Genomic DNA, 69553 nt, shown 5'->3' with positions numbered 1-69553 from the left:
AATAATCCAGGGGAGATGTTGATAGCTGTACTGCCCACTGTTCTAGCTACTAAAAGCTACTAACTGTTACCAAAAAAAGTACATAAAAGAAATGTGAAGGCTTTATATAACTTTATATAGAAATAAAAATAGAATAAAAGTTTTTTGTATCTTGCATAATAAGCAGTGCATATTTCAAAACAGCAGGGAGAAATTGCTACCTGCTGTGAGTGCAGTTATGGAAAGTTCCCTCTTTTCCTTTATGAATAACCTAATATAACCACGGACATAGTGCTGCAGTATTGCTTGACAAATTTGCTGATTAATTGCTGTAAAAAAATGGGACCTTGTGAAACACATTTGATGCATGACGTAAAGTCAAAAGGGAAGCTGATTTCTGGAATAACCTTGGAACGTTATGAAACCTGCTGTAAGAAAGATTATATTTCTTCATAGGAGTTGATTTTATATTTTCTATTATATGTTTCTGCACTGTGATTAATGCAGAATAACTGCACTGTAAACCAGCACTGAACAAAGTTTGTTCTGGATAAAGCTTCTGCTTTATGAATAACTGAATCCACAATCTACTTCTTGTCCAACCAAGCTGCACAGCATTCTAGACAACTATAGCATGGGATAATGACACACAGGACATGACACACCACTGTCTTGTTTATGCTCAAGGATTTTCCTGTGTGACATCTTGGCTTGTTTATGGAGGTTTGAGGTTAGACTGAAGAAAACTGTGATTTCCTCCTAGCCTCTCATAATCTGTCTGCTTTTTAACTGCTCAGTGTGATTTGTGAACTGCTGTCAACTGGTACTCATTGCTTTGAACACAAACGAGGTGTTCCATGTGTATTGGTGTTTATATAGCCACGGGGACTTGGCTGGACTGAGTAACAACTGCAGTGATGCCCTAATGGCCAAGGAGAGGAGAGGAAATAAAGAATGGCATAATTTCTTCTTCCTATATTAATTCCGAGTGGTTTTATATATAGCTATTTACAGGTTTGGCCAGCTCAGACTAGATGGCACAAGGATTGTGCGTGGACCTGGAATGACCATCAGTGGCAGTGAAACTTCCAAGAAAGTGGTCTTAGTCATCCTAAAACCTGCAAAAAGTGTACCCAGGGCTTCAGAAGACTCTTACCTTACAAAAAACTTGCTTCAAAGTGAAGAAGGGTATGACTACCACTGGTGACACCTCCCCGTCTTGGATTGCCAGTTGTCAGTAGCTAAGTAGCTGGTCAAATAGTTGTCCACATGGTCTTCAGAGGTGAGTGTTGTAGGTAGAGACAGAGTAGAGCTAATGTAAGGCTGGCTAATGCACACTGATGATATATTTTTGTTGCTGCTGAGTACATGAAAAGGGCTTCAAAACATAGGGGAACATTGTAATTCCAGTTACAGAAGAGGTGATTTCAATTTGGAGCCAGAGCAAAGGAAGGCTCTGATATGACATGGAAAATTAAATCCCTATATGGTTATCTACTTAAATCACTTCATAAAAAATAAGAGATTTTAAAATCTTGTTTTTGTTCAGCAGAGCAAACTCAGAACCTTAGAGGAGATAAACCACTCTTTCTAGCTGTATTGCTAGGATTGATAGTAGTGATGACAGATTCTCATCAGTAAGCTTCTGGAACAGCTACTCTACGAAAATTGCAAGGGATGAACAAAAATACTTTAAAATAAAGAGCTTGGTCAACCTCTGAATGAGCCTGAATTACACAGTTACCCATGACAGCAGGCAACTGCCTTGATGACTCAAATGAATCTGTGTTCTTTGCCTCAATGAATAATGATTAAATGAAGAAAAAAAAGGTATTTTTACTTTAGAAAGGTAATGCGAGATCTGTTTGATTGAGACAGTACTCAGGGATGTTTTAATGGAAATTAATACCTCTAGTTCTTATAACCAGGAACTTGAGAAACTTGCCTGGGTTTATTGCAATTTAAATAAAAACTACCTGTGTTGCCAGGATTCGTACGAGCACTGCTCATGCTGCCATTTCACCAGTCCTATCTCCCGCTCTGCTTTGACTGCTTGTGAAACATCTTCCTGAATACGTTGACAGGAAAATTGTTCCCTACTTGCTTTACTTCCAGCTGTGTGTGTGAGGTTGGGAAGTATGTTTGCGGATGATTGACTAAAGGAAAAGGCAGTGGGGAAATGGAGGAGTCCTTTATTCCAAGATGGGGTTGTAATGCAATTCATCAATATGTCCTTCCTGTATTGACTTTACTGACTGTTTTGCACACCGTCTTCAAAAATGTATGAGACAGCCTCTCTGGAATGACATCAGGAGATGTCATGCTGAGTCAGAAAATATTTGTACAAAGTGTTTTTGACTAATTAGAGGGAAAAAGGGCATGGACAGAGCTGGTCAGAAAAAACTTAATAAAACTAAGTCAGGGTTTAGGTGGGTGTTTTGGGATTTTTTTTTTTGAATGAATTAGTCAGATCACCAAATTAAAATTATTTTGCAGAGTCTGAATTTGCTTGCAGTGGTGTCCCAATACAACCTTGTCAGCCAAACAATTTTCAGAACAAGGTTAGTTGCCAACACATCCTCTCCATGACTTTTTCTTTCAGACTTCTCCTGAGCTGACAAACAACCTGAACTCATTGAATCCTGGCTGACAGCCACACTGCTCCATGGCCTGCTGAGCTGACAAAATCCATAGTTGGAGCAGCTCGAAGGCACAAGCTTGATGCCAGATTTTGTACAAATTGAGTGAGTGTCTTAACAACTAATCTGCTACTTGTTTTGTTGTTTTTCTGTCTGATGTGTCCCCACACCTGAAAGATTGCTCTGACCTGGTGCAGAATGTGAGAGTTTTTGAAGTCCTAAAAATTCCCCGAGGACAGGAAATTTTTTCCAGCACAGCATTTCTGCCATGACTTTCCTCTGCAGCACATCCAAAACTCATGCTGTTGTTCTTGCTTCCTTTGCCAAAATCCTAATCCAGCTTCTCATAAGAAAAATATATGAATTTTTGTTGGAACATACACAGAGACTGAGGCAAGGCAGCCTGGCTAAAAGGAGACCAGACACATGATGGAGGATGTGGTCTGCTCAGAAGCTTTAATTTCAGAGAAGCTGCCTTGCAGGTCATTTCCATTTATATCCACTGAGAGCAGTCAGTTAGAAGACAGAGAAGAAATGCAAGAGACCAAAAGCAATTAAATGTATTAAATTACCTAGATGTGAGAGATGATGACTGACTATTATGTGAATATCATAATATCTGGGTCCCTGCATCTTTTGTTTTGGATGCAGGGGGCAGCAGTTGATCACTATTCATCAGTATCATTATTTCATTAGGGACAGAAGACTCAGCTGTTATCCTAGGATGCTAGACAGTGAAAAGACCTGCCTGTTTTATCATTTGCAGATTTCCAGAGTAGTTGAAAAATAAATTCTACCTTTCTGTTCACCTTTCAATTATCTAGGGGACACACAATGCATAAGATAAACACCAGTGGCTGATAAGCAACCTCAGAAAGAAAATCAGAGTGAAATTTGTTTATATACTTAAGCCAATGCATGAGATAAACTGATAGACTGGAGCTTTGGATTTTTATACCATAAAGGAAAAAAAGGAGCAAATTTACTGCCTTGTAGCTTTTACCTTTAAAAAGTTTACTCCAAATAGTTTTCATGTGAGCCTTGCAAGGATTCAGTATTTATGTACTTCATAGGGTATAATCAATGCTTACTTATCTCTGCTTTCTATATAAAACTTGTAAAAAGATCAATCTGTGGCATGTACTTTGAGACTTTAGGCTCACATACAGAAAGAAGTGTAGTAATATCTTCCTTGCATCCTCAAAACTCCTTTCTTTAATATCTATCTTCCAATAATTAATGGAGACTCTAAAAAATAATACCTGCTGGCATATAGGCTTTGGTAAGCAAAGTACAGGCTGGATGGAGTACAAGGGCAGCAGCACTGCTGGGACTGACCATCAGTTTTGAGATTCGTCCCACCTTATTACTGGTGCCAGTTGAATAGCTCTTTTTTTTTTGGAACTCATAGTTGTATAAGAGACCACGCCACAGTGGGAGCTCCAGGAGTTGGTCTTATGAGATTGGTCTTCCTGATTGATTTCAGGGTTCTTGAGCTGGATTTCCTCATGTTAGAAAGATGAGAAACGTGGAAAGTGAGAAGGTTGCAGCTCCTGTGTTATAAATTGTGCTAGCAAAGAGGGCTGTAAAAAAAGCCAGAGGAAATGTCTCTGTGAGGTATCAGGCAAAGCAACCACGGTTTGTCTACATGGAGAAATAGTCTGTGTTGTTACTATGGAAAAGTTAATCTGCGTTTACAGAATCCTCTTAGACACTCCCATTGCTCTCTAAGAATGCCAGAAAGAACATGGAGCTATGCCCAGAGTTTTCCCTGTTTCATAATTCTTTGTACATGATCTGAAAACCTATGGGGCATGGTGGATTGCTAAACCAGTCAGTCACTTCTACTCTCAATTAAAGCACATCGTTACTTCATCTTAAGGAATTGGTTGCCTTACCCCTCTCCTCCATGGAGAGCAATTAAAAGTATACTCTTGACCTTCCCCTAAATAAGGTAGATTAAAAACATATTTTGAAGTTCAAAATATAAGATCTTGTCTGGCTCTTTGATTAGTGGTTCTAACTGTGTGTCACAAGGCATCACTATGAGTTAACTTGCTGTGGTGGTTTGAAACTCCCAAGAATCTAATTTCTAAGTTCAAGCTCCCCTCCCACAGTTTGCCCCTATGAGAGGGTTTAGTGATGTTATGGACTTGATATCTTTTTCGCCCCATGTGGAGAGTTTTCAGACAAAACACAACCATTCGTTATTGGGGGAAGGGGAAAATATTTACAAAGGTTATACACACAGATATATATAGATCTACATTGAATTAAATTCCTCTTTTCCTTCAATAAAAGTCCAAGAAGAAAAAGAGAAAAGTCTTTCTGTCACTTCTCAGGCCACAGTTCCTGCATTTCAGTTTTTTGTGGCACTGGTTAGTGTCCTTCATTTTCCTGAGGCAGCAGATTTAAGTATGAGTATGGCAGTCAGGATTTTTTTGTTCTTACTTTGTGGAAATTCCAAAACCCGAGCCCAAGCCTTCGGGGGATTTCCTTGTAGATCTTTGCTCCTCTTGGATTAGAACATTGAAGGCAGCTTTCAGTTCAGTCTTACCAAAGCTCTTTTGCTCTGTCTCAGCTCAGTAGCATGATAGAAGCAGCAGCAGCAGCAGCAGAGGGCATGGCCACCTCCTCCGCATTCCGTTCTGGCTCAGCTCTCAGGACAAACTCGGGGTTTTCAGCTCCTTTCTCTCTCTCTCTCTAGCTGCTGCTGCATTTCGGGACTCCCTAAGGGTTTGGAAGTCCACCCCTCCTCTTCAGAGAGTCTCTGGTTTTGGGAAAGTAATACAGTCTTACCCCAAACCAGCTCTGTTGAGTTTACCTCCGTTTTGTTGCCAGCTCTCCCTCCTGCAGGAACATCTCTGCGTCCTTCAGCTGACTTCATGTTATTTTGTTGCTACTGGCTATCTTTTGGCTTTTAGCCATTGCTGTCTCTGTTCAGGACTGCTCTGCTGCCGCTTTCAATGTCTTCTGCTGCTGCTGCTGACAGTAAGGAAACTCTTCCAGCTCTTGATTACAGGACCCGGTCCAGCTTTGACACTATACCGGGTCTCCCGTAGCCTCAGTTGGGGCTGGGAGCCCTTGGCCCCCAGAGGGACTCACTGGCCCCCTGCTCCTCGTGGCTCAGATCATGGCTACCTACCTACTACCCTATCTTCACTACCTTCTCTTCCATTTCTGTGGGTATGTAATTTCCGTAGGGCGCACGTAGACTATTGATCGGTCCAGTATTATCAGTGGGGCAAACCATTACTACCTCAGAGAAAAGGTTTTTCAAACCACCACACTTGCTGTCAATTAATGCTACCAATACTAAACATGTCTAAAGGGTAACTAACAAAGAAATGCCTTAGCACAAATGTTTTGCCATCTTCAAAATGCCAGCTATCACTACTGTTCATATGCTTCCTCTGCAAATTATCTTACAATTCAGAAGATAATTCAGCTACCCCATGGTTAGTTAACACCCTAAAAGAGTTATAGAAAGATACCTTCTGGAGACAAGCAATTCTTCAGAGACAAACTGATTTACCAATAACTTGCAAACTTTGTTTACAAAATATCTGGTAAATAGAGCTCTTGGAACTTCCCATGAAAAAGGAACCCCAGACAAAAATAAACATTAACTAAAAATACACTAAGTTTCTTTCTGGGGTAAGGATAAAATGAATTTTAGACATCACCAACATCCTGGTTGAGTCAATTCAACCTCCCTCAAGTCAAATACATAGTTTGGTTTGGTTGAGCATATTAGTTTTTAAATTAGTTTTTAATTAGTATAAAGAAGCATTCCTACAAAAGAGCTGATGATAAAATTCTTTGGGTTTTTTTTTCTTCACACCTTCTTACAAAAATACGAAGAGAAAAAATAATATAAAAATTAGCTGTCAAGAAGTTATTTGTCAGGCAAATTTCATACACCTGCATTTTGAGATATTTTCCTTTTTTCCAGCTTCTAAGTCCTAGTAGGAAAAGCTCATATGAGAAGGCAACACTTGCACAGACTCTGCATTACATGTGAGTGACGCTTAGCCAAGATTTGCTCTCTCATAAGTGATGGACTGTTGAGAAACTGAGGAGAAACAAGTTTTGGCAAGGGAAACAAATATGGAATGAGCAAATCTGTCTCTGACACCTGAAGATAATCTGGTGGTGGCATGTCCACATAAGGAATTGCTGATTTAGTTGAATGTAGACAACTGCAAAAAGAAGTTTGTTAACAAAGTTGACATAAATTATTTGGGAATTTTATAAAGGATACTTAACTCTACTCCTCAAAAGATTCATTTGCAAATTAAGGTGGAACGAAGAGTGGATTGAGTAGTGAATGGGCTGAGATCTTACTGCCTGAAATACCCAGTACAGGCTTGTAGTCAGCAGAGGAGTGGCTGCTCTGTTTATTCTGGCTTTTGTTATTCTGCTTCCTCAATAGATGCAAGAGTATTGCCTTCCATTTCTCTTATGGGATACAGGAAGATATGAAAGGAGAATAGTAGAGATTGGAAGCCTTATGGTTTTAGTATTCCTTTATACTAATTGTGGAGTCAGTATTGACTAACTCACCATATGTCCCTTTAGGACTGGTTTAACATGTGTTCCCTAGATGAGGTCTGTCAGGCTCACCTGCAGACTTCAGTTCTCTTTGTCCACCATATCTTTGTCCACCAACAATATTATGACTCATAACAACATACTCAAATTCTGCTCTGAAAGTAAAGCAGTGGATTGAGTTTTGATGGCAAGAAGAACATGGGCAATGACTTCTGACTCTTAGTTGAAGCACATTGTTACTTCATCTTAAGGAAGGGGTTGCCTTACTCCTCTCCTTCCTTGTGATCTTCTGGGCTTCTGAAGATCATGTCCATGGTCTGTTGCATAGACCTTGCTTCAAACTTGGAAGAATGTACTTCCTGGTGTGCTCCACAGTCAGAAACAGCTGTTCTTCCTTGCATCTAGCTCTGGTGACTCTCTAGACAGTCTTTTGATGATGCCCAGTCAGGCATAATATGCCCAGGGCATACAATAGCAGGGATTCAGCAGTAGGCACCCTGCTAGAGACTTCATACTGGTCCTCCATATATATTTATTGAAGCGTGCCTTGTTTCCCTTTCTTGATGGGCTTCCTGCCTGGGCCACATCCCAGAAAATGGTTTAATTTTATCACTCTGGAACAGCTTTGCTAGAAGCAATTGTGCATCCTCTTGTATTTTTATAAATATTTCTAAATATCTATTTTCATAAATGCAGAAGAGGCAAGTAATGGAGCCCAAAAGAATAATACTACAATAATCTCCCAGAATTTCTCTGGGTAGTTTTCTGTTGTGAGAGTCTGAGAGGAAGCAGCACAGGTTAGCTAGATGACAAGGCAGAGTTGAAGACTCCAGCTTTGAGCAAGGACTGATGAGCTCAAGTGCTGGCCACACTCACTCAGACTGTTTGGAGATGAGAGTGTGAACATTTCCTACCAGGAGACCGTGTTCCCCTGCTTGGTGATTTTTTTATTTATGTGCATCAAGTCAGAAAAAGAACAGAAGCAGAACAGATGAGCAAGAGATGTGTGCCAGCGAAGAACTCAGGCATAGGCTGACATGGCAGTGCAAGGACAGGCATTTACTTCTAACAGTGACAACATGTAAGACTCTAATTTAGATGGTAGTTTCCACTGGAAAAGTTAGTCTCCCCAAGAAAACATGATTCTAATCAGCTCACTTAGCTATTATTAGCTCTAAAATTCATGGTTGATTTAAAATTTATAGACAGATGTTCTTCTTAAACAGTGTTTAAGCTTTCAAAAGAGCTCATGCAGAGACCTCTCAGGATTACAAAACCAGATGTCCAGTGAAGGCTGTGATGGTCAAGATTTCAGAAACATGAAGTATTTATTGTTGTCTTTACTCTGAAGCACAGAAATACCACAAACTATTCAAATTACTTGAAGGCTTTATGGATGTCCTTTCTGTGGAGGGGCAATTTGATTCAAACAACAAAATGTTTTCGTTAGGTGTTTTGTTCTATTTAATCAGATCACCTCTTAAACTTACAATGCTTGCATACAGGGCATTAAAATTCAGATGAATGAGAAACAGCATCTGTACCATTAAAAAACAAAGATAAAACTTCCCCTCTCCTTCCTTCCAGGTGCTGCTCTCCATCTGTCCCTTCCTCCCTCACTCCTGGAGATCTTTGAGTTTTATCTCTTGAGTTTTCCAGCAGGCCTTAACATTATACTTGTCAAGTATAACATTAATGTTAATAATTTGAATATTAATGTTAATAATAATGTTAATAATGTTAAAATCCTGTCTTATACCTTCATTATGTCTTTTGTTTGTTTGTTTTCCTGAAAAGAACACGTTTCTTCTCTCATTATCCCTGAACACAGTATTCTAATTTTGTGTGCATTTTATGGAGTAATTTCATATTTTACAATACCAGATGTTTCCTTAAATGTGAAACAAGTTCCTGGATCGTTTGTTGTTCGTTGAAATACCGGAAAAAACAACTTGCATTGTGAAAATCACAAACTTTTTTTTCCTTGATAATTCAGTGCAGCCCAACCTAAAGCAGCATTCCAGGTACTTTTCTAAAGTAAAGATTTCTTTCAGAATCTTGTCTTGATGACGTTTTAGTATGTTCATTTGAAATAGGTGTTGTTTCAGCAGTGAAATACAAACTTGGTATTCCATGCGCTTGTTTCCAAGTCAAGTAAAAAAGTGGTGAATGTCAATGCCTGTAGCTGTTGGAAAGGAGACATGCTAATGCTACTAAACGGGACATAGGACTTCCTCAAATTACATAGACTTACATATTTTACATGAGGACAACAAATACTAAAATTTAAAGAGGTATTTCTTCAGGCACCAAAAATTAAAATGCAAAATTTTCTACTGCACAATAAAGTAGATCCTAAAAGTGTGCATGTGTTCAAAAAGTGGTTAGACAGGATGAAAAATTATCTCAAACGGTACTTAGCAGGAGACCTTCCCTTTGACTCAAAAATCTTCTAGATGCAGACCTCTGACTGCTGTTTATCCTAATTTAATACAGCAGTTGTTGTACTTCTAGGGGTGAAATAAAAGTGGATTTCAAAACTGTTTATATGATTTGGGAACATAAATTTGTATGGAGCTGCAGTATGTGCATTCCTACATTCCTTATGCATTTTTTTTTCAAATCTCTGCCCTCAACTCACTACCTATTTCGAAAGCCTTTTTTTCCCCATGCTGTTTTTTGTCTAATCTTGTTTACTTTGAGTTGTCAAAAATCAATGAGATGTAAGGGAATACCTAGTTAAATCATAACACATTTAACTTGTGAAAGAATGTTTTATCTTCTTTAAATCACCATCTAGCTGCAGTGCACGTTACAGTACCTACACTATTGCTTTTTTCTGGACTCCCCTCAGATTGATAAATACTGCTTTTAATCTCACTACAGGCACCATGGAATTTACCTTTCAAGTCTTCAAGAAACCACTGGAGTAGTTACTCAAATACAGTATTTTCCACCCCTTGTTTTTTTTGTTGGTGAAGACCGTACAATTCTTCCAATATGTACAAAAGTATTCTTCCTAATAATAGTCTTGCTTATGCAGACCTCTCAGAAATGGTTGGCAGATTAACTATTGTCCTAGTTAGAAGAGCTGGGACCAGTTTATCACTGTATGGGTGTAACTCAAACCTGTGTATTCTATAGCCTTCCATGCCATTTCTCAGAAACTGTTATCAATAGACTATTTCCACCATCTGCCCAGGGCAGGCCTGACTCCTCGGGCTATAAACTGGGTGTTAAGATGCCTGCGAGATAAGAGGATGCTCCTCACACCCATATTTGAACTCCACGCCCTGAGGGAGGTACTGGGCATTCCTGCCTGAACTGGAAGATATATAATTTTGGGGTCTTGGGACTTTTTAACCACTCATGGGATCCAGAGGAAGACTGCAGACTACCACTCTTGACTGGACCGCAACCACCACCCTCAACTGGACTGCAACCACCACTCCTGACCAGACTGCAACAGCACTCTCACCAACAGGTTTTTCCCCTCTCTTTTTACTTTGGACTCATGGGGCCCAATGACCACCACTCTGTTCATGCCCCAGGGTGCTGGGTTATACATTTGGGGTTTGTGGGTTAAAACCAATTGTTCGTCTGTATAATCATACTTATTGTATTGTTTTATTAAATTGTTATTCTTACTTATAATCTCTCTTTTGAATTGGGTTCATTTCCCCCGCTGGTTTACCTTTAAACCAGCACAGCTATTAAAATTGTGTTTGCTAGAGAGATTACACTGATAACAGCATAATGAATTTCTGCTTGGGTAGCATTAAAGTATCCAAACATGTTATAATGTGTGTCCCAACAAATACTACTAATATGTTATCGTGTCAGGATTTAAAGTTCAAAGGTGCATAGGCATTTTTTTTGAAAATCAAATAAAGGCATTTTAATATAAGCTAGGGAGACAGGCAATCACTGTCAAGCAATTATTTCCTGTTGCTAAAAGACTTTCCATATTTTGCTTGTACTGTTGCCAGCAATCTAACAACTGTTAGGTTAACAGTTATTAAACTTGCAATAATATATGCCAAACTAAGACTGAAAGCAGGCACAAGTATGCCATTTTTCAATGACAGGAAAAATATTAGGTGATAGGTGTATTACCCCTGCTTTTTTTTTCTTTTGGAGACCAGTGAAACAGCCTAAAAAATGGGTAATTCTTTGCAAAAACAATTTTCTTTGCGTACTTATTAAAAGTGGCATGTTGAGGAGCAAAATAAACAGATTCTGAAACAAGTAGTTATAAAGCACAAAGTAGTTTTTCCTCACAAAAAGACATCGTCATGGAAAGTTCAGAACCTGACACTTGCAACATGTGTGTTGAAACTCTAACTTGCCCCTGTATCTTGGATCTTTGCTCAGTTGTGTGTCATCCCTTGATGCTGGTTTTATAGATGCAAATCTGAAAAACACAGTTCAGTCCACACAGTTTAATATGGCCATAAATGCCATGGGATTTCTGACTTCATCTTAGGCATTACTCCCAGACATAATATAACAGTTTTGAGATATACCTCCAGCTTCATTTGTTTCTTTCACTAAGGATTCCTTGCATTTTTTAAAGTTTGAGACATACTTTGAGTGTTAAATAGAACTCCCCATAAGGATATTTCAGAAACTAAGATAATTACCAGTTTTTCAGTGATTTTTAGAGTAGACACAATGCAGATCTTATGCTACAATGCCAGAGAAGTCCTCATAGCAGGAGCTGAGAAACAGAGCTTCAAGTAGGTAAAGAGTCCAGTGTTAACACTAGGCAGCAGTGGTCTTTAACAAGCAGCCTCAGGCTTTTCTGGGGCTCCTTGTCTTTTTTATGGCCACAGAAATTTTACTGAGGATTACAGATAATGCAACATGAAATAGTTCCCACAACTACTGGGAGAAGGTTAATATTGCAGTTTAAGGGTCAAGACTCAGCCAGTCTGGAGTTATCACAGGCAACCTCACAGGATGGTACTCCTCTGCCTACAAGCTCAGTCTGTGTCCCTGCTGTGACAGCAGCAAAGGTCTCCCCACTCCGTCTGGAGTGAGTGGATAGTCCACTCATGCAACCTGGTGCAATTTACAAGCCCTGTCACTAGCCCATAGTTCCCATTTGGGCCATAGCCACTTCACAAACTGGGGCCAGATGAGAGTACTTGGTATTTGCTCCAGAAGAAACAGATATTTCGTGGAGATTTTGTCGAGGTAAAAAATGCAAGTAGAAAGCATTACAAGCTCTGACATGCAGCAGCGTGGAAAATTTCCTATGTTTACCTTTTTCTCCTACTCCCTCATTTACATTCATTTGTCTTCACTGTAGCCACTAACAACTGAACAGCAAATTAAAATTGATAATCTCTTATGACCCCCTTTACAGATAAGACCTGGAAACATGAAGCTGGTGTTACTTCTGTTCTCCTTTGACATTTGGTTAGGCAGCTTGATTCAGTCACAGCTGAAGCTGGCAGTTGTGCTGGCAGCAGCCCTGGCTTCCTCAAAAGCTTCCTTGCTCTCTGTTGAAATGGCCACAGCCAATGCTTTGGAATTTGGATTTGCAACCTCAGTAATCCCTGCAGTTAATTCATTGCACAATGATGTCTTTTGTCACGGATTTCTTCAAATAGTATTGGACTGCTATTTAACAACTTCACCCCAAAGCAGCTGTGGATTTCTGAAGGTTTAACATTGGAAATGTTTTGTCTCTTCCCCCAGTATTCAACAGATTTCTTCAGATTGATCTGATATATTCAGCATCAATTATTCCTTTTTAGTTTTCCATTCTCTTCTTGTCTAAAGCACTTTGACACCCTGTCAGTCAGTTGAAATGAGCTTACTTCTCACCAGTAGGTTAAATATTTTCCATGCTGGTTAATTATTATAATCCTGAAGCACCTTAACTATTTGTACTGTCATAGAAAGAAATTATAAAATTGAGGCTGTCTCATGAACATTTGTACACAAAAGAGTAAATTGATGAAAGAACAACTCAGAAGTTAGCTCCAGCTGCAGAATATCCTTTCTTTCTATGGAAAAAACCCATACATATTTGACTGCTATGTAGTTATACATAATTTCCATTGGATCATCAGTATGCAACCTATACTATTCAAATTTTTGAGTGGATGAGTTACACGGGACAAGGAAGATTTACATTTGACTTAGTCTTAAAATTAATCAGAAAATATCTTTCTACATAGAAAAACATGGAAATGAAAAATGAAGTTTTCGTTATAAAGGTGTATAAAAACACCTCTAAACTTCTAATTTTATCAGACTTTTTTTTTTTGAAGGGGAAGGCATTTTTTTTATTTTTATAAAGAATTTATATTTTTAATATTTTAACTTAAAACCATGTGATTACAGTATCTTTTCATTTTTATGAAGAAAAAAATAGTGAGGCTCTTATTGTCAGTTGTGCTAATTCTTAAAGCCCCATTCACCAAAAAAACTCCAAACCCAAACAATTCCGCTATCTCAGTTTTCATGAGAGTTTTAAAATTCTCAAGCAATCAGTATTCAATGTACAATTTTTAAGAGTTCATATTTCAAAGGCCTTGAAGACATAATAAGTCAGCTGCTTAGTTGGACAGTTGTTCGAAATGCCACACTGACAGACTAAAAGAGCTTCTTAATACAGACTCACGAGCTCAATTCTCACAGTTTCTGTTGCGTTTTTCTTTCCTCTGCAACCAAGTGAACTATTAGTGTAGAAATTCTCAAGACTGCACCTATGGAACCTCATAAGATGTCAACAGGCATATGGAGGCAGTTGAGCAGTAATCTTCAACACACTGTGAGCTGCAGTAGCACTCCAGACCTGCAGTTATGTAAATGCTGTACCTTTGAAATTATTTTTAAAGGAAAGTTGTAGTGACAGCTTGATCTTGAAACTCAAGTGAAACAGAAAACGGAGCAACAATACTGTGACAGGGATCAAAGTAATTTCCAAAGGAAATTTTCATTTCACTTAGCTATTATTGAGAAAATATAGATTTTTGTCAGAAACTATGCAAGTGTCACTCTCTTCTGAGTACACTAACAGTTAAATCTCACATAGACTCCTCAAGCCCTAGGCAATCAAAACCACCATCACACTAGAAGTGAAAGAGAAAGCCTAATATCAATATACATACCTGTATATAATAACATATATAATAACATATATGGTGAACTTGCCACTGGCTGCTGCATGAGAGGAGCCCCGAAGAAAAGATACAAGGACTCCCTGAAACAACATCTCAGCCTTGGCCATATTGATCACCATAACTGGTCCACTCTGGCCTCAAATCGGGAGGCCTGGAGACACACCATCTATAACGCAGCTGTTTCCTTTGAGAACACACGCAGGATCACTCTCAAGGAAAAAAGGCAATGCAGAAAGAACCGTGTATTGCAGAATACACCATCTAAGGAGTCTTTCTGCTGTGCCTTTTGCAATCGGATATGTCTGTCACGTATTGGCCTCATAAGCCACCAGCGTGCCTGTAGCAAACGTGGATAGAGCCTTCCTAAATCTTTGTTCACGAAGCCTAGCCATGCCATGATGATGATAATAACATAGTATATTGAAAAATGAGATACTTTTAGCAATTTCAAGCTTAAGCATACTTTGCAAGTCTTGATGCTACTGAACACTACTACATTTTTTAGAGGAAGGAAAAATAACCCACCCCTGGAGCCAGCCCCTGCAGTCAGTACCTACACACGTAGGGTGAACTGTCTTTCCCCACGGGCAGTCAGCATGGGTACAAACGCCCGTGGCACATCTTTCTCTTGCCAAACAAGTAGGGCTGAATTTAGTGGGAGTGAGTGGGAAGTAACTCCCTGGAACCAGGTGGTGCTTGAAGGGCACCCAAACATGAATTTCACCCCGACACCGCTGCCTCTCCGAGCACGGCCCGGCCTGGGGGCGTTACGCCCAAGTCACCCCAAAGGAGAAGCAATGTCCCCTGGGCGGGCGATGAAGCCGCCTGCCGAGCTGCGCCCCGGTTGTGCGGGCACCCAGCTAGCCCGATGCCCTGCGTGGGGGATTTCCGTGGGCGCCCCGCGGGCACTTGTGGACGGGAGGGGAAAACCTCCTCGGGAAAGGGCGATAACTGCAGGGAGGAAAGCACCGTCAGCCTGCGAAGGGGACCAGAACCTGGCAGCGCTCTGGGTGCAAACGCGCACCGGGGGCTGGCTGCGTGCCTCCGGCAGCACCCCGGATCGGGAGCAGCGCCGGGAGCGGCATGTCAGCGCCGGGAGCGGCATGTCCGCCCCCGCGCACACCTGTGCCACCACCACTGGGCGGCTGCGGGGAAAGCTCCGCCACCGCCTCCACCCGCTTCCCGCGCCGGGGGTCGGGCAGCGGAAACTTGCTCCGCGCTCCCTCGTAAACACGGCCCAGCGCCCTCCCCCGGACGCTATTTCGAAGCAGCGTGATGTCCTCCGGCCCCGCACCGCCTCCTTGCCCTGCCCTGCCCGCAGGGAGGGGCGGCCGCGGCCCGCCCTCACCTGGAGGGAGGGGGCGGAAAGGCCGAGGGGGAGTGACCGAGCGGGGCGGGAAGGCAGGGAAGGAAGTAGGGGAGCATCCCGCTCCGTCTGCGCTGCGGCCGGCGGAGGAGCAGGGGCCGCCGACGGCCGCGCTCCCAGGCGGGGTGGGGCGGGACCGAGCCGCTATTAATAGCCGTGTCCGGGCGGGCGGAGGGCAGAGCTGCGGGGACCATGCAGGGGAACGGGCAGCAGGTGGGGAAGAGCCACGAAGACCACCTGGGCGGGAACGCAGCGGCTGACGGCGGGCTGCAGGCTGCGGCTGTGCCCATGCTACCGGCCATGGAGGTGGCCGAGGAGCCGGACAGAGCTCAGGGCGGCAAGAGCAAGGACCCCAACACCTACAAAGTGCTGTCTCTGGTAGGGGCCGGGGCGCCGCGGGGCCGGGCGGGCGGGCGGCGGTGCCCGGTCTGACCACGCCGGCGGGTGCGTGAAGAGCGGCGCGGCTGGGACAGGTGTTTCGTCCCGCTCCGAGCTTCAGGAGATGTCGGGGCCTTCAGAGCCTCCCGGCGGTGTCGGAAGAGGGAGACCGCCTTCGGCAGCACGGGCTCCTCGGGATGCCCCGGGCAGCAGCGCTGCGGGACGGTTCCTTTCCTCCCGCTTCGGGAGTAAGCCTCGGGCAGGAGCGTGGCACTTGCGTATACAGCGACCTACCTGAAAGAGGGATTCGTAACTCTTCACTTGATATATTTTACTCTTTTGACTCAGCGTTCGAATATTTCCAATTCTTTTGTGCTGTTAATGGTTGTCCTGTCTTCCATCACGTGGTTTTCACTGTAGGGGGGACGCCAGGGAAGACAAAACCAGGTTAAAATAGGAAAACATGGCTAGAAAAACTAAAAAGAGTTGAAGAGCCTAAAGGATGGAGGAAGTGTAAAAACTTGCCTTTCACTGAATTTGAGGTACCATGGGTTGAAAGTTTGTATCCAAATACTGCTTGAAGACACTTCTGGCCCTTGTTTGGAGGCCCCAATGGCCAAAGCCTTTGTTAGCAGGTAGGTCACTTTCCCGTTTTAGCCACGCTGCTGTATTATAATTATCTTCCCTGTAGAGCTGAGAAAATAAGACCTTCCAGACTGCCTGGACTGATCATTATGAGGCTAAAATCATTATCAAGGTGAAGGAACTGTAGTGTTCTTGGAAGGAAGCTTTAGTGGAACTGCAGCAGACTTTATTACCCATATATATATATATGTATATATGCACCCATAAGTAGTCCTCTTTCAATACATTAAAGCACAAGGATCAAGGTGCCTTTCCAGATTTACCTATAGCTTTGTAGTCTGGTTACAGTTTCAAATGAACCATCCACCCATATCATAGTGATTACATGTTGGCCATACTTCCTGATGTAGTGGGTGATAACTCAGAATGTCATAAGAAAAATATGAGAATTCATGTAAAAGTCTATGGTAGATTCTATGCAGGAGTTTTTAATAAAGCTTGTGGTTTGTAGCTTGTTTCATTACTTTGTTGTCTTCTGGGCAGGTTAAGGTTGTGCCATAAAAGCCATTGTGGTTGGATGGTAAAAACAGCTCAGCTTTTTTCAGGCTTAGAAATAGATACTAATAGTGGAAAATAATGATATACTATTCAAAACATAATGTTGTTGCTCTGAGCTTTTTAGACTCTAATACAACAAAATGACTAGAGATACACAGCCACTTAAAGACTGGAGTTGAGCACAAGTTAAAATGTTTGCAGGTACTTTTCTGAATTAAGTTCTTATTTTCCAAATTGTAGCCAATGCCTGAGAACTGGCAAAAGATTCATCCTATGCTGATTAAAGTGTCACCTAATAAGAAATAATTTAAAACTTGTAAATGTAAATGACCATGCAGTATTTTTTTTTTGGTGATTGTAAACACTGAGATAATGTAGACTATTCAGAGAGAAGTTGAAAACCTTTCTAAATACTGCAGGGAATATTGGATTGAGTAAGACAGGAATATATTTAACCTAAATGTGTTAGAAAGCAGAAAACAGGAGCTGGAAATACAAGTTTGCTCTTTCTCGGAAGCCAATGAATTTAGAAAACAGTGATGATATTCCAATGTAAGAAACAAGTCAGTAGCCTTATCTGCTTGCTGTTTATAGTTTCGCATAGTAATGTGGAACTAATAAAGTGTCTAGGTGTAGGTAAACCCCCTTTGCTTGCATGTACCCTAGTTGTATGCACCATTGCTTCCTTTATTTGGGTAGATAAAAAAAATCTGGTTTCAGGTAAGTTTATGTTGAAATTTTTGTAAAAACTGATGAATGTATTTTTGCTCATTAGGGAATACTTGAATTACTCTTTCCATTTTTCTGGAAAGCACAGACTGGCCTACATTCTGCTCTACCTTTACTTGTGCCTGTCACCTGTAGATGTCTGTGCAATTTGTGAACACAACCTCAATGTTCCCAGCATCTGTCTATAAGCCACTCCTACCCTATTACAGAGCAACTGCAGAGTTCCCATGTGCAAAAGGTTATAGTCCCCTTTGCACTCTACGGGTATGTTTTGTTGGTTGCTCCAGAAGCCTCTGTGTTACATGGTAGTACTTAGTTGTTTACTGAATGGACGTTGGTTGAGGGAGGGTGTAGGTAGGTAAGGAGGTGGTATAGAATCACCCTCACTTCTGGCAATGTTTGTTGTGGCAGGCATAACTTTAAGTTCAGTGGCAGGTTTTCATACCATGCAGGTCACTCTTCTGTTGCTGCTGCATAGGGAGGATTTCACGAATGGTGGGACAGGCCTGGAGGGATTTACTAATCCACGGTGCTTCCCTAAGCACCTGAAGCACACCTTTTCATTTACTATCTTGCCGATTTTTGAGCTCAAACCTTTTTCCATCAAAGTCCAGTGAGCTGTCTGTAGTCTCTCCAGGCTCACTCACTGCTGTTGTGTGACTGAGCAGCATGTTGCTGCCCAAGAGCAGTGTAGCCTTTGCTTAGGTTTGAGGGCTTTTTATCCCCACTTGCCAGTAACTTTCAGGCATTGCATTTTGGTCTGATTCATTCATTCCATTAAAATAAAATTTTCCATGCCTGTATAACGGCTGAGATGTTGAGAGGAAAGAAAAGTAATAACATAGAGAACATTTCTTTTTTACAGTTTCAAACTTCCTTTGTCAGAACTGGAAAGCTCATTTAAACCAGCACTGTGGTTAGAAAAATTTTTAAGGAGTTTTTGCAGCTTGAGAGTTCCTGAGGAAAAAAAAATTACCAAAAAAAGTTCAAGTAAGGTCCAAACTGAGACATAGGTAGTTACTCTAAAGAGTAACTCAAGCATTTCAGAGTGCTTAAAGATAATAAAATGTGAAGTTTTAAAAAATGCTACAGGAATACACTTAAAATAGTTTGTAAGTCTGTAAATTTTTTCTTTGTACTTTTCTTATTAAGGCAGTCCAGTCTTTTTTCTTTTTCCTAAGGCTAGTGTTTTATGTGGCAGGGACACCTTTACTAGACTGGGTTGCTCAAAGCCCCATCCAACCTGGCCTTGAACACTGTCAGGGATAGGGCATTCACAACTTCTCTGGACAATCTCTTTGTCTTCCCATCCTCAGAGTAAAGAATTTCTTCTTACTATCTAATCTAAACATGCCCTCTTTCAGTTTAAAGTCATTCTATCACTATGTGACCTTGTAAGAAAGGCATCTTTCTTGCAGGCCCCTTTAGGTACTGGAAGGCTGCTGTAAGAGCCTTTTCTCCTCTAGAGTGAACAACTCCAGCTCTCTCCACCTGTCTGCATAGAAGAGGTGATCCAATTCTCTGATTATTTTTATGGCTCTCCTCTGAACCTGCTACAGCAGGTCAATGCCCTTCTTATGTTGAGGACCCCAGAACTGCATGCAGTGCTTCAGGTGGGATCTCACAAGAGTAGAGTAGAGGGACAGAACTGCCTCCCTTGACCTGCTGGTCATGTTTCTGTTGATACAGCGGTTTGCCTTCTGGGCTGCAGGCACACGCTGATGGCTCATGTCCAGCTTTTCATCTATGAAAACCCCCAAGTCCTTATTTGCAGGCTGCTCTTAATGAGTCCTTCTTCCAGTCTGTACTCATCTCTGAGATTGTCCTTACCCAGGTGTAGCAACTTGCACTTGTTGAACTTCATTAGGTTCTCATCAGCCGCCTTCTTGAGCTTGTCCAGGTCTCTTTGGATGGCAACCCTTCCTTCTGTTGTGTCAACTGCACCAACTCAGCTACATGTCATCTGCAGACTAGCTGAGGGTGCCAGGTCACTTTGAGCTTCTCGTCCACTAATGCCCCCAAGTCTTTCTTGTCAGGGCTTCTCTTCATCTAGTCTCTGCCCAGCCTGTACTGGTTCTGGGATGGTCCTGATCCATGTGCAGGACCTCACAGTTGGCCTTTGTATGGGCCTACCTCTCAAGACTGTCCAGGTCCCTCTGGATGGCATCCCTTCCCTTCAATGTGTTGACCTCATCACACAGCATGGTGTCCTTGACGAAATTACTGAGAGTGCACTCAGACCCACTTGTCCATGTCACTGACAAAGATGTTAACACTAGTCCCAATACAGATCCTGCAGAAGGCCACTTCTCACTGATCTCCACTTGGACATCAAACCCCAGAGCATAACTCATGAGTGTGACCGTCCAGCCAATTCCTTATCCACTGACTGGTCCTGCTGTCAAATCCATGTCTCTCCAGTTTAGAGACAAGGACGTCATGTAGAACAGTGCCAACTGCTTTGCACAAGTCCTGGTAGACGATGTAAGTTGCTGTTCCCTCATCTGCCAGTGCTGTGACCCCATGGTAGAAGGCCACCATATTTGTCAAGCATGATTTGCCCTTAGTGAAGCCATGTTGGCTGTCACTTATCACCTCTGTATTTTCCATGTACCTTAGCAGAGTTTCAAGAAGTATCTGCTTCATGATTCTGTAAATCTGTTTTCAGTTGTCTGTTGGTTGCTATGTTAAGCCTAATGTGTAAGATCTGAATCATAAACCTCATTTATCATAAATGAGACAGTTTCTGCTGTCTCAGTCGATATCTACCATGGCTGCAGTCAGGAGAGAGTCTTAACTATAGAAAAGAGATCTGTTGGATGTCAAGATATTCTATGTGAGTCCTAAAAGTTTTTCACCACTTTCTTCTGAAATAACCCATATCTGCTGACTTTCTGCTCATGCAGGGAAAGATGGGTCAGGATGCCAGGACTTTGTAGACAGCTGTAGTTTTGTTTGATTTGTTTTTAATTCCTCCGTAGAGATAGTATGGAAACAACCTTTTCTTACATAGGTATCTGGAAGATTGCATGCCTCTTTGGTTGTTTTCATATTGATGGTTTTTCTCCTAAATATGTTTGAAGATGCCCAAACTTTTGTATAGGTTAGTACTTTTTTTTTTTTTTTTTAATAATGCATTTCTGTATTCTTTCTCCAGGAAAAAAAAATGCAAAGTATGTATTATTTGATATACTTGACAAATTTATCTTACTTTCGCTTCTGCACATGCTATTGGAGAAGGAAAGATGGAGAACAATTTGAGCAGTTGGGAAATTACCTGAATTTGTTGAGAAGTAGTGCATTGGCCCAGACCTTTCAAAAGGCTGTGCTGCTCTCAGGTTCAGGCTCCTGAGAAAGGTGTGATTACTAGATGAACTATTGCCATTGCTGCAATGTGGTCTTGTTTTCTGGTGGAAGGACTGTGTAGAAAGTTGGTTCCAGTCTCACAGATATTCCTTTTTTGCTTATCATACAGACTAAGGAATTAATGTAATTTATGTGAGGAGGAGAAAGAGTGATAGGAAAGTGTTTTTGCCGAAACCTTGTGATTTGGAACACGGCTATTCACTTCAACCAACTTTAGTGTGGGTACTTTTATGGGTATCAGTCAGTTCTTAAGCAAGCACTGGATTGAAGGACTGATTGTTATCTGAGTTCGGGAGACCTGGGTGCCATGTTCAGTCTTTCCTCTAATCTTTTTTTGGCCCTCAGCAAATCATTCAATTTCAGCCTTTTTTGTGTTGTTTTACTTTATATGACTTTTTTTTTTTTTTTCAGTAGGGAAAAGTGGTCCTTGCTGAAATTTACTTGTTCCTATGAGAGTGCTGGATTGAGTTTAAATGGGATTTGTGTGTTCCAAGAAACACCGCACATCTTAGGAGTAGTATTAAAGTGACTGACTGTTAGGTGACTTAATTTTTTTGTCATCAAGCATCCTTTGGTGAAATATGAAGTAAAAAATGACAGTGACAGGATGGCCATATTTTAAATAGACTTTGAGGCGCTTTCAGTTTAGAAATATTAAAACAGTTCTTGGTCAATCTCCAATATTTTAAAATTTTGTAGGAAAGTATTCCAATGTTTGGAAACAAGAGTATCTTACAGCTGTCTTCTGTCAATGTTACAGCTCTCTGGCTCCAATGGTGACTTGGTTTTAAGTCTGAAGACACAGTAAAAACTGACATTTAACAAAACCTTTTTTATTGCACTTGCTGTTAATATTGCTTAAATGCATTAATTAGAATGCAGTTGTAACTATAAAACAAAAAGACATTGTTATTCAATTTAAACCATCAAAAGAAAGTTTGGGGTTTAGTGAATTTTAAAATCATTGTAACTTTTAATATTTCTTTTCAGTCAATGAATTTTTCAAGGAAGACTTTGTAAATAATTCTCATTATACAAAGGTAACTGTAAACCCTCAATTTCTTTATTGTTCCTTAACTGGGTACCTTCATTCTCAGTAGTGAAGACAAAAATCATAACCTTGCTCTGCTGCTTGCTTGGACAGTAAAAAATAAAGAAATATTTAGACATTTAACTCTGAGGGGCTTCCAGGGTTAATTTGTATTCTTGTTTTATTTACACTTTACTTCACAGAGCTACTTGGTGTATCCTATCCTAGATGATAGAAGCTGATATGAAGTAAAAAATCTTGTCCAAAGAAACACTTGCAAAAATTGAGCCTTTCTGTTTGATCAGTTTTTCTTAAGTATAGAACCCCCCCCCAAACTAAAACAGCAGACTCCACCAACCAAACAAAAAACAACCCCAACCGAACAACAACAAAACCCCCACATCTTCCCCAAATTCCACTTCTATAAAAATCTTCACAAAGGAGAGTAGAGACCACCTTTGTTTATGCCTTTACTCAGAACTCAGTTTGAATTTTATTGCCGAACTATGTTGAATTTGGGTGCACAGTCAAAGGGGTGATTGTGAATTGGCTAAGCACACCTCAGCTCACTTTAAGTTTAGGTATGGCTTTCTGCATAGACTAAACAGTGTGAAGGTTAGGTAAACCTCCTCTTGGAGTGCAGTGTGTGTGTGAATGCCTTTGGCTGCCTGGACTCCAGCTGGAGTGTAAAGCTTGCAACAGGCTGAAGTACACCCAGATGGGTGACTGCTTCTTCTCTCAATGCTGTTGGCTGGTTGCCTGCCTGAAAACAATCATGTTGTGCCTAGGAATTTAATGTGGAATACCTGCTGATTGGTCAACCTGTAGTGTGCTAGGATCAGCCCTTTGGTCCATTCAGGCAAAACAAGTGAAGTGACTGGGGTCATGATTGGTGTCGTGCTCAGACCTCCTGCTCCAACATTCAGAGCTCTTACTCAATTCACACCTTAGGGTTTCTGTTACCATTCTTTAATTTTGCAGTAATAATCTTCGTCTACCTGTCAGGCATCAAATTGAGGGCAGGTCACACTGGAAGAGAAGGAAAAACTGTATCCAGTAGTGACAACAAGGCAGACACATTGTGGCCTCATTGTAAAGGGGCAGTCTCACTGTACGTGAGCAAGGTGAGCACAGCAAGTTTGAGGATGCTAACCAGGTTCAGCCAATAGTCTAAACTGCCAGATGAGTATATAGTGATGAGACAGATCAAAGTGAAAAAAGGAAGGCCTGTGAATTACGGTCGATAGAATGCTTGGCCAGGATGGACTTGACTGCTGTGTGGCTGTAACACAGTTCAGACAGAGACAGAGGCGCAACAGGCTAAAACAAGGGTGAATGACTCTTCTGAGGCTTCCTCTAGCTTTTTGTTGAACTGTCTTCAAGGCTGGTTGGGGTTTCCCAAACAGTTCTATCAATTGCTCAACCAGTATTGGAGAACTGGCCCCAAGCACACGCAGCCAAAATTCTGGGAGAAGGGAGTGTGCTCTTGTTCTGAACACACTCCCATGTACTTCTAGAAGGCTCTTGGGTACTAAAATAATAAGGAACATGTTAATTCAAGTGGATAGGATTTCTCTAGCTTTAATTATTAACTTAAACTCAGAACAACTTAGTTACTGTGCTAAAACTTAGTTTTCAAGCAAGACCAAAGATAGAAGAATTATGCAAAGCTTCCTTTCAATTCCTGCTCTTCAAAAATTTTCCTTTGCATCCTTCCACTAATATCAGTAGAATTACACAGAGTGAATTGTTCTGAGTCAACTCGCTGTGGAAGCTATGTTTCTGTTGCTTCCAACTGAAAGAAGGAGCAGAGTAAAATAAAGGCTTTGAAAACATGAAAGGTATAAGGAGTTTTTTATGTTGGAGACAGTATTAGAAATTATTAAGAAAAATAATGAAATATTTGCATTTCTGAAGAAACTCAGGTGAGCACGAACCTTGATCCAGTTCTGCTGTTCAATGGCATATAGGCAAATCTATGTATATAAATTCTTTCTAATATGTGGTAGTATTGGGGTACAAGTTTGTGTTAAAGGTTGTTTGTTTGTTGTTCATAGAATAACAAAAACTATAATGTTGTTATAAGCTGCTTCAACAAAAGTCAATAATCAAGCGTGACCATGCGTGTTTCATTGTTCTGTTTATCTCTGGTAAGTGGGCCAGTTCTTGAATCCTCTTCTGGCTCAAATATGTTTCTGTGTTGTGAAGCATCAAAATTTTTGTTTTTTTGAGGGGCTGTATTCAAAGGGTGCAGAGATAAATAATGGCTTCTTTGTCAGCCCTGCTCTTCATTTTGGGAAAATTGCCAAAGGACTCAAGGCTGAAGATGTGTTTGTAATTGATATCAGTGTGCTTAGTAAAAACCTATCGTGAATAACTGAAACAGTTGAACTTGATGATCTTAAAGGTTTTTTCCAACCCAAATGATTCTATTAAACCTAATTTGTCTCAACTTCTTCCCATACTGCTTTGTGGTTGTGCAATTTTTTGACACTCCTTATATTCTTACAGTGTTTTACAGAAGTTCTTCGCTTGCTCTTTGAGGCCGCTGTGTCTTCATGTGGAGGTTAATGTTGCTGTCATTATAACAGTAACAACAGCATATGCCTTGGAAAAATGGAGTTGAATATAGGTTTACTTGGTATATTTGGTATTATTATCCATACCCAGTAGAAGCAGCTCCCTTTTTACACTGTTCTTGTTACAACTCTCATGACAGTACTCTAAACTGAAGCAGCTTTAGCTTTATTCTTGAAAAGGGATTTTTGGAATAGGAAGGGCATGAAGATGGCTCAAGGCCATATTTTCATATTCAGTTTTGCTTTTATTCACGGGTCAAGTGCAGCTTGTTTGGAAAACAGTTTTTAGTTGGCATAATTACTGGCAGTTTTTTCTCTTTCTATGCAACCATGCATTCATATCTGGTTGCCAATACGCAATTCATATCACATCTGGATGATACGTGGTGGTCTTTGATCTGTGTTCTTATTCTGCTGTGCTGAATAAACAAATCATATTTGAAAGTGCAATATTTACTTTTTTCTCGTAAGATCAGTTTTCAGTCCTGTTTATCCTTAGCGTTTTTACAAGAATCTGCCTGGTGATTAAATAGCAGAGTCAGCTGCTCTCTGGTTTCTGGGAATTCAGTTCGAAGTTGTATTTTCCCTTGTTTTTGGCTAGCATACAGTTGCACTTTAGTTTCTCTCTAAATTCTCCCATGATGTAAAGTGCACTGAAAAACATAACAGATACGGTAAAATGTGTGTGCTTTGATAGCAGCTCATGTGCTAATGACTTCCAGGAGAATATGTACCCGTAGAGTTGAGCAAGCACCAAGTAAAAAAAATATTTTAGATTCCAGCTGACAGATGCTAACTCTGTTCTATCTTTTTGTATCTTCCCCTTCCCCCATCCCGCCCCAAACCAGATGCTTGAATAGTGTTGGAAGGTATTTAGAGAACTATAGTATGTGATGTCTTCTGCTGATAATTCTCTGCTGAATGAAGAGTTATCACTCTTTGGTAAGCTCGGTGAAGGCTTTTTATGATATCTTACAGTGGCTTGATCTACCTTTAAAACATTCTTGTCCTTTGAATGACCTTAGGTTGCAGTAATGTATAATAATAGTCTTGAAAACATTAAGTAGAAAGAATGAGAGTAGACCTTCTGTGTGCTGCTTTGAGAGGGAAAACAATAATGCCTATATATTTTTAGAATAAACCTTTTTAGCTCTGAAAAGGTTTTGGGTGTAAGCTCCAGCTTTTTTATCCACTGACTTCAGAATAGTTTAGTCACTTTTAGTGTTTTAGGACAACCAGGACCTCAGAGTCTCAGTGGTTCTCCTCCTGCAGGCCTCTAGGTGTGGAATGTGGATAAACAGAAACAAGTCTTTGAAGATCATAAAAATATTTACAAATGTGGAAGGAAATATGCGTGGTGCAAGAAGGAGGTGAGGAGGTGGTCCACTTGGTTCAGTGCTGGTAACTTTTTTTTAGGTGATTTACTTAAGTATGTAGTAGTGCTGGTTGAGTAAAGTATTCACCTTCTTTCGGTTTGGTGAACTTCATTAAGTATCTGCAGCTTTTGAATGAAACCGAGCTTGTTTAAATATCGTTTTTACAAGCCAGTGTTCCACTGTCCCTGGCAAGCGTAGATAAGGGTTTTTTTTTCTCTATACAGTATACTTTCTGCATTTTTAACGTGTTCTTTTAGAGACAGAAGGTGACCCTTTTTTGCTTGCAATTCATTACTTGTTACTGCATTCTTTACACTTTTGAAGCTGAAATTCTTTCTCAAAGATATTTCAGTTTTAAGGTCCAGGTCATTAGTCATCTATTCTAGGGGCACAAAACAGTGAAAACATAGTATGCCTTTCACTGATCCCCCAGTGGTTTTGGAAAATTCCATGGGTTTTTGTAATTACTGGCATTACAGATCCAGTCTAGACATCCTCCCTTCATGGATAGATGTGACACAACTGTGAGAGCCAATCATGAAGATTAGACTGGAAAACCATTACTTTGCATTGTTTCTTTGATAATTGCATAGTTTTTAATGGATGTGTCTTAAATCTTGGAGTGACAAGTTTTGTTGGCCATGGAATACCAAGGATGAAGAAAGGGAGATGGGAAGCAACTGAGTACATGGCAGGCAGAGTGAGAAAAATCAACATAGAAAGAAACTTAATTCAGAATTAATATTCCTTAAAAGAAGTATCAATGTATTCTTTGCCAGAGAAAATACAGAATAGAAGAAGGGAGTGGGGGAGATGGACTCAGCTAAGGAAGAGCAAAGAGAAAGGGACAGTAGTATTAACTGTGTAAAGAAGAGTAAAATACAGTATCAAAGGAAAGGGTAGCTAAGGCTGGTGAGAGATTTCTTGGTAGGTCACTAAGACCTGTACAGTTGATGTGGTGTATGCAGCCTGCGTGCTTGCTGGCCCTTCCACTTGCCCCCTGAAATCACTGCTGAGAAATTCTATTCAGCTGCAGTTCTAGAGATGAGTGATGGAAATGATTCTCCTCTCTAACCATGTTATCATATTTCCATCTACCCAGCTCAAAATAAAAGACTTTTAAAATGTTTTCAGGATTGCAGTTTTCCAGATGCTCAACCACCTATTCCCAACCACTATAATGTTTACAAAGCAAAGCTTTTATTGCTTCCTCCCACATAAAGGAAGCAGTGATGGGACAGAGATTTATCCCTAGATGACAATGTTTTTGTGATTCCAAAACAAACTTTCTAAAAATTATTTTTAAAACAAAAAAGGACATGTTCTTCTCTGCAGTTGTTACTGTGTTGTTTTAAAACCTTTTCTCAGATACTATATTAAAACTGAATATGACATTTTGTCCTAGCAATCTCTCAAGACACAGATGATAAAATGTTCATTTTCTACTTTTGTGTATTACAATGCCAGATTCTTTAATTTTATTTGCCTTCCTACTTAATGTTGGATTCCCATATTCCTTCTTAATTGCACCTTTTTCTTGCTTTCTCTTTTGAGTGGAAGAATATGGATGAGAGAGAAAGAACAGGTAAGATTTTATCCTTTTGTTTAAAAAAGACAGATTAAACCTTCAAGGCAGGTGTTAGGATGACAATGTGGTAGTAGCTAGAGATTTGAATTTGGTGCTTGCAGCAGAATGCTAAACAAAGTTCTGGTAAACAAGAACGCATGCAGCTAGTTCTCTTTCTGTGTTTTGAAAAAATATGTGATCTTTATGCAGCAGACTGCAGCATCCCAAACCTGAGTTATCTGTATGTAAAATAGTTCAGGTAATATTGGTAACCTACCTGCTGCAGTGAGGTCCCATATGGAATCATAGAATGATTTGAGTTGGAAGGGACCTCAAAGATCATCTAATTCCAACTCCTCTGCTGTGGACAGGGACTCCTTCCACTAGACCAGTTTGCTCAAAGCCCCGTCCAACTTGGCCTGGAGCACTTCCAGGGATGGGACATCCACAATTCTCTAGGCAACAGAGATATGTTGCAACACAGAAAGAAGTAAAGTAAATTAGTTTGGTCTGCAGCAGTGAGATGTTTTTCTGTATCTAGGCAACCTTTACAATTGTTTTGAATATTCCTCATCATCTGCAGAGCTGACAATAGGTCAACTACTGGTGCCTCTTACTGCACCTAGTTAGGACTACTGCTGCTGTTGACCAGTGTTAGCTGCTTCTCATTGTTCCAGCAGAACATTTGTCATTTGTGTGGATAATATCCATGTGACTGAAGTCATTCAGGCTCAAGATAAAGCTTCAATTCAAGGCCTTAAACACTGAGCTGCAATTGCATGGTATAGTCCACTGGATTAGAGTTGGCTGTCCTAGAACATTGTCAAATGCTTTACCTCTAAGCTTCCCATTTACGTAAAACTTCCTCATTAAGCATTGAAGAAAGAAAGAAAAAAGAAGGGGAAACTTTAGTATTTTGCAGTAAGATATCTTTAAGACTAAAATTTAAGCTGTTGGGACTAATGTTAAGAAAACAAAGGTTTTAATGTAGTGAGTCAATAGAGTTTCAAAATCTTCATTTATTATTGCATTTAGTATTGCATTTTGTAGTATTTCCTACCCAAAACAGCACTTATGTGCCTCAGTGAACATAATCCTTTTGTTTTGGCCTATTAGAATTATGTTCATAGAAGTGTAAAACTGAAAATCTGGAATACAACACAAAACTGATTTTGTAACATTTGATGCCAAAATCTCGGAAATTGTTTGTGAGAAATTTTGTGAGGTTTTACCAGTTATATGTTGAGAAGTATTAATGCTATCACTTTGGAATGGGTTTTATTTAGATTTTATTTTTACATTAACTTGGTATCATGAATCAATTCCTGCAGTAACTACACTGAAATTCCATAAGGGAATATTAATTGTCCATTTAATGGCACTGCAATGTGTTTACCTTTCAAGGATGCCTTAGGTGGCTTAAGTCCCATAGGTCATGCAGCTATTTGAAGATATGAGAATAAAGCTGTTGCAGACAGAGTAGCTGTGGGGTTTTTTTGTTTTAAAGCACGTCTGTGCTTACACATCAGAGGACATTCTACCCCCTGATTATAGTCCTGGTGGGAGCAGAGAAGCAATATATCATTACCCTGAAATAAAATGTGCCCAACTTGGCTTTTTAAAAACAAATTAATCAATTTGTAATTTCCAAATAACAACAACAACAATAATAATATATAATAGAAGTTAAAAGGACAATAACAGGCTTTGCTCTCTCCTCTGATTTTGCTGGTCTTTGACAACTTGCATTTGACATGTTACATACCTGCCTGTGCACCTGCTCTTATCTAGGTAATGTTTTGTACGGAAGACTTCAAAGGTCCAGAACAATTTACATTAAAGATAATGTTGCTGATATTGACTTAACAGAAAATGTCGTTGATACCACATGTGTTAGTATGCTGATTTAAAAAAAAAAAAAAAAGATAAGTGCAGAACTCTGCAGTTGTGTTTGTTCTTGACAGCTGAGTTAATGGAGACTTGCATCTTTCTGTAAGTTTTTTGCATATCCGGCTGCACTGATAATGCTAGATTTTTTCCACCTTATTCTTTTATGATTTTTCTTCTTTCCCTGTCAGTTCAAAGACAGATTTGAACTCAAAGTGTTTGTTTCTCTGCTATACGTGGTGTTGAATAAGATTCCAAACTTGCCTGGTTCAGAACCCTAGGCCAAAGCTTCATCAGGTCCAGTCTGTCATTCCATTTTTTTCATGAATGCTATGTGTGTAATATTGTTTATATTGATAATTTGTTTAATGATAATTTGTAGTTCAGAAATCCAAAATAATATCTGAATTTCAATGCTGCATATTCCATGCTTTCTTACTGTCTTTATTACTTCTTAGTGAACAAAATTGCACAGCGAACTGTATAGTTGTTAAAAACAACACAAATAGTTTTTAGGTACTGAAGTGCTCACAGTCTTTGAAAAAATTAAGCTTCATAAATAATTAAATGCATTTTAAAATGGAATTAATTTTTGCCACATCACAACATGATTCAGGCATCCTACTCAAGAGACTTGACTCAGCAGCTTTTACTGATGGGAAAGAAGGAAAAAAGGGAGAGACTTCATGTAGACATGCAAGTAAAGTTACTGAAGTATTGCTTCAAAGCAATTTTTCCACAGAAAAAAGTGACTGGAGAAGTGACATGTACATTCTCCCCTACCCAAAGCTCCCCAAATACTTTTGTATGAGAAAGTCTGCATTATTATAGTGCCTTCTGTTTCATGACTTCAGGCAAGCTACCTTAATGCATTCTGCACTTGAATGCAATAGCCCTCATTACTGCATTGTTGACTTCTCTTTAATTACTATATATGCACTGATAGTAAATACACTTTTTCTAAAGAGTTTATGGACCAAATCCAATACTTAATGAGGTTAAAAGAAATCTTTGTATTTGAGTAGGTGTTAAATCTTGCCCTGAAATGCTGGACAAGGATAATATAGTGCTTGTATGATAACTTTAATGAATCCAGAATCCAAAATAAACACAGTCATATTTTGTGGACAGTGCAAGACACTGTGGTCAGCCTTAATGTGACATGCCACAGTCGCTTACCATGGTGTGGACCCACATCTAGTATGAACTGGATACTGGGAAGTGGGAAAAGGTTTCCCTTTATTATAGATGTCACTTAAGGGCCATGCCTTCTGTTTGTAATCTGTGGTTAATGGCAAAACTTTGCTTTACCTTGTTAGAACAAACAAGGAGAAAGGAAAGAGTGGAGCAAGAAAAGTTTTCGATATGGGTATATGTGTAAGAAATATAGAAAGAAATATATCAACATGAAAGCATAATATAAAAGAAATCAAGAAAGAAATGAGAAAGAACTACATCATCATATCTGTGTTAAATGGTTTGATAAGAAATTATATACATAGGCCCAATTGTGACAACATTCACGTTCACACACTAGTAATTAATGGCAAATAACAACTACTTGTGGGAGTGAAAACTGCTGGTGAAAACAGTGAAATCAACCTCCTAATCTGCATGTTTATAAATTTGTGTACAATTGTCTAACATTATAGAGAAAATGAGGGATTTCAAAACCATTCAGTGGTAATTTAAAATTACTTTCTTTTCCTTCCTGTCCCACAGGTACTCTGTGTCTGCATGTTAACAACAATCCTAGGATGTATATTTGGCCTGAAGCCTAGCTGTTCAAAAGATGGTAACTAATATGCCTTTTATTTACTAATATTTGCTTTTTTTTCCTTTTTGTAAATTAATTTTTGTATTACCAGAATGCCACCCTTTCTTGCTGCAGAAGAGAATTGGATGCATTGCTTGAAGCAGTATCAGTTAGAGGGTACTGAAAATATCAGAAAATAAACCTCAGGTGTACTCAACACTTGTGTGTACTCAGTTGAGCAGTAAACTGATCCTGGTACTCGGTGTCTGATCTGGCAGCTTCCACGTATCCCAACTGTCACTGTGGTGGCGTCACATGGCTGGCTTTTCTCAGTTCACCATGAAAAAAACCCCAACCAACAACTTGTATTTCATGTTGTCCTGGAACATTTGTTTTTCATCTTTTCCAGACAATTATGGGGGGGAAAAAAAAGTTATTTTTTTTACTGGTTAGAATTGTAGCTTGAAAACATTCCTTGTGGAATTCCTCTGTCTATTTTCTGTCCTGAAAAATATGTGAGTTTTTTTGATGGTGAAGTTTCTTCAGGTAGAAGGTTACGAAAGATTTTTTTTTTTTTTTTTAATTAAGAAATCAAGCTTCGCTTTGTGAACCACTATCAAGAATAATTTCAAAGTTGATCTGTTGAACAATGATTTTTAACTAAAATTCAGATTATTAATTTTCCACTAGAATATATATAGTATTTTTCTCATTTTACTACAGCTTTGTAGCATTGGCTGATTAGTATCTCCTTTTCCTAATATCACACACCTTAAGATTCTTGAGGAGCCAGATGATGAAGAATTTACCTCACTCCTTTCTGGTGATTGCACAGGATTAGACAGACTGACCAACTGCTTAAGTTTTGTTAATCCTTCACATGACAAGTTTCTGGTCTGTTTTTTTTTTTTCTTTTTTTAATTCCCCTGCCCCCAGCAACTCTAGTCTAGTGGAAGAATGCTATGTCTTTTTTTCACATTAAAACGGGAGAAAAAATAAACTAGTGAGCAATACAGCTCAAGTTTGTATCTCTTGTATCTGGTTTGGAACAGCCCTTTTTGTGTCTTGAGATAGCATCTTCATGGTACAGTGGGATGCAGAAGTGAGGCTTCTTCAGTTCCTCCTCCCCAGGGCATGGACATGGGAGAGTTGCAAGCATAGGCAATTCAGTTTAGATTCTAATTAATGTTTGATTATTTATAACTGTCAGACATGAAAATGAAGATTAGTGTTCTCTGCAGAAGCATTTCATTGCCTAGGGCACCCACAGTGAAAACGTCCTTCAACAGATCTTCCATATTCTGAATGACTCTAGTCAAATATTCCGGTGAGACAGACAGGCAAGGACAGTCACAATGGGAATTGTAGTCTTTTGTTTCACTTGTTTCTGCCAGTAATGAAACACCATGTTCTTGCTAAAACAGAACAAACCCCTTTGTTCAATATGATGAAAAACATTTTTGTTCAGTAAGAGAAAATATTCAGTTGGTTCAGCACTTTCCTTTGGCTGTCACTGTTTTTGCAGCCATCCTGTAAGTTTGGAATGACCAACTGTGTCATCTCACAAACTGACTGTATTAATTTCTTTTGCATGTTGACTGATTTGGGCTCAGCCACTGACATCTAACACTATCCAATATTACAGTGAAAACCTGCAAAGGTCGTTGCTTTGAAAGGACCTTTGGAAGCTGCCGTTGTGATAAAGATTGTGTCGAGCTTGGAAACTGCTGCTTAGATTACCAGGAAACATGTATAGAACCAGGTAAGGATGAAAAGGTAGTCCAGGTTATGATTGTGGGAGCGATCTCTCCTGTTCTGTGACAAGAGACAGCTCAGCATATGTGAATACTGCTGTGGTCAGGATTTCTTTCAGATGGGCTGTGAATGCAAAGGAGGGGCTACTGAACAGCAGAGTGGTTTTGATGCCAGCGATCTCCCTCTCTTTGTGCTCCTTCCATTGCATTCCTGAGTGGAGTTACAGTGGTGATGGGGTTACTGGGGACTCCTGTGGAAACATCAGGGCTTTGTACAGCTGCTGTTTTACAGAAACAAAGCTTGTATTTCAGCCAGCTGGACTACATAGGAACTGACATAGCCACTATAATGGCTTTCCCATAGCTCTCCTGTGAGGAGAGAGGCTACAACAGACTGTGCTGCTGCCTTCCCCCTTGGAAAGAGGAGGAATAACTGCAACTCGAGATCTCAGCCAGCTTTTTGTTCTTTGTCTGGTGGTAAGAGAACAGTGACCTGCATTGTCCCTGACTTCAGGGACAACTCCTACATTCTCAGGCAAGCCCAGAATAGAAGTGCATTCCGCATATTGTATTTTTCTGTCATTGCCTGCGTGAAAAAGGGAAAGGACAGAGCAGCTCTGTAAAAGCTGCCATCTCTCCTTACCCAGCTATTCAGGCCCTTTGCCGTGTTACTTCCCAGCTTGAGTGTGAAGCAAGGGTCATGAGCAAGAATCAAGGCAGAATGACAAAACAGATTGCACTGGTGGAGAAGGATTGCAAAATGAGTAGCAGTTGTCATAATTTGCCAGAAAGAAAAGGTCAGATAGGCAAAGGTTTGAAAAATATCTCAGAGAAATTTTACAGGGGGAGTTGTTAGTGCAGGTAGAACACTAAGGGCAAAACTTGACTGTTTTCTCTTCTTTGATTTTGCCTTGATGCTTCAAATGCAACATTCTTTTCAGGTAACTATTTTTCTTCTTGCTCCTCTTTACATGTATTTCATTAATTTCTGGGTGAGACAACAGTGATAAATTTAGAATTCCAATGTATACTTTGAAAACCAAATGATTAAACTAGGCACAAATCCCTGCTTCAACTGACTGCTATTGAAAGATCATCTCATTTGCCTAAAGCTTTTTGTTTATATATATAAAGTTGCATATATAGTTGAGATATATGTGTATATATTTGTATGTATATATAATTGCATAGAGTTTACTCTGCTGTCTGTTTAATTACATCATTTTCCCTCCGTTAAAAAAAATTCTTTAAAAACAAACTGGAGAGTCTGTCTTAGCTCTAAGAATGGGAATGAATTGATTTATGTTGGTTTTTTTTTAAATTAGCCTTAACATCAGTGGAGAATCAAATTCTTATTTCCCAGTAGTATCATGTAACTAGAACCATAATAGATTCTTCTCCCTCTCTCACAGAAGTAAAGATCTATTGATATTAGTGGAGTTACTTAAGTTCAGTATCCTGAAATTGAGATTAACCTCTGACAGTGCTTTTAGGGATTTCTAATTGCTAGTCATGTATAAAAATGTATGAAAAAACATTGAGTGTCCTCTGTTCAAACATTTAGATTTGGCTTCCGTGTCTCTGTAAAGAGCTTCACGTAAATATTCACTCAACTGGTAAATTCATTCATGCTTACCCTCATTGAATGTAAAGGATCTACTTTTGTTTACAACTGATAACAAAATCATAGTATCATAGAATATGCTGAATTGGAAGGGACCCGTCAGGATCATCGAGTCCAACTCCTGGCCCTGCACAGGACACTCCAAGAATCACGCTATGTGCCTGAAAGCATTGTCCAAATGCTTCTTGAACTCAGAGAGGGTGTTTCTATTTTCCAAAGTGCCAAAGTTTGCAACACTATGCATGAATGAGAACTCAAGGCTGCTTTTCAGTGAGTAGACATTTGAGACCTAACTTTACACTTGGTTTGTTAGTTCTGCACTTACAACATTGTGGAAGTCATTGTGCTGTCCTTCTCTCTCATCTGTTTTTTAGCCCACATATGGACCTGTAATAAATTCAGATGTGGAGAAAAGAGGCGACCAGAATATCATTGTTCCTGTTCAGATGACTGTGTGGAAAACAAAGATTGCTGTGTCAATTATCAAGCTGTTTGTAAAGGTAAATATTCCCAACAAATTCCTATATCTTTCATATGTACCCGTAGTTGTATGAAAGGAGTAAGGACTTTAAAAGCACCCAGTAAAACGAAAAAAATCTTACATTTATCAGTAAGAATGTACTGTCTTAAAAAATAAATTGCACTCATTTGTTTTAAGGAGAGGCAAGCTGGGTTGAAGAAGAGTGTGAGGACATTACTGAACCTCAGTGTCCAAAAGGGTGAGGAAATTGTATATTTGCATAGCTCTGCTCTTTGCTTGCATTTCATTTTTGTGATTATTTTCGCTGCTGTGCCTTCCTGGGATCTACTTGCCTTTCATACATACAGTAAGAGCAGCTGCCAGACAGAAGGACACCTGTTCAGCCAGCATTTGGTGTGCTTACTAACAGATCAAATTGCTCTATTCCAGCAACACTCGTGTATCCCAGCACTTGCTTGACTTGTAAGACACGCCTATTCCTCAGCGCTCCTGTCTCTCACACATATGTGTGATCTGGGCAACTTTGCTGTGCTGCCAACCTTATTGTTGACCTACATGTGCTCCAGTACCCACTATCCCAAATATTTTGGGACCCATCCAGCAATCTCAGGCTCCTAAGACTACCTTCCTCCCTGATCACTTCGAAAGACCTCTTCACTAGCTTGCATTTTACAGCCTTGGAGCTGCAAAATGTGCACAGGTTGCTGTTCCAGTTTCACCAGCAGTGGGACAGCATTACTTGCAAGCTGTCTGAACTACTTTCTTTAAAAGGTGTATAATGCCGTGGGATCCTTGTATTCTCTGGCTCAGCTCCACAGTGGGCCTGCTCCTGCAATTTATGTATAAACTGTGTGAGGAATTACTTGTGGTTTATGGCATCAGCACTCAGGCTCAAATAATACAGCAAAACTCCCAGGCAGGAAAAAAAAGCCTGTATTTCTTGTACTGTTTTTGCTGTAGGATCTTTAAATTAACTCAATAGCTAAAGTTAACTACAAACTATGGTTGTATGTCCAAGCTATTTATAGAAGTGACTTAAATGTTCTTGCTTGAAATGTGCTCTACTGGTAAATAGCTGGTAGATATGTTGTGGGATAAGTTGAATTAAATTGTGTTCTTGACTGACAAGTATCAAAAAATCAGACCTATTTTCATTTTGAAATTATGCTGTGCTGGGGATATTTCTAGTGAAGTAAAAACATCTTATTTTGTTATATCACTACTTTTTTGACTTAAGATATTTGAATAATACTGTATTTATTCACTGGAGTTATAATACTGTCAGAGAACATTTCCTTTTGAAATATTTTATACCAGTTGAGTACTCTTCATTCTGATTCAGAGCAGTAAACAAATGCTAACACTTCACAATCTTCACCAGGACAGAAAATGGAGCTTCTGTCCAGCTTGTAGTCCAAGTCCCCAGCAACTCCATATGTAGAAAGGTGATAGCCAGGTCATTCTTGAAGCTTTTGTCATTAACTCTTGTTCTGAGCTCAGGAACCATTTGGGACTGCATGCTGGGAACTGACTCTAGGATGCTGATTTCCCTAATACAAGGTTAGGAAGTCTTGCCCCTGAAAGGTTGGTAAACAAGCAAGAGCCTTCTACAGATCCACAGTCAAAGTTAATGACGCAAATGTAATAGAGCAGCTCCTGTTGGTTAACTTGTTTTTTTTTCTTCTGTTCAGTGTATGAAAGAGTTACATAGTTACTCTACTAAAATTGTTTTAATCCTGGCAAACCCAGAATGTTGCAATAAGACCCAGCCCAGGAAAGGGTGATGTGTGGTCAAAGTGTTGACTGAAGGCTCATCTGGAACTATTAGCACACAAACCTCTCCCAAAACTAACAGCTCTGTAAACAATCCACTTCTTCCTATCGTGCGGTAGGCAGGAAGGCAGGTGACTTTAGTGCAGTGCTCATTTTGATACCTCAGGATATCAGTTCCAATTCTGTGCATATTAATACAGCATGTTTTGTGGATTCAAATGGCTGGTTTTATTCTGCTTTCATTTTAGCTGGATTTGTTCTTGTAGTGCAGAATAGACAAAACATGATGCAGCGTTCAATGAGGTGCTTAATCTGAGAAGTCCCACTGACTTCAATGAGATTTGTCAGCTACTTAAAATTAAGTACACACCTAAGTCTTTCCAAGATAAGGTTCTATGTTATTTAATAGAGTTATAAAATTAATGAGCTGTGAGATCTCAGGAGTGATCTACTGCTTAAAATTAAGTACACACCTAAGTCTTTCCAAGAGTAGGTTCTATGTTATTAAATAGGGTTATAAAATTAATGAGCTGTGAGATCTCAGGAGTGATCTAGTCCTTCCCACTGTTCTAGGAGTAAAATAATACTCTGAGAATTCAAACCTATTTAAGCAGTTTACCCTAATGCTTAGGCAGGTGGCTTTACTGATAACTTTTTCCTGTCTTTTTGTCCTTGTGTCTTTTGCTGTACTTTAAGCTTATTACTGTTTGTTCTGTCTTCACTGAGCTGGAAGAACAGCTGATTCCTTTCCTCTTTGTTGATCTCTCTTTATATTTTAAGATGCTATTGTGCCTCCTGTTGAGGCTTTGTCTACATTTACTGAAAAAGAAAGCTTTTCTTTCTATGCTTTATGGCTGTATATAGGCTGTAATGTATGAGTATGTATGTGGGATAGGAAGTTTTCTGTGTAGTATGTTAAGATTTTCAAGGGGACTTTCTTTCCTTTATTTTTCTGTTTTCTTTTTTTTTTTTTCTTTCTTTTAATTATGGCCTAACCTGCCTGCAATGAGGTAGGTCAGCTTGGCAAAGTGTTCCGTGGTTCTGGTCTCTTGATCATCCAACTTACTAGACCACAGTAAGCCTGTGTTGCCTGCATTGTGTTTCCATAGAAGCAGGTTTATAGGAGGGGATAATTGCTACTGCATTTCCTTCAGTTTGGAGTCAGGATGTGACTGTGGTGTACCTATTTATCCAGGAGCTGTTAAACATGCTTGTCATACCATTTGGACATAGCCAGAATGAATCACTGGCAGGACCAAAACTTGAGCCTCCCAGATCTACTTGCTCATGGCAGTGCATTTCTGAAAGTGCAGTCTTGGCTACTGACAGGAAAAAGTCACGGAGATTGCTGATATACCTTGGAATTGAGCTCATGTCAGTTTGTCTGGGCATTTTACTGGAGCTGTTCCAAAGAGTGCAGTTTATCATGGTATGTCACGCTTTGCTTCCCTGAGCACCAGGGAGGTCACTAACTATGTGAGTTTTGGCATGTGTAGAGTATACAAGAAGTGAAATGGCCAACTGCCTCGTTGTGGCAATGGTCTATTTTGCCAAATTTAATTTTACATGTGCAAAGGGGTCAGTAGCTAGATTTGCAGACAACCAAAACATGTATTTAACAGTTGGTTTACTTGTAAATGCCAAACCAGAAACAGTTGCGTAAAGTCCCTTTCTAAGGAGTTGTTTTAAATTTGGTGGGGTTTTCTGTTTGGGCTTTTTTTTTTTTTTTAAGTTAGACTTGTTGGTAAGTAATATTGAACAATCTTTGCCTCAAAGTTCATCTTCTATTTCAGGGAAATTTGTAGTGAAGATTTTTAGACCTCTGCATTTGAGTGAATCAATTTATTGGGCAAGAGGGGGCGTGGAGAAGGTGTTTGCAAAAGGTGCAGACATCAGAAATTTTTGTGCAAAAAATACTTGTAATATTGGGCAAATGTAATACATAAATACATAATGTTTCCCTACTCTGTTCTGCCAAAGGGCTTTAGTCTTGGTCTGAAAATCATTCATTTCTTGTTCCGAACTAGTTGCCCCTACTAGATTTTCAGAAGATGATGCTAAATGTGCCATATAAATTAAAAACCAGGATACAAACATGCATCTTAGAAATGCAACTAAATGTTTTGTTCTGTCTGGAGTGTAGGGCAGGCTATGTAATGGTTCTTAGTAATGAAATCCTTTTGGCTGAACTGTTGATTAAAAATTGTTGATTAAAATTTTCTTAAGATAGACATGTTTTGGTTGCCTGACTAATCTTTAGCTTAATATAATCACATTTGTTTAATGGACATAAGGCTTATGTTTCCCTTGTAAATGACTGCTTGGATTTTTTGTGGAGTACCACACGAAAGAAATTGTTAACACTTTATAAATAATATTTGTCTTCTATCATCACTGTTTTATTTTGGGAAACTAAAGTGCAACAAAGTTAAAATATTCATTTTACCATTTGCAAACATAAAAAGGAAACATGCAATTGACATGTAAAATATATTAACTTCTTTTATGGGAATCTATATTTTCAGTAGTTATTGTTGCACTTCTGTGGGGTTTTTTCATTTTTGTTTTGTTTTTTTTTTTTGCCTCGTGTCCTCATATCTATAGGTCAAACCTAGGGTATGTTTTCTTCAAGGAAGAAGTTACTGATAACTATTCCTGTCTGTGAGGCAATGTTTTAAGTACTTACAGTTGGAGAGAAATTGTTTGAACAGGGCTGAAGCTGGGAACAAGTTAAGACTGGAAAACATAGGTCCTGTGGAGACTGGAAAGGCAGATTTTATTTTAGCTTGTTCCAGTGAAATCAGTTTCTGAATTTATCTGTCAAGTTCCAGACAGAAATACTGTTACAGTGTTTCCAGTCACAAGGCCACGTTGAGTTTGGAGATGGGTAGTACTTCTGGTACAGTAAGCAAATTCTTCTTGGTTGAATAATCTTTATAAGATGAAAGGAAAAATGTGTGTTTATAATTGCTGATTTTAAATACCCTGTACATTAGACTTGCTTACAGTTTTGTGTTTTATATATATATATAAATCCTCTTTTTTTTTCAGCTGGATTACAAGTTGTTCAGGAGTAAAGTGAATAAAGGAAATTTTATTTTAAAATAAGGCTTCCCACTGCCTTATTTCTTTCCCTGCTCTTTCCTTGGGGTGGGAAAGTGGGGTTGAAGGGGCTGAGCGTTGCTCCAGTGGGACTGATTTCAAGATAAGGACTATCAAACCCACCAGATGGATTACCTGAGCATCTCATGTTATGGGTGTGTTTGAAATCAAACCTTGTCATGACTTCTCTATACATTCCCCACTGCATTCCTCAATGTCTTTGGGTAGGACTCCTATGCCAGCCTGCAAGCAGAGAGACCAGGCAGCTTGTCTGGTCACCACTATGCCAGCCTGCAAACCTTCCTGCTTTGGACAACTTACTTCCTTGGCCTGGTTTATAGCCCCATAATGAATATTCCAACTATCTGGGGGAAACTTTCTTGAAATAAGTGATAGGAAATTATTTCTCAGAGTCTGTCTTTTAATATTTAATTTCTGTTTGTTCAGATTTACCAAGTCTCCAGTGTTATTATTTTCATTGGATGGCTTCAGAGCAGAATATTTGCAGACTTGGGGTGGACTTCTCCCTGTTATTAGCAAATTACGTGAGTAGTTTGTTTGTCTAAGAAATATTATGATGTCTTACCTGAAAAATCCATAGATGCAGCTATGCTTACTCTTTAAAATCCTCACATTTCTTCCATGAATATGGAAGTAGTTGTCCTAAATAACAACACACAGAGGACTTGAGGTGTGGGAGAGTGTAAGGGCAGAAAGAGAGAGGGCATGAGGAATGGGCCATTTGGATTTTTGGTGAAATCTTCTAAATTATTAGGTAGCCCTGTTATATTTCGGAGGTGGATGTTTTTGGTGTGAGCTTACTTTATTTCTTCAAAATAGAAATAGACCCTTTTTACTCTATAATGTATATAATCTCATATTTAGGTGGAATGGCTTGGAAAATGGAAAGCAAGGTAGAAAGCATTTGATTATATTTGAAAAAGAAGACAGAGAAAAAAGAGATTAACAGCAGATGATATAGAAGGGCTAGTAGAAATGTGATGAATCCAAGGAAAACTTCATTTAACAAACATTTCCAGAAGAAATGAGAACCTCACCAGTACATGTTTATTCCCTAACTTTTGTAGTGTCTTAGTTATGTAGGCCTAAGTAACTTTAGTTACTTTTCCTGTTTCTGTTTTGGCTGTGGTCTGTAAAGAACTGATGGTATTTCTTGTCTGAAAAATATGCCAATTTTCTTGACTTCATAAATTACTACCTGGGGTGCCTGGTTTCAGTTTGACTAAAAATAAGTGAGTAAAAATACTTGCTTTTTTATACAGTGGTTGTCACCACTTGATATGTTCCAGAGGATAACAATTCACAGATGTATTTGAGGATGGTTTTTTTTTTCCTTATTTCATTCCCTGTTAGCATAAAATAAGGCATTTGAAAAGTTTTCATTAGATACAGTTATAAAAAATTTAAACTGGAGAAGTCTTCTTGGGCAGTGCTAGGAGAAGCTGGCTATTACAAATTATTATAGCTCTGCCCGAGATAAAAGATAGCAGTGCCACAAAGCATCTGTGGGACTTCTAGTCTGTGATATCCACTTCTGTGTGTAAAGTTTCTTCATTCTTTGGTCTGGATAGGCTACAGTGCGACTTCTCTCATTGACTTCTATAATAATCTTGTATTTTTCTTTGTACTGAATCTATGATAAATTCTGACCACTAAGAAATACAAATATCTTACGATCTTCATCAAAGTCACTTCACTTCTCCAGAACTATAGAGTCTGTGATGATTTTTAAAGGATTCTAATATCAGAATGTCTAGTAATACATGTTTTAGGCACAATAAAATTAGGAATAATCTGGGAGGAAATATTTCTGCATTATGTTAACATTTCTAAATTACTCTGCAGCATTTTTTGGCAATGTGCTAGAAGACTTTTACAACAGAATATACTACAGGATTTTCAGCTTTCTCCTTTTCCCCCTCATCATAAAGTGATGGGTGAAATACTCAGATAAGGCAGATATTCTTCGGTACGAGAAAAATAGTTTCATGAATGAAAACTGGTGTCACTGGTGTGAACCCAGGCATAGCCTTACTGTGTCATATGGTGTTTAGAGAAGACATTTTCACATGATTCTATGCTATGATATTGCAAGTTTAAGATAAATCATCCTTTTGTATTAAATTGTCTTTAACTAAGGCAACAAGCCAAAAAGATGGAAAATCCCAGCAAAAAACCCCTAGGATTTTTGGCAAAAATTTTCTAAGTGTATTTTTCTCTTACTTTTAAAAAAGACAAAAAAAAAATCAACCTCTCCACCCACCTCCACCAAAAAACTACAGTTTTGGAAAACAACCTCAAGAACAGACTTGGAAATGGTTGAAATGTGTTAAGTGTGTTGCAGTAATAAAAAAGATACCAGTGATGATTTGTTATACAGAATGCAAATGTGGGAGAGGATGTCTATGGGACTTGAGAACATTTATTTTTCTGGCTTCTTTCTCTCTTGATTAGCTCAAATTGATTATTTCAACAGAAAAGTAATCAAAGCCTCGATTCAATGAGTTCAAAGTGCCTTGATGCAACACATTTTATGTTATTAAGCCTTTCGTTTTTATTTTATTTATATTATATATAATTACCTATAGTCATAGTGAAGATGATGGTCCAGTAGTGTTCTTTCTATAGGCTCATTACTTTTGGTTCTTTAGCTTCTGTTGAAGCAGTTTGGGTTATCACATAGTGTTTTTTAAGTTGTTAATGAAGGCTTTTTCTTTTCTTTCTGAAAACTGGGGCCCATACGTTTACCAGTGGAAATTTAGGCCCCTTAAATAAGGTTTTCTCAATTGCTTTGGCCTGGCTTATGACTCCTCATACTGACAAATACAGTACACTAATCTCTTTTAAACCATATGGTTTTTTATCAAGATAAAGAAAGCTTTGAATTTCATTCTAAAATACTAAATTTCATTCTAAAAGTTTATATTTTAAAAGCCCCGCAAACAAAAAATGAGACTACAAAATAATTTTGTAAGCTGTGATTTGACAGATGACTGAGAGACCTAGGGCACCACTGTGCCAGTGGCCACTTAATCTCTGGGAGCATCCAGGGTGAAGTTGGTCTCAAGCTGCAGACTGAATTTACTGCATACCAGGGCAACATGGAAGGGTTTGATTTCTTTGATTATTCATTCTTATCTATGCATGCTTTTCACAAAGACTGTAGGTTTTGCTCATGTGACCATTGCAGTCAGTGATTAGGAATATATAAAATTCGTGTTAATAGCTGTTTAGTCAGCTTGTAAATGAAGGTGGGAAGAAAAATTAAGCCCACAATTTTGAAGAACAAAAACTTTCTGGAAACATGTGTTTTGTTTTTTTTTTTTTTTAATAGGACTATGTCTTCATGAGAGAAACTTGCAAGATTTTTATTTCTGTAATGTTGCTGATTTTCTTTCTTCCTTCCTCTAGAGAAATGTGGAACATACACTTCCAGTATGAGACCAGTGTACCCTTCCAAAACCTTTCCCAACCATTACTCCATTGTCACAGTAAGAATTCCTGTATATTATATGTTTCCACACTGAATAGATGGTTCACTATCAAGTTGTCTCCAAGGGAGTAGTATATTTTTGATGGATTATTAAAATAATAGTATTTCCCTTCAGAATAGGAAAGTGTATATATTATATTCTTTATGTAATTTAGATTAAGTCATATAACACTACAGCTAAGTGGCCAGATCTAATGTAAGTAAATCCAATCCTTCCAAGGGTAGCTGTGAGAATTCCCATACAGTGGAACATCACATGACTTTATAACTCCTTATTTGTGTAAATATTTCCACTAAATTGCAGCTCACTCTCTTGGAGTGGGAGCAGCCTGACTCCTTTATATTGCCAGCCTTATTCCACTTCTTTAAGGTAGCATGATGTGAAGTAGAGTATGAAATGAGAGATTTGAGCATCATACTGCTGTTGACTCTGTCTGTGATGGGCTGTACCCAGGACTGCATAGAAATGTAACGGAACTGATCTTGCAAATTTCCTGCATATGGAAAGAAAAACTAAAATGGAGGTTTTTAACACCAAACACAGGGTTGGAATCGAGGAGCTCCTTATTGATTTTGTCATGCCAGAACTAAAACTCAATCAAATACTAGGATCTGCACCTCCTGTCTGATCTCTCTAGTTTGTCAGGACACTCGCTAAGTGAGGAGAACAGGTTCAGGAATGAGATGCTTAATTGTGCAATCCTTGAAAATCTCCATGACTGAATATGCAACTAAGAGGCATTAAGCATGCCCTGCAGCCATGTGAGGTATACAGTACAGAGCTTTGTCTCAACTTCCTATTCTTGTGAAAAGTAGTAGGGTCCTAATGGTGGTGATGTTTTATCCTTTATAAATGTAAAAAGGAACTAGTCTGCTTAAAGGCAGAGCACAAGGTTTCCTTGTGCTACCCAAGAACTGATGCCCCTGAGCACTTCCTTCCCTGCAACAGATATCCCAGCTGGAGCTTTTGCTCATGCGCTGGAGGTCTAGCATAGGTAGTTGCTTTGTCTTTGGTACTAAAGATACAACAAATATGTGAACTCATAAGATATCTTTCAATTTGATCCCAGAAGAAATTGCTGGCCTATTTTTCTTTTTGTCTCACTGAGAAACAATTAAGAATTGGAAGGTAGGGCTTGGAAGCCATGGCACATGATGCTGTAAAATTTGGGTCTTGAGGTACTGGTGGAGTAAAAGTCACATATAGAGTATTCCATGGATATACTTGTCTAAAAGACATGTTTGTGCAGCCAGAAGGTTCTTTTTCTTTATAACATTGCAACAAGGTATACTTTCAATTACAGGGGCTGTATCCTGAATCTCATGGTATAATTGATAACAAGATGTATGACCCCAAAAGAAATGCATCCTTCACCCTTAAAAGTAAGGAGAAGTTTAATCCACAGTGGTACCAAGGGCAGCCTGTAAGTATTAATACTCTTCTGAGAATGTACATCAGCCTGCTATGTTACTTAATATCACTTGAATGCATAGTGATGTTGAAAGAGTACAGAGGGTACTTCTAAGTCAGCCAAGAAGTGTTACTCAGCATGATTAGGATTGCCATACTAGAGCTGCAAAATAACAAATGAAACAAAATGTAACAGATTTTGTTGAACTTAAATGGAATTTTCCCAAAGGAGAATGAAGGCTTAAAGTAACTAATAGAGATACCAGGTCTTTTTCTGTTTTTAATATGAGTGGGCTTGCACTTAACTTCTCTGAGAAAATTGACAGACCAGTTAGTTTTAGTATTAAGAATCATTACTAAAGGTTTATGCTCTGAATAAATTACTGCTAAGTCTAAAGATGTGGTTTTAAAAGAAATTGTCTCGGTTCAATCATACACCTATGCAAAACTGCTGAGACTGCCATCAAAATGAAGTGGCATGGAAAAGTTTGGGTGAGCGCTAGCCTGAAGAATAGCAAGGGACCAGATGCAGCTATTTACTAATGCAGGGAAGACTAGGTTGTTTTTGGGTTTTGGGTTTGGGTTTTTTTTTTTTTTTTTGATTCTTGAGGAAAGAACACACTGTTGTAGACTTTGCAGGCTACTGAGAAGAGAGCGATGTGAGTCAGGCAGAAAATACGCGTGAGGCATAAATCTGCAAATCATGTGATCAGCAGTAAAACCAGAAGATCTGACCCCACAGTGTTGCTTCCATATGTCAAGAGTATGTGGGATGTAGGTCTTTGGAATATTCCTACCCCTTCTTGTGTCACTGTTCTTGAGACACAAGAACACCTTCCTGGTGTTCAGCCATGGGTCTGCCATTGCATTCTACTAATGGTTCCTACTCCTGCCCTGGCTCCCCCTGGTGTAGCAGCAGAAGGGATGTGAGTGCCTGCAATAAGGAATCAGGCTACAAAGTGTATCTGGGCTGCAGATAGTGGTGACCTGCAAGATTGACTGGAGTGTTCCACTTAAGTTTTAGTTTTTGGTCTTGCTAAAGGGTGCAGAGTTAGTGAGGGTGGCAGTGGGGTCTGTCAACTACTCAACTAATTCAGTGACCTGCACTAATGACAGCAAATGTTCTGCTGCAGATTTGGCTGACAGCTGTGTACCAGGGTCTGAAAGCAGGTACATTCTTTTGGCCTGGGTCAGACGTAGCAGTTAATGGAACGTTTCCAAGTCTATATGAAAAATACAATAGGTATGTACGCCTGTGTCTCGGGTGAATATTTGATTTTAACTATTATAATGGGACAGATGCCAGAGAAAGCATAATTTTTTTTTTTCCTGCTTTCTAAACAGTTGTGTGCAACATGGAAAAAAAAAGCTAGAATCCAATTAACTTTGTTTCAGTATAATGCAGAGTCTTTGTCTAATAATCTTTTCATTCCTCACCAAATATGTTAAAGGTATTTATAAAAACCTTTTTTGAGTGTGTAGAGTATTTCAATCCAAACTCTTCATACAGTGAATGGATCAGGTCTTGATGTGACTGTCCATGAACACTGAAGTTTTACTATTGGCTGTGATAAACTATTCCAATTTAAAATTATTTTAATTGCAATTTTTGAAAATATTGCACATTAAGGCAGTCATATGTTAGTCAGTGATTGCTCTTCACTACAGTTAACATTTTCTGTTTAATGAAATGGTTTATCGCCAGTTATTTAATAATCTCAAATCTTGCCCAAGAAATCAGACTTTATTTCTGTCTTCCTAGGACCATTTTCTCTTCCTACATCCTTCATATAGGATGGAAATTTTGGTTCTTGTCTTGTTACCTACATTTTTTCACTAGGAACTGCTACATTGTTACTTGAATTTGTGTTATGTAGCTGAATACTAATTTTATGGATGCCTCACATTATTAAAACATCAATGTGCTTATGTTCGGTCTGCTTTAGTAATTGATGTAGAGGATCTACTTTGTGACATAGTATGAGAACTTGTAGTCAACCTGTTTAAACATAAAAAAACCTCTAACCCCACTCTTAAACCAAAACTTTTTCATAACATAATACAGGAATGAAAACCTGCATGTGACTTTGCACCTCGAAGCCAATTATCCACTTTGTATAATAAACGCAAGCAGTACTGGGAGCTTTACTTTACTTTACTTTACTCTAATTGTATTGCAATCAATGGGGACTATATTCAGTTGAGCTTTAGATCAGGCCATAAACTCCTGTAGAGTCACAGGCAATTAGCATAGATAAATTTGCATCCTGCTAAATAGCCCTTATTGAATTCACTTTTTCTTCTGCTAAAATACACCGACTTTTTGTAATGTATGGCTAAAAGTTTTTAGCTCTTGGAAATACATGGTTGGTTGATATTGTATTATTCTGATACAGCTCAATCCCTTTTGAAGAAAGAGTGGTAACTGTCCTTCGCTGGCTGCAGTTACCTGAAGATGAAAGGTAGGTATACAATGGCAAGTGTAAGTTCCTGTTAGAGTGGAATATCTTATCCATGATTCTAATAATGTTAAAATATCATTTAATGCCCGTTTCTATAACTGAAAGCTTTTTCTATGAAATTGCATTTCTCTATTTCCCTTTAATGTGTTTTTCCTCTGAATGACAGCGTTCTTTCCAATATATTATCTCCATTGTTTAAATATAATCTCTTCAAACTGTCTCAACATGTATGTAAAATATTACATTTTTGGTACTGTTTGATATAGACCACACTTTTACACTCTGTATTTAGAAGAACCAGATTCCTCGGGCCATAAGTTTGGACCAGTAAGCAGTGGAGTAAGTAGTTTTGTAGTTTAATTTTTTTTTTAATTTGAAGCTTTGCTCTGACTCTATAATTTCCATACTTCATGTTATATTAACCAAGATTATATGAAGAATGTTTGTTAGGAAAAAAAATGATGAATAGACAGCCCATCCATAATTAACATTGCTATAAAGTGTATAATAAACAGCCTGTTTAGTAAGTCTAGTTTTTCTTTATTTTGATAACTTTTAAATTACCAAAACATGTTTGAGTATGTCTTGTATGTTGTTTTATCTGCTCCCACTAATGGTTTGTGTTGATTTTTGGTGGAAGGGAGTAATAGGGACATAAAATTTGTATACTTTCAACTTAGCAAGAACAGAGGTTTTCATAGCAATGTGTGTGTTTTGATGGTTCAGTATTCATGTTATAATTGTCATTCATTTCCACTCAGTCCCTGTACCAAGATTAGATGAATACTGGTCTTATCTCCCTGCAGTTATACTTTATGCCTTTTCTGAAAGAGGCAGATAAAAGGAACATTCACCCTATCACAGTCTGTGATTTATTGTATAAATAAGAAGTTTTTGGGACTGCTACTGTTTTCAAAAGTACTAAATAGCTTTACTTTTTAACAAACCAAAGTGAAAAAATGCAAAGAAAAAAGTTCTTGGAAATTCAGGAACTTTGTAAAATTCTCCCATCTTGAATGGTCAGGAAGTTTGGGCATTATAACTAGGTATTTAACTTCAGTGGTGACAACAGTCGGAAGCTCTTGCCAATTTCTCTTGAGCTGAGAGTGGTTACTCTTCATGTAAGGAAGCAGCAGACACAACTGGAATTGCAGTATAGGGGAAACATTTAAATTGGCAATTTTTTCTTTGGTTAATAAGGGGATTGAAAGTTCTGTATGTCAGGAATGCTCCGGAGAGCAAGATCCTGAGGATTTATAGTCTCTACAAGAGCATCTCATCTTTGTTTGCACAAAGCAAGACAGTTTATGCGAGTAGTTCAATGAGGTAACATCTACCTCATTTTAAAATATTTTTTTTTGTACTTAGCAAGTATTCAAAAGTAGCTCCAGTGCTGTAACTATGCAAGTGAGCTTGGACACCAGAACCTGGTCACAAACAGTACTACAATGGTAGCTCATTCTTTGGCTTTTTCAGTTTGTTTAAACTAGTTTGAAAAGATTAGTCTTGGAGCACAATTTCAAGGGCAGTTTGCTCCAAGGTCTCTCCCAACAGACATTTTGAGGAAGAGTGCTAAAGGTTTGGCTTCCTCTATTCTATTCAGCACATCAGTATCTGCACCCTTGTGCATTCCCTGTTGGCCTTGGTTGTGCCCCTTGTAATGCAACAAGCATCCTCAATTTCATGCTTTAAAACCCCTGTCACTGGTTGGTTTTTGGGTTGGTTGGTTGGTTGGTTTGTTTTGGGGTTTTTGTTTCGTTTGTTTTGTTTTTTCTTTTTTTCTTTTTTTTTTTTTAAGCATCTGCAACTGAAATAACACATAAAAATATGTAGCTGTGTCATAGTACAGTGTGGGGTGCACAAAAAATTGGATTAAGACCTGTATAGTCTATATATAGTCTATATATAACCAGTCTTCTGTAGATGGAGGCAACTCTGAACAGTGCAGGTGATAGGCAGTCTTCAGGCTCTCATTTTTATTTAGCTATATTTAACAGTATTTTTAACACTTATTTTACATTCCTATTTTTGTTCTGCAGGTCATTACAGCATTACAGAGAGTGGACAATATAGTAGGGATGCTGATGGATGGTCTAAAGCAAATGAACTTGCATAAATGCCTGAATATTATTTTTGTATCAGATCATGGTAAATTTGATTTTATGAAATATATCAGAACTTTTGAAGAACTGTTTTTATAAAGTAATATTCTGAGTTTATACTTGCGTGTTTCTGATAAGATTAACAAAGCAACTAATACCTATAAAATATGTTTTATATTAACAAGATGATATAAGAGAGAACCAATGTAAGTGAGAATCAGATTATTTTATGAGGGGGTGAAGAAGTGGAGAATATGGGGGGGATTAAATAGTTTTCATATTTTATTTTTTTTTGTGACCATTACCAGATGATAAAAGAAATAGAATAAAAAAATTGAACTGTAAAAAGTAGATTTCATTTTATTCTGTCTTTTAACTACACTACACAGCTACAGTTTGAAGATTGCTGAAGAACCAAAAATACAAGCCATATCTTCCTTTCAGTTGTCAGTTCCCTCATCCATTGTTAGAAGGCTGTGAATACAAAACTTTATTTCTGTAATAGCTTTTCTGTATATCTGGAATTATTTCTATAAGCTAGGTATTTTACCAATTTTTTTTTTTGTCTTTTTCTGACAAATAAAATATAAGCACACTTTCATGCAACACAAAACTGACTTGCAAAACTCATTAGCACAGGGAATGATGCAAACCAAGTATCTGTACAGGTTTAAAAAGTATTTATGAAATTAATGGAAGGTAAACCTGTCAAAAATTATTAAAAGTAGGAGTTCAAATGCAATATGCAACTCGAAGTCCCTTTGGCTTCTGGAAATTGATAAAGGGCACTGGGAGAAAGACCAGTCCATAATGCTGTACTTATTGGGTGTTTCTCTAGATGTTACTGAATGCTATTAGGTTGGATACTCAGCTAAATTAATATTTGGTCTGACCCTTGCTTCTGTTGTTAGGCTTGTAAGATTTCTTTTCTCTTCAGAGAAGAAAAATTGTACGTTTATTCAATTGGAGAGTCTTTCTCAGCTGAGGAAAGAATTGATTGTGTTCGTCTGTGTGAAGTTTTTTTTCTTCTACGTGCATCTTGGATCAGATGTCTTGGGATTGCTGATAAAGAGTGCAGAGAAATTACGTTTCTCACTTTTACAGCTGAAGTTACCTGTCTCCATAGCAAGGCTGCTCTACATCAATATTGCCACTTTAAAATAAAATTTATTTCCTTTTACAGGGATGGAAGCAGGGAGTTGCAGAAAAACAGCATATCTGAACAGCTATCTGGACAATGTTCAAGATTTCATAGTTGTACCTGGTCCTGCAGCTCGCCTAAGACCTAATAATGTTCCAGATGAGTATTTCTCTTGTATGTAGTTGCTAAACTAACTTTTGTTATTTGGTTATATGTTTTTTGTACTTTATAAATACAAACTTAAGCTCCACATATTCCATGAGTAAACTTGAGTGAATGCCAGCTAGGGTCAACCTGAGTAACGATGAAGAGGTAATACTGGGTAGTGCACCTGTGTTTTTAAAGACCATTTGACTTTTCAAGTCTGAAAATGTATTTGAATCCTACAGGTTGCTTTTATGAGCTGCCTCAGAGTGACCAACTGCAAATACCTCCTGCCTTGTTAATGACATTCCTTTGAATAAGATCATTTGTGCTCAAGACAGTCCAAAAATCCTCTCCTCATGTCTCACCTCATTTCCTGATTTGCTAGTGTGTGTATAAATTTGCAATATTTCTGTAATAAAGGAATGTTAGATTGTTACCTTAACTTGCATATTATTTTGAATATTATAATATGTTTCATAGTTATTAAAAAAATGGCCCAATGTCCTGACAGCAGTTGAGTAAACTGCAAATAAACATGAATGAGATAATAAAACTGAGTGAAAATCAATGAATGCTTACAAATTTTAAACTTTGATTAGTTAAGCAGACTCATTTTAGATGATTGTTTAATGCCTGCAATGTTTGGTACTTCTGAATTTTGAATGCAAGTTTCCTTTATGTTGTTTGAGTGTGTTTTTTTTTTCTGTCTAGATTATTGTTCTCTGTCCTCTTTAGAACTTGTAGGTCTCAACTGTAGTGATTTTAAGTCCTGTTTACTTCATTGCTTAATGCTATTCTAAACTGCTTTAAATGTTTAATCAGAGAATGTGGGAATCAAATACTTATTTCCTGCTTTTGACATGTGCACTGTTTTAATGAAGTAGCGTAGCTGTCTTTGTAGCACTGCATATATCTCTGCAGGAATTATGAATGGTTCTCTTGCCAGGGTAATGCTTTATGTATTTTAGTCAAGTATTGGGTATCAGACTCAGGACAGAGTAACTGTGTGAAATGTAGTGGGCCTGTGTTATACAAAATGTCGAACTACATGATGGAATGGTCTCTTTTGGCTTGAGTGTAAGCATCTGAATCTTAGCCAGCTTGCACTTGGCTGTCTTTCTAAGGATGCTTGCCAGATGAAGCTGCTGTCCTGATAGTTGCATTTGTTTCCTTTTCTTTATAAGTTTATTAGCAAATAGGAAAAATCCATCTTGATTAACACAGCATTTAATTGCCTCTTTTGTACAAACTTACTTCTTAGATTATTCTTCTAATATTCTGTGGCTAATATAGTTTAACATTTACATATAGTTTAACGTGTAACTGATAGTATTAACTAAAGTTAACTAATATAGTTTAACATTTGAAGCTGTAAATAAGTAAGCAAAGAGAAGAGAGGCTGAACTAAAATTTCATGAAAGCAATACTTTGACAGTTTAGTGATTATTTTGCTCTATATGGTTTTCATTCTGGAAAAAAAGTTTCTTATGCCCAGGAATCTTTTGGAACTAAGCCAATTATATTATGTGATGGGAATGCTTTCATTTTACATCTGATTTTTTTTGACTTAGGTGACTAATACTTACCTATGATTCTTCCAGTTAATTATGAAGGCATTGTCAGAAACCTCACGGTAGGTGTTGTCTTATCTGTTGTTCTAGCTTAATGTCTACTGACATTTACAGGTATTTTATAGTGTCAGCTGTTTTCTGGACTTACATAGCATCTGGACTTTGAATCAATGGCAGGATGAGAGGACATAGTCTTAAGCTGCACCAGGGGGAGTTTCATTTGGACATTTGGAAGAATTTCTTCACAGAAAGGATGATTAAACATGGGATGGACTGCACAGGGAGGTGGAAGTCACTCCAGGGAAGTCACTGTCCCTGGAGGTGTTTAAGGAAAGACTGGACATGGCACTTAGTGCCATGGTCTAGTTTACATGATGGGTTGTACTCAATGATCTCAGAGGTCCTTTCCAACCTAATTGATTCTGTGTGCGGTTCTGTGCGTGTGACCTTCCATAACAACAGCAAAAGTAGTTCCATACGTGGAAAGATCAAAATTGACTAAGGTGGCATTGCTCTTGGGTTGTGCATTAACTAAGGCTTTGTGTTAATTTTTTTTCACTAACTGTTTCCTGTTGCTCTTCAAACTGGAGAAATTGTGTATCTGGACCATACTACCTGAGGACCAAGTCAGGATAAAGTTCAGCTCTGTTGTTAGGGCACGCATAAGATTTTCTTGCTCACACCTTTTTGATAAACAGCTTTGAGACAGGATATTGAATTTTTTGTCACTTATAGCTTAGTGCATTTGTTTTTCCACTCTGTCCCTGCTGTTGTTGAGAGCTATGGTATTTGTATAGATGACTTCACTGTTCAAAAATTCCAGTATTACAGTAGAGGTTTTGTTTTGGTTTTGTGTTGTGTGTGGTTTTGTTTTTATTTTATTTTTTAAAATCATTAATGCATTTTAGTTTGTGGAAAAATCTTTTTATCCCTGAGTGACTTATCCTGTGCAGGGCTAAGAGTTGGACTCTATGATCCTTGTGGGTCCCTTCCAACTCAGCATATTCTGTGATTCTTTGAATCTAAAAACCATTTGAATGTTTATTACCTTCTCTAGTACAGAGGTATAGAGTTATTGCACTGGATAGTCTCCTACTACTTGTGAAAGTATCATGATATTTGTCTTAATATAATTCATTATTAATTCTAAACACTACTCTTTGGTTCTGTACAATTGTAGGCTGTAAGAAAAAAAAAAGTAAATTATGTCCATAATCCAGTATTAAATATACTTTTAATAACCATTGAATCCAAAAACAGCCAGTATTTAAGTATTCATTCATATTTATGTTGGAGACCGGATGACTCCAAGCCTCATGGGATCATACTGTTCTTAGTGCAAGTTATTGCAGACCCTTTGCAATTGATGTGCTGTATGACAACTATGCATGACATAAGTAAATTTTGGTGAAATGTACATTTTATGTTTTAATTTCAACATTTCAGTGCAGAGAACCAAACCAGCCTTTCAAAGCTTATATGAAAAATCTGCTACCCAAGCGTTTCCATTATTCCTATAATGACCGGATTGAACCGCTGCACTTCTATTTAGACCCCCAATGGCAGCTTGCTCGGTAAGTTAGAGTTTGCAGTACTTCATTATACAACAAATAACTTCTTGTTTTCTCAAAGCTCTGTTCTTCCAGATGCCGAGAGTTCAATGATATCTATTGGAGCGTGGTATTCTTGTTTGTCACAGCAAAGGGATGTTGCACAGAAACAGTGCATGCTTTTCTCTACAGGTTTTGCTGGCCTGGGGAGGCTTAATTCTAAACTGGCAGCTATAGATATTCTCCCTGCTGGGTATGGAGACAGTGGCAGGTTAGAAACTAAGCAGATACTTGAGCACATCTTGCTATGCTTTAGGAATTTCCAAAGTGAGTCCATGAAATCAAAGCATGTAATTAATTACTTGGTTGAATCAATCTTGTCAGTCTTTGAACTTACTGACTCCACTACTGTTAATTACCTTACATGTTTTGATGAAAGAATTTACAACTCCCAGAATCGTGGTATCTCCTGTAATAATATAATTTTGAACACCTCTGTGATGATTCAGGGCTTTCATCATGGAAGAATTTTTCAGTCCATGTATTTAGTAAGTCCTGTTGTATAGCACTGTAGATGTGTGCAAGTTGTGCAAAAGAGGTTTGGGTTACTAGAACTGTATGTGTTTAAATAATATATACGGACCTAGCATAGGTTGGAGGTTTGTTTTTTATGAGACTGAATGGTCTAAATTACATTAGAAATTTTATAAAAAAAACCTATTAAGAATCACTCATATAAAGTAGTGTAAAGTTCTGTTACCCAAATGACAGTGAAAATCTATTATCCTGAGAACAAATATTCAAATATTTTGTTCATATGTCATGTGCTATTTGACTTCAGATGACTCTGATGGGCACATGAGAATTCCAAAGGGATAATATTTGCGGAGAAAACTACCATTCTGATTTTAAGGGTATTGTCTTCCAGAGCTTTAAGACTTCTTATTCGCTATGGATGATCCTCTAAAAATCTTTAAATAGAGAAGTAAACAAGGCATCACTGAATGTGTTTTAGACCAATATGATTTATAAAGTGTGAGTTATATAAACTGTATGTTTTTAATAGAAAACCACTTGAGATTAAAAGCTGCACGGGTGGATTCCATGGCTCAGACAATCGCTTCCCCAATATGCAGGTGAGATTTAAATTTATGTTAGCTCTTATTTTTTGGCTCCTGTTTTCAAATGTTGTGTTTGCTGGGTGTTGGGATTATTTTTTCAAAGATCTGTGACATTATTCCATCTGTAATTGAAGAAATCAAGCAATTATAGGATTAATATTGCTAGGTAACCTACAGAGGGGTGGGATTCCATTGTTGTAAGAATTGGTCAAAACCCAACAGGATTTACCCCAGAGATCTTGCTCTGTCAGTAAGAGTATAAAGGTATGACTAGTTGTTTTGTTGTAGCATTAAAAGCAGGAAAAGAGAACTTATCAAATCATCAAATAAAATAATTGTAGATCTTAAGAGAATTCAGATTGTAAGGGAGCTCAGGAGGTCTCTAGTCTCACATCCAACTCAAAACAGTTAGATCTCAGATCAGATCGGGTTACTCAGGGCTTTATGAAGCTGTGTCTTTGAAACTACCAAGAGCAGAGGCTCCACAGCTTCTAACCAACACATTCCACTGCCTAACTATCCTCCTGGTATAAATGTGTTTAGTTATAGCCATCTAGAACCCTTCTTTCAGTTTGCCTGTTCTCTTTCTGCCCCTTGCTGAGTAGCACTGAAGAGCATGGCTCTTTCTCCTCGATGACCTTGTTGTATGTACTGGAGGACTGCTTCTGAGTCTGCCTGAAGCAGTCTCTTCTCTGTGCTGAACAAGCCCTGGTCCTCTTTGCAAGACAAGGACTTCAGCCCCCAGCCACCTTGGGGGTCCTCCCCTGAATTTACGATGATTGTTTATTGATGTCATTCTTATGTTGAAAGTGCAGTATCCTGATGCAGTCTAAAGAAATGCTGAGTAGAAAGGGATAATCCCTTCCCTCAGTCTGCTGGCTGAGCTTCTGTTTGTACAGTACAGGATGCTCTGCTGCCAAGGTGTGCTGCTGGCTCAGATTTGCCTTGTTGTCCACTGTGTCACCCAGGCCCTTGCAAGGGAAGTTGTTGCTTAGCCAGTCAGTTTCCCGGTCTGTAAACCTAGAGTTCATTTGATTTCTGGGTTAGCTAAGAACAGAAGTAACAGGCTTAAACTGCAATAAAGAAGAGCTCATTTGGTTATTAGAAAGCTTTCTTTTAAACCATTAATGAGTACATTAGTTTGCCCTGGAAGTCTGTGGAACTTTTAGGACAGGCACTACCTAAAAACTGGTCAGACAAGCATCTTTCAGAAATAACATAATTACTTTTGATTTTGGCTTTTAAAAAGTTGACTAAATTATCTTCCAGCTCTGTAATTCTACTCTGTCATGATAGATTATGTATCACTGTTTTGAGGTAGTCTGTTGAGGAGAAAGCATGTTAGTCATAAAATAAGGAAAGTCCTGAAATTCTTCTCTTTAATGACAAATGGGAAGAGATCATAGGAAAATGTGAAAACAGATTCTTAGTCAGTTTCATCTAATTTGGGGAAGTCACTTAACCTATCCCTGCTTTAGTTTCTGCTATCAATAAAGTGAAAGGCAATACTCTTGATTTCAGAAAGCTATTTTCAGGATAGAATTCACAAACAGTTGTGAGGTACTTGGAATTATTACAGTGAATATGTGTAAAGACATCTATAAAGAGAGAAAATTGTTGAAAACAGGTTTTATGAAAAGACCTACATAGTCCATATAACACAGAGATTTCTCTTAAAAACATTTTTTCCTGTGTTGTAGAATTATATGGTGTTGGCATCAAACTGTTTTTAGAAAACAACCATAAAACATGTTAGCCAAAACGTGTGTTAATTTTGTATCGGTTTACCCTTCCAGGCCTGTTCTTCTTCCCTGATTTAACAATGGAAAACCTGTTGATAGTGTATCTAGTAATGGGTTTCAACCAGCAAGGCCATGTGATGCCAAATGACAGTTTAGCATATTGTTTCTCTCTGATACAGTTTAACTGTGTGAATTTTTTCAGTATGTTTATTCAAATGTTTTGCTTACACTTGGGATTGTCAGTTCATAGCATCCCTAACAGGTCTTAAAACAGATATAATTTGTCCTTATTGTGGCTAACATTATAACAGCATAGATTTCATACTCTGTAATTACCAAAATCAAGAGAAAGGAGGTAGCAAGTCCCTACCTCATCTAGTTCAAATTAGGCTTGTTGAGTAAATTATTAGCCTACAGATTTTAGTATCAATAGTTGCAGAATGACACCCTGCATTATGCTTTAATCTCGAAAAAAGCTGGTAGAGTTGAGTTTTTAACTTCTGTGAAATCTGAGACAATTGCATTTTTTGCAAAAAGCTTGGAAATCTTACCCAGGGTGATGCTATAGAGAGTAAAGCATCTATCACTCATTCAGTATCTTGATGCCACAGATGGGTATAATCTGTTTCATTTCATTAAAAAATAAACTGAATATTTCAGGGTAAGTTTTAAAACAATATTTTTGGCAGCAGTTGAGTTTAAGCATTTGTTGCCCTTCTCTCCTTGTTCTTATTCACGCAGCAAACCCTACTGTATGCTAGCATAAGCTTTGCATGGCTGCAGTGTCAAGTAGGTTGGCGAATTGAACCAGAAGGAAAAGAGCCAGCAGGAAAAAAACCAGAAAAGTTTTTGAGCTGGCTGTGTTCCTGGATCAGGTCCAGAACAGCTCAGGAAATGGTGCAAGAAAAAAGAACAGCTGCAAACCAGGCGTAGAAGCCTATGACCTTTTCATTGCTTAAACCACTTAAAACATTGCTACCAACAGATGTTTTTATAGCCTTAAGTTAAAAGCTTCCAAATTGTTTACAGGACATGAAATGTGATGGTTATTTTGGATCAACATTTCCATTAAATCTCTTAAAGCATTTAAGAAAATTACTAACTTCTTCAAAAGCAGAGAAGAACAAGGGTCTTCATAAATGGCTAAAGGCAATGAAACAGAACTGGGTTTCCTAATAGTCTTTTACTGCTTTAAAAAGTTATTCTTATACATCTACTTTTTTAAAAGAAAAACTTATGCTTTTGACTTGATCTGACCTATGTTGGTAAAGTAAAGATTAAGTTCTTGGGAGAAAATGCTCTCTGAGTATGAAGATACTTTCCATTTCAACTTGTCTTAAACAGAATTCCACTATACTTTTCTCTGTAAATCCTAGGCTATCTTTATTGGTTTTGGACCAGGATTCAAGTTTCGTACTCAAGTTGATCCATTTGAAAACATTGAAGTATATAATTTATTGTGTGGTAAGTACAATGGATGAGGGTCATTTTTGTTCTGTAAAATGTGATATCTTTTGGGCATTGTAAATCTTCTAGTAACAGATTTTTAAGTGTCCTTAGAAACTTGTCCTTAAGACTTGCTGCAGATTTTCACAAATAAAAAGCTCTTGTTTTTCTGAGAAAGGTCTATCTCTAAATGACTAACAGCAGTTTAGGATCTCCTGGTCAGGCCACCTTGTATGTCTCTTTTCCATTGATCTGTGTATTCCTCTGGCTGCTCCAGAGCTGACACTTTGACTCACCACTACTAAAACTGGCTGCTTCACAATCTCTCTACCATCAAGAAGAAGGGATATTTCTCTCTCATATCTAACTAGAGGCTTTATCAGATTAATCACTTAGGTGACCTTATTCAGGCAGAACAAGCAGAGTAATTGCTATGGGTGCAGCAGCCAGGCAGCCCGTTTCCAGAAAGCCTACATCAGTCACACCTTCTTTTTATGTGGGTTCCTTGTATATTGTCATGTGTTTTCTTCTTTTTCACTTTACCATATTTTTAATTTTAGTTCCTTAATTTAAACAGGTTTTTAATTCAGATAAAATTTAGATTTTTTTCTTTTTTTTTTTTATTTGTTTCATGTAAAAAACCCCTCTCAAATTCCTCATTTATGTGTCACTTGTTAAATTTCTGTATTGTATCTTTTAATACTAGCTTTGAATGTTTTCCAGTTCATTCTCTTTGTCTAATACAACAGGTGTTTCAAATATGTGAGTTTTTTGGTGTTCTGATGGACTGCACGTGTTTTGCTAGTCTGTAGTACTATCGCCTTGGAATCTTGCTCTAGAGCTAGTTGTCTCTGCAATACTCAGGTTTCCAGTTTCTCCCCTCTCTATGGTTCACTCTAGAATTCATGACTCGGTGCTGTTCCATGCAGTCTGTTTCTGTATCTGAGGATCTCAGACTGTTCACTCCATATACAGATGTTCTTCACTTGATTTTCTAACACCATGCTGACCACACTGTGCCAGAGAAGTGGTGTTTTTTTCTGAAAATTAGATGTGTTGTGGCCCCCTTTTCCTCCCTGTAACAGTAACAATGTTAGTGTTATTCCTTGTTGCTTTGTCCCTTCTTCGTTACATTTCTCCAAAAGTCTATCACTAGATCTACCACTTTCTGTTTGTTTATTCCCCTTGAGGTCTTCGCCTGTTTTCTACTATTTCCTGTCTATTTCCCTCTCTTGTTAGAACCTGTACTGCATCTATGAGAGACAAAGTGTTACCAAAGGGTTTGATCCAGAAAACACTTAATGGGAGCATGGCAAATGCTTGAGATCAGTGGCAATATTCAAGTATACTGTATTTAAACTGTATGTTTAAGTTGTTTGCTGAAATAGGAAACAAGAATGTCTCTCTCAGCCTTGTATGCTTTTCTGTCTTCTCATATCATGGTTGATATTGAAATACCGTCTTGTGCCCCCCTGAGCTGTTCTGTGTATGCTGTATGGAAGGGGTAGAGTGCTTACACTGAAGTGAGTTCAGTGACAGATCGTTTTTTTTTAAGTGCACTCATTGATGTTTAGATTTCCTCCATTCTGTACAGAAAGCATTAGAAGAATAGGATGTATAAAAGGCAGCATGTAAACTTTCTGATATAAAATTGAGGGAACTTAACCTTATAAGCAGACTAATACTGTCCTGAACCCTAATTAAAAACATGCATGGTCCCTTTTAAAGAGGTTACATTGCTTTCCTTGTTGGGTGTTGTGAGCAGCAAGAAGTGCAGCTTTATTGACTCATCCATACTTCTAAGCACAATACAATCAACTATTACAATCTTTCTCCTTCTGCTAATATCACTTGAATTCTTTCATAGATTTGCTTGATTTGAAACCAGCCCCAAACAATGGAACTCATGGACGCCTAAACCATCTATTAAGGAACCCTGTTTATACCCCCCACCATCCCAAAGAAACAAACCATCCTTCTGAATGCTCTGTGGTGGGACAAAGAGCCTTTTCAGTGAGCCTTGGCTGCTCCTGCAGGACAGCAGTAAGTACTGAAATGGTGAAAGTCATGGAGGCAGAAGTCTGTGTTGTATTCAGAGTGAAGCTCTGCATTCTCCAGATATGTTTCACAGTCCTTTACTATTCATTTCAAAATCAAATCTTGCTTGGGGTTAGCGGGTGCTAGCCTGTATTTGTATATTAATTTTTGCAGTTTGCTTATATAAAGTCACATTCACCTCTGAAGAGAATGGAAAAATGTCACAGAAGCTTGATGGGGAAAGCATTCAGTTCTTGCTCACTTCACTTAGTTATGTTGAAATTTCTGTTCTGTGTTTGGCCTGTGGTTTTCAAGTCTGTAGATGCAAACAAATGCAAACCCCGTTTGTTTCTGCAAATTACCTGTTGCTCCTCTGCAGTACATGTCAGTGAGTTCTGTATACGTGTGACTTGCAAGACAGAAGTTACATGCAGTACTTTAAGGGTAATACCAACTCAAGGTATGCTTTGTAGAATACTTTGTAGAATCTCACCCCTTTTGCTTTATAATTATAGGGCTTACCAATAAGGGATTTTAATCAGCGTTTAAATCTCACTGAAGCAGAAGGTAAGAACTTTAGATGATAATAATATAAGTTAAAAATTTAACAAAAAAGTTTATTAACCATCAAATATTTTGTATTTTTAAACTTCTGAGGAACTCTTATGTAAATAATGTAAAAATTCTTTGAAATAACCATTGGATCTATAGTCCTGTCTGGAGAATTTGTGGATGCCCCATCCCTGGAAGTGTTCAAGGCCAGGCTGGATGAGGCTTTGAACAACTTGGTCTAGTGAAGGGTGTCCCCACCCTTGACAGCAGGGTTGGAACTAGATGATCTTTATGGTCTCTTCCAACCCAAACCATTCTGTGGTTCCAATGTTTTTGAATACAGTCCTACTGAACAATTTGTTCTCAAATAAATGTGTGTCCTTATACATGTGTCTTTATGGCATATGTATAATCTGATACTTTTGACTTTTCCAGCATTGAAGTAATGAGCATTCCAGAATGGGAAGCTAAAGTGGTGTAAGTGGAAATACCTGATAAGAAATCAATGCAAATACTGATATCATAGTGGCAGCATACTTTTAATGAAAATACATTTGAAAATCCAGCCAGCTTCACTGTACTGTTTGTTTAGATCACTGTATTTCTTAGTCCTTTGAATGTCACTTTTACATACAACACTATGGTTTCTACTAAAGTAGTAATTTCAAATCACCAGAATTGGTTTCTCTCTCATCTAAATGTTACATAGAAGCAGATCTCACATTATATATTTAAATTGAAACAGAAAGTCAGCAAAGACTTTAACTTTGCAACTTAGATTAACCTCCTATTTTAGATGGCAAAATGTTTTGGTTTAAATATAAGCTTTATACTGGCTTTGTCACCTTTGCCTTAGCACAGGAACTGTGCCTTTGATATAAGAATGAAATTTTTTTGTTTCATTACTGTGATTTCTCTGTTTGTTTGGCAATTTAAAATTAAAGGTGTATAAAAGATGAAGATACTTAACAACCAGTATTAATTGAAAAGTAATAAGCACTATTTCTGTTGCAGTTAAGAAAACAGAGAAACTTACTTTACCCTATGGACGGCCCAGGGTTCTGCAGAAAAGACATAATTACTGCCTCCTTTACCATTCCCACTATGTGAGTGGATACAGCAAGGACTACAGGATGTCTCTGTGGAGTGCGTACACTGTTAGCAAAGATGTAAGTATATGAAGAAAGGTTTGTAGCAACTTTGAGAAGTAAAATGCTTGAATGTCAGTTATTCCTGAATACTCCTTAGATCCGTGTGTGCTATGAGTCACCATGGTGGTGGAGTCACCATCCCTGGAGGTGGTCACGAAATAACTGAATGTGACAGTGCCATGGTGTGGTTGACAAGGTGGTGATTGGTCAAACGTTGGACTTGATGATTCTAGAGGTGTTTTCCTCAATGATTCTGTAATATTACCTCCTAGGGAACTAAGTCAAACCACGTGAGATATAAAGAGGAACTTTGAGAGAGTTTTTCTTCACTTCACTATGCTGATAAGGATTGGCTTTGACTCTTTTCCATTTCTCAGAGTGTAACAGTTTTGCCTCCAGAGTGAGCAGATCCACCAGGAAGAGAGGAGTCCATTGGTATTGATATAGAACCCCTGTGAGTCTGCACTGGCTTACTGCTTGGCAGTATACGTCTGCTATAGCAGTCTGTCAGTGCTATCCTGAAACTGTGGTCTCAACATAGGTTTGCTGGTCTTAGTGTTTGTAATGTGGCCAGATCCTTTTGAAAAAGTAATCTCTGGACTGTCTTGAACTGTTCATGCTCTGATATGATCCTTCTCTCATATAATCCTGCTTGGGGAAAAAAAGAGGTGGAAATAAATCAGGTCTTTGCTGTCCTGAAACCTATGCCAAGATAAACCTGTTCATGCAGAGCACTGATCTGGTGAATGGAAATTTTTTCAAGTTGACCTTTCCTATTCAGAGGAAAATTAGAAGCCATATCATGCTTAGAAGGAATTAGGATAGTAGAGGATGCTTTTAAATTTGATTATAGGTTTTAAATAATGACTGTTATAATTAAATTTAGCTAAACTCTGTCACGGTTTGCTTGATCCCAAATTTTTGAGGTTAGTGTCATGAAGCAACCAATTACTGTAACAAGTGGCTCACACATCTGTTTGTGTCTCTGATTTCTAGCCTGAATGAACAAGTACAATTGCTGTAAATCAGGTGTCTAATGGACACCTCTAGATTCTCTTTTGGAAGATGTTATTCTCAATTTGGCTAAAATCCTGCAGTTCTGTTCACTTCAATTCCAAGATATATGAAGTGGGTGGAAGGGCTTGTTTTCCACTGACGGAAGAGGAAAAATTCTTGCGTCTTCCTTAAGTCCCTTCACACCGTTAAAGGCAGTTGCAGCTAAATATTTAGAGTTCTGCAGTCACTCATAACAAGAGAATTATTGTAAGTCATCTTTTAACAATGATACTTTCTTCTTGTTCAATAGGACAAATGGGTTTCTGCTACAGAAAATACCTTCAGCTGTTTACACAAAGATGTTCGTATTTCACAGAACCATAACCAGACATGTTTGTTTTACAACAATCATCCTCACCTCACTTACAGTTTTCTTACTCCTCCAAGTAAGTAGGTTGCCTTCATTATATAGCTTATCTTGTTTAAATAATTTGTAATGTAGCAGATATAGTGTTTTGTAGATGTTCTTGATAATGAATCAGAGTATGAAGCAGTAGTTGCTGAATTGTTGCAGTTCACTTCAGCATATGAGAAAGAAAAACATTTTAAGCACTTAAGCATCCAATGGATTGTCCAAGGTCACTTAGTACTTCCCAGAAGTTTTGAAACTTATCAGGTTTCTAAACTGGCATCTCATAGAAGAAATTGGAAGGAACATGTAAAGATTGAGTAAAGTCTAGCAAGCCAGTAAATTGCAAATTCACTTAGTATGACAGGTGTTAGTTAGAACTACCCAAAGTAAAATTTAGGGATGTTTCATAAAGTAAAAAAACTGCCTTGATAAGTTTATTTTCTATTTGAAATATACTGTTATGTGCCATATGTGGTCATTAGTGTAGAAATTCAGCATTGGTCTGAGGAACATAGTTCTGATTCTCAAATATATTACAAAATTCTTAGGTCTTTAGATGTGGATAAATTGTTTGTGAACTGTCACTGATGTGATTTGGAAGCCTTTTCTCTTTACTGCATAGAGTACCAAGTAGTAGGTTATTTAAACATCTGCGTCAAATGTAATTTGCAGAGTTCCAGTAGAGCTCCTATCTTTAGGAGTCAGGGTGCTTGGTCTGGTGGTTGTGAATTTTATTCCCTTCCCCCCAGTTCAGAAGCCTATTCTGATATTTTTAAATCCCACAAAAATTCACCAACTGTATATCTCAGAAGTGAAATTGCTGCTGCTACTAAGATAATTTATTTTAGGTGGAATCCAGTATGTACTGAAGTTAGCACTTAGACCCACATCAGGTTTGGAAAGTGAAGTTAGGTCAGCTCCATCTTAATGTTATGAGAATGCAAGTTTCAAGTAACAAATCCAAGTAATTAATTGCCTTTTTTTGCTTCAGATTTTATGACAGATGCAGAGAGCCTTCACTATGATGCTTTGCTTACCAGCAACATTGTGCCAATGTATCCTGCATTTAAAGGTATTTTATTTGTACGCACATTTTATGTGCACAGTTGAATATAAGAAAGACTGCTGATTTTTTTGATTGCTTCCAAACCATGCAAATGTTCTCTGGTTAAGCTGCCCCTGTTAAATAAGACTTCTTGCGACTGTATACCTCAGTGAAAAGTTCCTTGAAGTAGGATTATCATCCTTGTGAAAAAGGCCCACTGTCGTCAGCTAATGATTCCTAATCAATTGGCTCATTACATGAGAGCACAGTGTGTCTTCATTTGATCTTTAACATTTTTTTTTTGCATTTTCCTATGCATCTAAGCAGGGGTTTATATCAAATTTGTTCTAGAGAATCCAGATACCATATATAGTTATGGGAGTTATATTAAGTTGCATTTTATGCTTTCAGTCACTAAGGAAACAGGAAAATATTCATGTCTCTAGTAGAAAAGTTATGAAGACCTGGACTTTCCTGGGAGAGAAGGAACATGAGATGGCTGGCTGAGAGAGATTAAGCATATTCCTGGGGTGAAAAAGAAGGCACTTCTTGGACAAAAGAGATATCCTGTTTTGTAATGGAATATTGTTCAACTGTTAATTTTAATTAAAAATATTATATAGGTTAGATACTTACCAGCTTATAGGCATGGGTGTACAAGCTAGCCAGGCCAACTTGATAGTGAGGCAAGACACAGGTGGGTATGATCTTCTCTGGCCTTTCCTCCTCTTGTCTCTCCATGATTTGGTTTCCAAGGAAAAAGCCAAGGCCACAAGGGAGCAGCACCACTATGCCTCAGTCAGGTTTGTGGGTAGGGTGACTGTGAAACCACAATGCCAGGAGATACTGCAGTCCATCCTGCTGCCATCCTGCAGTTAGATGCAACCTTGAAAAACTAAACACCTATAGAATTTATTATTTTCCTAGCTTATATGTCAGTTTATACTCCACTGAATAGTCTGTAGAGTTGTATTAGCAGCTTCTATCTTGGAGATTATTTCAATCTTCTATTACTGTGTTTCAGTGTTATGGAACTACTTCCATCAATACCTGCTACCTGAACATGCTGCAGCCAGGAATGGTGTCAATGTAGTCAGTGGTCCTGTGTTTGATTATGATTCTGATGGGCTCTATGATACCCCAGAAAAGTTGAAAAGGTGAGAACCTTTCCCATTCTAATCCTACGTTTCTTCCTTCCATTAGTGGTCTAAAAGTATCAAAAGTGGTCTGACAAGTATCCCTCTTTTGAAATAAATCTTGTGGAGATGGGCCCTTGTCAGGTTATATCAGTTCAGAGAGACAGACAAATGGCTCTAAGCAGATGCGGAAAAGTAAAGTTAAGAAAGAAGCAACAAGTACAAAAAGAAAATGCACCTCCAAAATGTGTTATCTTAAAACCTGAAGGTGAAGTGTAAGAGAAGCTGTTTCATGTGCAAGAATGTCTGCTAGCCTGAAAACTTAGTACATTGCCTCTAGGAGAGGATGAGGCAAGGACTTATCCCTAGTGGCATGGTTGACACTTTCTGAGCTGGCAGTGTTCCACTACAAGTTGTGAGTTATGCTTATTAGCAAAATTGGTTCAAGCCAGCAGGCGGATGGGCTTGAGCTGAACTCTTCATCAACTCTTCAGTTTTACACATTTTTATGACAAATCAGTTTGTCATACCTCATCAAACTTGTTACTTAAATCAGCCTACAGGACAAACTTGATTTGCAGAATAGTAATATGGAGTTTTCCTTCCAAATCTAATCTTTCTTTGGGAAAAATAGGTGAATTGCTAAAATTGATATGCCAGAATACAGCTGATTACTGTCATTTTTTCTTTGTGCAAGTATGATTTGGTGGATTTACAGAAAGATCTTTTGTATTTCAGATACCCTGGTAATTCAGAAGTTCTAGTTCCATCCCACTTCTTCATTGTGCTGACTAGCTGTAAAAATACTTCTGAAACTCCTCTAGAGTGTGAAGGGTCTCTAGATGCCTTGTCTTTCATTGTACCTCACAGAGAAGACAACAGTGAAAGCTGTGCAGTAAGTAGTCTCTTCAGTCCCCATGAACATCTGAAGTGAAGCTTGAGCTTGTTTTGCTTGGATATGGTGATTAACTACTTAAAACCTGTAAGAATGGTACAGCCTATCATGATCATCTTGAGAGAGAAGACAACATTTTTGTAGACAGAATGATGTTAAAGTCTCTATGTATGATCAGATGTGAAAATAAAAGTTCCCTGGTCAACGAGCAAAACTTTGCTAGCAGAGTGAAGTCAGAGTATACCAAGACCATCAATGGGATATATACATAGGTTTCTGTAATGCAACTATCCAGTCAACAGCTGAGAAGGATAAAGAGCTTCTAGGGGGAGTCACCCACAATGAAAGGTCAATACGAAGGCATATGCATTCCCAGAAGAAAACACAGATGTTCCTGAAGAGTACTGGTTGCTTCTAGTTCAGGTATCTTGGTATTGTGATGGGAATGCGCATAGCTCCCCTCCATATACATGAGAAAAGAAGTGTGGAAAGTGTATAGACCTATCCTGCAGCAAGGGGTTACAGAAGTCACTACTCAAGTCAGGCACAGCTCTCAGAAATAGTTTTATCAAAGAGATGATGGATAGATCTGGTGTAGCTACAAGTTTTGTATACTTGAGGAAGTAAGAGCAAGTACTGAATTCAGACAAGCTTCTAAATTTTTATGATCCTGCACACTCTGTTTGTTAGATGTTTGCCAACAGTTACTGCTTTCTGTCTTTATAAAACATCAAAATTTCCTTTGTTAATAGTTTAAAAGTATATCAGGAAAAATTTTTACAACCCTTTTTTTTTTTTTTTCCTCCTCTGTCCCAATAGGATGGCAAGTCTGAGTCCATGTGGGTTGAAGAGAGAATGAAATTTCATACAGCTCGGATCAGAGATATAGAATTAATTACGGGACTCAGCTTCTATCAAGACAGAAACCAGCCAGTGTCTGAGATTTTACAGTTAAAAACATATTTACCAACTTTTGAGTCAGTCTGATTTTTCCTATGGAATATTATCCATTTCACAACTGATTTGTAAATAGACTGTTTTTAATTAATGAAAACATTTTTTTTAAATAAGCTGGAACATTTATTGAGAACTCTTGACCAAAATGCCAGTAGGGAGGAGAGTGGGTGCCATATTTGTATCTCAGGGACTCCTGATGGACTATGCTTGTGACATAGGATGGCAGCTCCTGTCATTCCCACTTGGATGTGGTAGAGCCTTGTCCATTATTATGCTAACAGCATTTGGTCATCATAGTCTGAGACATGAACACAAATGTTATCTTTGATATGCACTGGAGAGGGAGAAATTCATAAAGCATGGGTTATGATCAATATGCTACTTTAAAAATACAGATAATTAGCAAATACAGTTCTGATAAAGAACTACATTCTTTGTGAACGTTGAAATCTGAACAACAGCACTTCTCATTGCAGTTTTCCTTGAAGCGTGAATTACATTCTGAGTTTTGGGTCTCACAAAATAATGCAGCACTATAGTGCAAGAAGCTATAGTTTGGTTAGTAAGACCGGCAACTAAAACTTCCACGGCATGGAAAAGACTCCTGGCTACAGGAATTCCGTGGGCTGGGAAGCCTTGGCGTGTTGGTGCCCTCTGGTGGCTCCAAAACCAGCGGCGAATTTGATGCACAATTTGCGTGTTGTACATGCATCCTCTGAACGAGCGGTATAGGATGCATCAAGTCACCTGTAAATGAAAAGAAATTGATTCAGGGATGTTTCTGAGCTCCTAGAAATAATTATCTTATTTCAAACTGAACTTGAATTTGATTAAAAGATTTCACTTTATTGAAGCAAAGATGTGTTTCTTAGTTTGGTACATGATCTTGTCAGCTGTGGTTTTGAAATCCCATTTTTGAATGCAGAGACGATGTCAGAGATGCAAACTCTGAAGAACCGTGTAATGAGCTTTCTTGGAAACTTTCAGGCTACACAAACAGCTGCTACAGGCACTCAGGAGTGTAGGAATTCCCTGCTTTTCCAGTACACATGCTATTACCTTTGTAATTCTCCCACTCTCTAAATGACCCAACATTGGCTCTGTTATGTATGAAATTTGACATAGTCTATTACACATTTATGTTGTTCTCACTTAAAAAGAAGAAAGCACAGCACGCACAAGTATATCAGAAGAAGGAAGAGCCTGTGACTGAGCAGAGAGACATTTTACCTTACAGCTTGGTCAGGGCGTGTTGAAGGCTGGATTCAGAGCCTGCTGAAGTCAGAGGAAGCTTTTCCATTAACTTCAGTTTGAGTGGGCTGAAATTCTGGGACCATTTTTCTTTTAACCAAATATATTTTCTTGATCTTATGTTATGAGTATGATTTTCTTTTTCCTAAATTAGTTTCACTGTGTGAAATCCAAATGTGTTGTAGCAACCTCACATTATGATAGGACTGTGACAGCATTATTCAATGTAACTGCTTTGTAACATTGCCTGTGACCAATAAAACCGTCAGAAGTAGTATGCTGTTCATGACCCTTTCTGCTACTTACTGGTGCAGATACAGAGCACTATTTCACATTATTTTTTGGGTATGGAAAGGGAGTTGCTTCAATCCTTGCTCTGTGATTTCTAGATAACTTCTCCAGCTGCAATATTAGTTACATTCATTATTGGAAGGGGAAGGTAGGAGAAAGATTATCAAAGACTAATCTCTTTTTTTTCCTAAAATTGATATTGTCTCTTGAATGCAAATAGAAGAGATGTTGACATCTTGAGAAAGTGAAGTGATGCCAGTTTCAATTAAAAGGCAGGGCTAGCCCAGCTCCTGGGTAAAAAGGGAAGAGGATAGGCTTCAAGCAGATGACTGCTAGTTTGACACAGGGAGGATTTTGGAATGAAAAGCAGTTGTGAAAGCCACTATGGTCATCAAGAGGGG

At 38.4% G+C, this 69553-nt stretch overlaps 1 protein-coding gene across 3 annotated transcripts; it reads left to right on the top strand.

The window, feature by feature from the left end:
• The first annotated feature begins 15869 nt into the window (after nt 1-15869).
• On the top strand, nt 15870-69135 carry ENPP1 (ectonucleotide pyrophosphatase/phosphodiesterase 1). Of its 3 annotated transcripts, XM_064649469.1 has the most exons (26): nt 16117-16690; nt 27833-27863; nt 31455-31527; nt 33134-33250; nt 35241-35366; nt 35525-35585; nt 40670-40767; nt 43655-43734; nt 45041-45160; nt 46281-46390; nt 47544-47609; nt 47876-47948; nt 49649-49757; nt 50895-51026; nt 52601-52632; nt 54017-54144; nt 55187-55256; nt 58360-58447; nt 60297-60472; nt 60982-61033; nt 62033-62187; nt 63476-63611; nt 64569-64649; nt 65647-65779; nt 66497-66653; nt 67473-69135. In XM_064649469.1, exons 1-26 carry the CDS (start codon nt 16668-16670, stop codon nt 67638-67640), a joined length of 2595 nt encoding a protein of 864 aa, XP_064505539.1. In that variant the 5' UTR covers nt 16117-16667; the 3' UTR covers nt 67641-69135. The 3 variants fall into 3 exon arrangements, with proteins under 3 accessions (XP_064505538.1, XP_064505539.1, XP_064505540.1); XM_064649468.1 differs by lacking the exons at nt 16117-16690; nt 27833-27863 and adding an exon at nt 15870-16055; XM_064649470.1 differs by lacking the exon at nt 27833-27863 and having other exon boundaries at nt 16118-16690.
• The last annotated feature ends 418 nt before the right edge of the window (nt 69136-69553 follow it).

Source organism: Pseudopipra pipra, chromosome 3 (assembly GCF_036250125.1).
Source record: "Pseudopipra pipra isolate bDixPip1 chromosome 3, bDixPip1.hap1, whole genome shotgun sequence".
Taxonomy (NCBI): domain Eukaryota; kingdom Metazoa; phylum Chordata; class Aves; order Passeriformes; family Pipridae; genus Pseudopipra; species Pseudopipra pipra.
The sequence above is the reverse complement of the archived record's forward strand: the minus strand, read 5'-3'. Positions and strand labels throughout refer to the sequence as shown.

Bases quoted from the DNA above. Each gene is read 5' to 3' on its own strand.
- ENPP1 (XM_064649468.1), top strand. From the start codon at position 15,870: ATGCAGGGGAACGGGCAGCAGGTGGGGAAGAGCCACGAAGACCACCTG. The intron at 35,586-40,669 runs GTGAGGAAATTG...CTGTTTGTTCAG, and splicing joins GAACCTCAGTGTCCAAAAGG to ATTTACCAAGTCTCCAGTGT. The intron at 61,034-62,032 runs GTAAGAACTTTA...TTTCTGTTGCAG, and splicing joins AAATCTCACTGAAGCAGAAG to TTAAGAAAACAGAGAAACTT.